Source organism: Gymnoscopelus braueri (genome assembly GCF_963280865.1).
Source record: "Gymnoscopelus braueri genome assembly, chromosome: 20".
NCBI classification, from domain to species: domain Eukaryota; kingdom Metazoa; phylum Chordata; class Actinopteri; order Myctophiformes; family Myctophidae; genus Gymnoscopelus; species Gymnoscopelus braueri.
The window spans coordinates 30,065,984-30,138,072 of record NC_137622.1 but is presented as its reverse complement, the minus strand read 5'-3'; the positions used below and the strand labels follow the sequence as shown (position 1 = coordinate 30,138,072).

General features: G+C 41.4%; 1 protein-coding gene across 1 annotated transcript; it reads right to left on the bottom strand.

Annotated features, from left to right (window-relative positions):
- Positions 1-40,442: 40,442 nt before the first annotated feature.
- fgf24 (fibroblast growth factor 24) lies at positions 40,443-62,144 on the bottom strand. The gene is made up of 6 exons (XM_080417003.1): positions 62,045-62,144; positions 58,359-58,570; positions 57,559-57,595; positions 51,813-51,990; positions 45,756-45,862; positions 40,443-42,824 (listed from the first exon to the last, which is right to left on the bottom strand). The coding sequence occupies exons 2-6, from the start codon at positions 58,388-58,390 to the stop codon at positions 42,546-42,548; spliced, it is 633 nt and encodes a 210-aa protein (XP_080273129.1). The 5' UTR covers positions 58,391-58,570; positions 62,045-62,144; the 3' UTR covers positions 40,443-42,545.
- Between the last annotated feature and the right edge of the window lie 9,945 nt (positions 62,145-72,089).

The following is a 72,089-nucleotide window of genomic DNA, read 5'->3' as shown; positions in this document are numbered from 1 at the left end:
TAGAATTTGACAGTGCAGATGTCTCAAATGTACATGGGACAAACAGCAGGCCTGCAAGTCCTGTTGAATGGGAAAAAAACTGTCCCTCCAGAGGAGGATCACACTCACATCCTGGCAGGCCCGTCTCCATGATAATACTCGAATGCACTGTTTCCCAAACAGTGGGTCGGGGCCCATTTGTGGGTCGCGGATGAATTTTCGTGGGTTTCCGAAAATGTTTCATTAATTGTTATTTCAAAAGAGTTTCTGAAGATTTACGCAAAATTTCACACATTTTCACAAGTTGAAAAAAAAAAATCTAAAAGAATTTTATGAATGAAATAAAAAACAATAAAAGAAATTCCCTAAATTAGAAAACTAATGTTTAAGAAGTAGTGAAAATAGCAGATCTGCAAGCTCACGGCACGAAGCGACGCGCTGCGAGCTTGCAGATCTGCTATTATCACTAGTTTGGGTCCCCGGGGCAAACATCTGATTTCTCTTCTGGGTCTTGAGCTAAAAAGTTTGGGAACCACTGCTCTAAATGTCTCCCATCGACATTCCAAAGGACAACAATCGGAAAACAACCAGAAAGCCGATATCTTGTGCCACCCAAGGTCAGTAACAAATGACTCAACATTTCTCGGCGTCAAAGACCATCATGTGAAATGTGGTGGCTGACCCTGGAGTGCTCTTAGACTCCATGACATCAGGCAGCCCAGCATCACGTCATGGTTTACCTCGGCCCCTGTGTACTAATCAACACCAGACAGAGAGACTGTGGACAAAGCTCCAGTGTTATCTGGTGATAACCACCAGTGGTGGACACACCGGACAGTAACGAAGTACATTTCTTGAGTATATCTTTACTTTGAGTGTTTGAATAGTTATGACTTATATTTCAAAGACAATTGACCTTTAGGGAAACAGTACATTATGAATTAATCACTTGCCGTAATCCCTATTTTCATACATAGTGAAAATTGCATTGCAATGCGTTGTGAGCTCTATACCAACACCATCAGTACTTCTTACATTGAAAACTATTTGAGAATAAGCTTTACACGGTTCCAGTTATCCTCTCATAGGCTGCGTGTGGAGATATACGCATGCACCTGAGCAGCGTATTTGTCAATGTGAGACCGGTATACAAAACACATACTGGTGTGTCCCTAGCTCACACAAGAGGGAAATATGGACATGAGTTCTCTGAGCTGAGCTCACTTTTTTTGGGCACTAACAGAGGAACTTTGCGTATGCTACATGTCTGCCTGTCACTTTTGCAGCAACAGAAAGCTTCTATTGTATGAGTTAAGGGATTTTGTGTTGTGTATATTTTAATGTTTTTATTCATGGGTTTTTGACCCATGTGTGTGTGGCCGCTATGCGGCCCTCAGAGTTCAGGCCGCTAGATGTTGTAGATGTTGTCTGTCTGTGTCCCATTTGTACCCATATATGTAAATCTCTGTATATGTCAGTCCTTGTCCCTTTATGCCCCATATCGGTTTGATCGGCGGTTCTGGACAACTGGAGATCCAAATACGCCGCCTATATAGGGACATAATCAGTCAGATCGGCGGTTCTAGACAACCGTATTGGGTTTGTTTATGGTACTAGTTCTTTTAAAACCAAATACTGCAGTACTTTGACTCATGTGCAAAGTTGACAGCGCAGTGTTCACTTGTAGTTGAGTAATGTTTGACCAGGAGTATCTATACTTTGACTCAAGTACTAGTAATTGAGTACTTTGTCCCCCACTGGTGATAATAACAGATGAAAAGTTTTACGCTCACTGGCCTTGTCTCCTGCTGATTGTTAACAGCAGAAACCAACACACACGTTTTGGTGGATGATTTACACAGATCTTCTGGTGCATACTGATCTGATCTGCTATTTTCAAAAGATTTTTTACACATTTTGAAAACTTGAAATGGGACGGTGAAAGTACTCCATAATGAGTACTTTTACTTTTGGTACTTTAAGTATATTTTCTAAATACCAGACCTTTACTTGTATCCGAGTATTTCTGCATTGCGGTATTGATACTTTTACTCAAGTAAAAAATTTGAGTACTTCTTCCATCACTGCTGAAAGCTAGCCCACCACTGTCAGTGCCACGGTTGACCTTTTAAGTTGCAGGGAATATTGCAGACAACCCTGGTCGGGCTGCTCAGTGTTACTCTGGAGTCAGGTGATCTGTCTGTTACTGCGGTGGTTCTGAAACATTTTCATGTCAAGGAAAGGACCCCCAAATTGATATTTATTTGGCCCCCATCTGAAAAGTTTTTGGCAAGGGACCCTCAGAAGAGACGATTTGTGTAAAAAAAGAAAAAGTCTAAATTATTCAAATGTTTTCAAGAGTTTTCTTCAGAAATGGCAAATCTACAAGCTCTTAAGCTTGTAGATCTCCCACTTCTTAAACATTAGTTTTCTAATTTAGGGAATTTCTTTCTATTTTATTCATGAAATTATTTTTTAAAGATTGTTTTCAACTGAAAATGTGTGAAATTTTGTGGAAATCTTTAGAAACTCTTTAAAAAATAATAATAATTAATGAAAACAGTAAGTGGTTAAACTGATTGTGATGCATGCTATATGAACTAATTTAGCTGGGGACCCCCTGGAACTACCTCAAGGACCCCTGGGTGCCCCCGGACACCCACTTTGGTCTGTCCACCCATATAGGCCACATTGGCCAGCAATCAATTAACCAGCCAACTGATTGCACCCATCCCTTACTGTACATGTATCTGCAGGATAGGCAGTATGAATGAAAAATGCCACACTCGCTCCCAAGCACTCGTCCTGTCGGCCAGTGGTCCGTGAAGCATCGTCAACCTTTTACGAGTGGGACGGAGCCGAGAACAGTGGCTCCTAAAAGCCTGTACATGAAAGGCACAGTGTTTGCTTTGGTGCCTCTAAATGGACCTCGGGAGAAAGAAGAAGAGCCGTGGAGAAAAAGGAAAAGAAGCAAGAGGAAAAAAACAAAACAGAGTTGATTGGTGGAGGATTTGTTCTCTAAACATGTGAGCAACAAGTCCTCCCTGTGCTTTTAAACATGAATTAATGTAAATTCCAGGCGTAGTTTTGAGTCCGTCTCTGACGCCTCGACTCACCGGTGCGGTGGAATTTCGTAGGGGTGTGAGAATCTCGCTGTAATGGGCATTCCAGCCCCGCCACATTACCACAGTTTCCCCACAATTAATCATGGGATTGTGTGCTTCTGGAGGAGAGAAGCGGCTAAGTGTCTGTTTGTGTAGCTTGTATAGTGTGTGTGTGTGTGTGTGTCTGTGCGTGTGTGTCTGTGTCGGTCGAAATGCATGTGTGTGTTTGAATGAGTTTGTGGGTGTCCATACGCCCTGTGTTCCAACACAACACTGCAAGCCTTGGAAATAATTTTAGTACAGAATGGGTGGGTTTTATATGGCGTCCAGACAGTTCAAATATGTTGTTTATCCCCCCAAAACATCACTACAAAGAATTCCATCCACTGTTATAAACTTTGAGGCTCTCTTTATGTTATCTTTACAAGCCTCACCCATCTGGTACCACAAGCTGATTAGATCAAACGGCAAACATAATTTGCCGATTCAATTTGATCGCAGCCTGATAAGAGGCGGTATGAGGAGGTGATGCAAATGCCCTCTCAGAGTCATCGTACTGTCTAGCTCAGTGGTTCTCAACCTGTGGGTCAGGACCCCCAGGGGGCTCCCCATATGATTTTGGGGGGGTCCCCAAGGACTGTAAGGACGTTTAAGACCTTTAAAGGTTTAATGACATTCACTTTTACACCACATTCAAAGTCTTTGTCCTGGTCCTTCAAAAGTGTACAAAAAGTTTTAAGTGAAAATTCCATTCCAGTGATCAATGGCAGGTGTTTTTCTCTCACATTTCTAAAGCCTTTTCAACTGCAATGAAAAAAGAAATCTTTGCCTGCGGGTGTCGCTGGTGAGGGATTTTGCCTGTCAATCATCGCCTCTGCTCCGCCCCCCCCAAAGGAAAGGATAGGGGAGGGGAGGGGCGAGGAGGAGAGTGGGCGGGATTATTCGACAGTGACCTCACTGTCGAAGGGCCAAGCTCAGATTACTTTTCAGCCTAATTATTCAGAAAACCCCAGACCACAGAAAATCCACTGAATGTTTTAAGTTCAGGTTTTTTGGGTGTAATTGAGGTCATAAAACCCCAAATAAAACATTGAAAATAAAAAAAGTGAAAATGAATGTCATGATACCTTTAAATACCTAAAAAAAAGAAAAACACCATTACTGCATCAAAAGTAATCAACAAACTATACTATAAAAACTGGTCAAACAATGGCCAAATTGTCAAATAATATAATATAATTGTCAAATATTATAAGATCTACAAGCTCGCAACGCTTGTAGCTTGTGAGCTTCTAGCTTGTAGATCTGCTATTTTCACAATATCCCCCAGTCCCCAGTTCGAATATGATTATTTTTGCGGGGGTCCCCAGTTCGAATATGATTATTTTTGCGGGGGTCCCCAGTTCCAATATGATTATTTTGGGGGGTCCCCAGTTCCAATATGATTATTTTGGGGGGTCCCCAGTTCCAATATGATTATTTTTGGGGGGTCCCCAGTTCAAATATGATTATTTTGGGGGGTCCCCAGTTCAAATAGGATTATTTTGGGGGGTCCCCAGTTCCAATATGATTATTTTTGGGGGGTCCCCAGTTCAAATATGATTATTTTGGGGGGTCCCCAGTTCAAATAGGATTATTTTGGGGGGTCGCGGCCTGAAAAGGTTGAGAACCACTGGTCTAGCTCAGAAAGGTACAGTATATCATTAGCTATCTATAGTCATATAGCATGGTGCACGTCCACATACTAGTGGTTAAGATGATTTACACTAGAATAACATGTACATCTGCTGACCTACGATAAAAGCCTCCTTTACCCTTCTCCCATGTGCCTCAGGCCTACGCAAAAAAAGTGAAAGTGGGTGGCTTGGTTCTGACCTTTTAAAAATGGACAGATCATGGCACTGTACAGTATCTGTTAGGGGTGAAATATATAATAATGCTTTAGGCCACAGACCCCCATTTTATAAGATTTTCGTTTTATTTACGGTATTTAAATCATCAGTGATAATATAACTCTTCAGAGTGTACAAATGGAATCAGAACATTTTGGTTCCTAACCATCAATTTTTTAGCTGGGGGTGCCCCTGGAACTCCCTTAAGGACCCCTGGGGGTCCCCGGACTCCACGTTGAGCATCCACTTGTTTTCCAGGTTTAAGCATCCACTTGTTTCAGGCACAGCATCTGACAATCATCTTACATTTGCGTTTCAGGTTTTGCAGCTTCCTTTTGAGGCACAGCGAAAGTCCACTCCGGGTTTTACTGTGTAGCTTTCTCCAGGAGTGACATCATCCTCAGCTTCCATGAGGTCAAGGACCAGCATCAGTGAGGTAAAACATAAAACAGAAACCTTTTTTTTCCCTTCCCTGGGCTACTGAAGAGAGTGGGACAGCAGAACGAGTGCATGAAGTAAAACCTAGACATTTATCCCTCACAGGTGTTCCATATACTTTACAGTACATACTACACTGCGCGGCCAGATTTCTGCTCAATCGCTTGATTTATTTAGGCATGTAAACGCCCTTAGTCAGATTTCTTTCATTATGTTATTATTTATTATTCAGATATTTACATTATGTCAGAGGAGACACCCGATTACAAATGGCCAAACCCCGTCATCTCTAATGACCGACCACTTCATTCAATATGTGTAAAACACCAGGGGCATATAAACCTGTCAATTTGTGACGTTATATATGCTATGTTATACGAAACGGCGTCAATTCCGCACAGCGAGCTCAATGAGGTCATTGAACCTGTGACCTTTTTGTGACGGGACCATTTCTCTTGAGCTATCGAAGCCCACCCTGGCCTTTACTGTGATCAGTAAAAGCGGTGGACGTGAGCCTCGGACGAGCCGAGCACACCTTGGGACGGCCCACTCTGGAGTTATGGTGGGCGTTTCTCTCTCGACGAGGTTCGCTTTAGCTCCCTCCTGCTCCGCCAAATTCCCCGGTCGCCCTGATGTTTAGCTTCGCTCTGTTCGCTCTGCCCCGAGGCAGCCGTCTCGGCAAGCGCTTCAATATGACATCACTGACTGCAGCAGAGATGGACTCTTTCTGAGAGACATGCAGGACACGACGACCCTTTGAGGACCCTGTAGCATGAGCGCTATTCTTTTTTTGATTATGTGCATGTGTGTTATTGGGCGTACTGTGTGTGTGTGTGTGTGCGCGTGCGTGCGTGTGCGTGTGTGTGTGTGCGTGTGCATACATATGTGGAGGCTTGGGATGCAGGGTGGAGGCTCTGAGGTGGTGGGCAGTGCCTGAGACTCCTGACAGTGACACTGAACACACGTTACCTTTTGACATCGCTGACAGCCGACACATGTGTTCCTCTTGCACTCAGAACACGCACCCCTCCCCCCCCCACACACACACACACGTGCACCCCCCAAATTAGGGAGGCGCACGACGTCGCAAAGCAAAACAAACAAGGCGTTCACTGTGGCGTCCTAAACATTCTCTGCTAATCAGGACCCTGCCCTGCCGCGGGGAGGAGGTGGAGGTGGGGTCGGGGTATCGTATCGGAGTTACAACGTCTACTGAATATAGTCGTCAGCGATAAGGTCACTAAATCAACTAAAGCTGGAATGGAGAACTTGACCCCTTCATTAATCCATGACCAACAAGATTAGAGAGTTTCCACTCATCATGTAGGGGAATCACTGGGGGAAATCACTCCGAGACCCCGGACGTGCTGTTCGTGTTTTATATGGACTGGACGTGTTGGGCTGCGGCCCATATTTCAGCAAATTTGTAATTTGTTCCCGCATAATGCCTGTGTGTGTGTGTGTGCTCCCATTTCAGATGAAAACGTCTCATTTGTCAGTGTCTTTAACCCATTAAGACCTGATGCCGATTCTACAAATGTCTTCTAAAACTGTTTTCTTAAAAAAAAACTATGTTTCTCTATCAGTGGTTCTCAAACTTTTTCATGTCAAGGACCCCCAAAATTATATGTATTTGGCCGCCGACCCACCATCTCAAAATATTTTGTTCCAGGGACCCCCAGAAGCGAAGATTTCAGTTAAAAATATTCGCTTTAAAATAATATACACTGCTCAAAATAATTAAGGGAACACTTTGATCCCTTAATTCTTTTGAGCAGTTTTTGTTAGCAGTATGTACACAGTTCATGAAAACTCAAAAGATTTGCACAAAAAAACCGCAGATTTACAAGCTCGTAGTGCGAAGTGATGCACTATAAGCTTGTATATCTGCTATTTTTAAATAGCCAAAGTATAAAATAATGCTTTTTAGCACCAATCTAAAATGACACAGATGCTTTCCCGGTTTTAATAGGTTAAAACACAGACAGTCCAGGCAGCATCGGTGTGTATAACTTGAAGAGCAACATATCAGTACTTTTCAGAAGGTGATTTGCTATGAATTCTTCATTTTAATCAATAGATTCCTCAAGGAGTGTGGACCCCCAAACGGGTATCATTCTGCAATTAGTCAGTAAAGGTTGGTGGGAATTGTCCATGTGAGCTACAGTATACTATTGTAGTTATCATGTGAAACTTCCTTACATCCCAAATATACAATGTCCATGGCCAAAAAAAAGGAAAGAAAATCGTTGTGTGCACAAAAGCAGTACGATTATTTGTTTCGTTTTTTTCTCGCAATATCATGCGATAAGCAAAAAGTGTCTATGCCTGTCTTCAACAGGGGGTCCGAAAAACGTTGAAGACTCCTGGTCTATGCTGTCCACTGACTGTGTCTTTTTTCCCCCCAAAAGAAAGAAAGGGACCCTGGTTTCTGAAAAGGTTCCATACATGAGGCAGCGAGGAGAATGCCACGCAGGGTAAAAAAGACAAAACTGTGGAGAGGAGAGAATACACGTTCTCCCCTCCCTCTCCTTGCTCAGTGATCCAGCACGGTGCACACAAAAGCTACTGTGTACCAGTGTGGCAAGGAACCCAACCAGCCCCACTCAATGGGAGAAAAGGCCCAAAGGTATTCCCCCCCATATAGGACTGTGAACTCAACCAGCCCGACTCAATGGGAGAAAATGCCCAAAGGTATTCCCCATATAGGACTGTAAACTCCTGTGTTGAAATCCACAAACTTCAGTAACAAAATGATAAATCTGCCATGTGAATTCACAGCTGCACTTGAATTGAAATTCTAACTAAAAAAGGGTGCTCCACAGAGTGCATATTTCCACCAGGCCGGGTTGCCTTGCCAGGGCTGGGTAATTTGTGGGTGGCAATGATGCAATGAAGCTGGGGGGAAATGGCATTTCTTTAACATACGCCGGTGCAACTTTTCACATTTGTGGCACACCCTATGGGTATATGAGGTACGCTCTATAGAGGCCCCTCAACATGTGATTTCAATGTGAAGAAATAGGCAATTTGTTAAGCCAATTACAGGCAAATAGTATCGAATATCAAAACCCTAATTGACGGGCATTCTGACATTAAGCTATGCGTCTAAGTTAAATCACTTTTGCTTTTGTGTTGTTTAGAGAGGCCTCTCAATGTATGATTCAAATTTTGGGTAGATATGATGCTGAGTTTATGGTTTTTGGCATTGTTTGTAAAACAATGCCAAACAGTAGGGCGATTACACCGAGGGCTCACCAAATAATTTGGAGGGGTCGCCAGATGCTTCCCGAATACGATTGCCCTACTACCGCCGGCCAGCATCCACAATAGTAATGTTGTGTTGTCACAAGAGTGTCACATGATAAGATCACACAATAAACCACAATACCAGATTAATTCATAGAAAACAATTGTCATCAACTCTTCATTTAGACCTTTTGGGAATTCAGTATTCAGAAAGTGGATCAAAAATGTCTCTTTTTGTGAGATAGAGAATGTCATGTGACAGAAGAAGAGTCACATGTCACAGTTTAGAGTTAAAGTTTGACTGAGTTTTTTCTTCAGTTATAATAACAGAGAAACAATACTCAACCAAAGCAGTGCGCGCTGACGGTCTTTGAAATTGTCGCATGACGGTGACATCACTGACACATCCTTGGTATCTTACAAGCAGCTTTGACCGTATGCCGTCGAGTGTATGGTGTTGCGTAACAGTGACGTCACTCCCTAATCCTTGGTGTCTTTATCCTAATCTTCATCTAGTGTCGTAGCCACGTAATTTGGTGAATTTCAATGACCATCCAATCGCCATGGGCGGAACGGAACACCGCAACTTCGAAAGCTAAGGCAAACCCCCTCACATGACCGTGTATACTGTAAGGGATCTGATTAGTTAAAGAAACCATAACCTGCTATTTTCCCGATGCAATCGATCAGCGAATATGTCTCCCTTCTTGCTTGTGTGTCCACTGACAGCTGTACAACCAATGTTGTACCTTTCATGGCGCTTTTAGAGAAAGCATAAATCATATGGCCTGATATTTTTTTCGCCCGCATGGTTTATCCTTTATTCTTTATTCTTTATTCTTTATTAGGATCCCCATTAGCTTCCACAAAGTGGTCGCTAGTCTTCCTGGGGTCCTCACATACATAACATGTATACAATAAAAACAGACAATAAAAATGTATTGTCTGTTTTTATTTATCCTGAGAACACATCTCTGCGCAACAAATGTTCACATCAAGGAAGAGGAGGATAACATTCATCTTCATCTAAGAAACACCTCTCTGAAGTCGTGTGTCATTCTCACAGTAAATTTACCTTTCATAGTTTAGGTGTTTAGCCAACACTCTTATCCAGAGGGCAACAGTAGAATGATTCAGTTCAACATATTTTCTAGGTGGTAATTTTGTCTAACACGTTGCTGTGCTGTAGTGTAAACAGAAGCAGTGCAGATTGTGCAAAAACAATTCCAATCTTATACGCACGTTAATAGCATGTCTTGTTATTACATGACGATATTACATTCTATATCATCATGGAAATGAATGAATGTGTCACACGAGGATATGTCGAAAACAATGCTTCCTTTTTCCTGAGTTCCGGATGGCTTGACATTTGATTACACAAGCTTTAGGAAATATCACTGTAGTTAGCAATGTTTGGTCTGCACTTATTACGAACAAGCCACTTGTTATGCTAGCCTTATTTCAGGCCAGGAGATCAGTCTGAGTGATTAAGAGATAAAGCACTTACAGTATGTGTGCAAATGTGCTGTAGCGTCTATTTATATAACGGCAGCCTGCTGCCTGTGTGAGCTTCATATTGACATACGTGACCAAGAAACAGAGAATCAGTCAAAAATAGCTAAATGAGTATTGTTCCAGAAACTAGACCAGTGCCCACTGAGAGCTATTGATGAACATGTTTCCACAATTGCATATACCTCCTCGAATACTTGGGGAGCACTACGACTTTTTTCCTAGGTGACTGATGTCCCTCACCGCAAAAAAAGAAAGTAACAATTCTTAATATGAACAGCTTCATAACAAAGAACTGAAACAAATAATCGTGCTCTTTTGCAGGCTGGAATTGAGAGATTAACTTCAGGTTTATGATTTGGTTTCCTGATGCGTAGCAGTTTGGTGAAGAAGACCTTCACATAATAATCACTCTGGACGTGTTTGTTTTATTTTTCACCTGTAGCAACAGGCGATGCTTTGTTTTATTTAGACGTACAGTGCATTCCAATCGGACTACATTTAGAGAAGGTTTATCATACCTGTCATACTTCCAGCAGCCTTTCCCTCACTGATGAGGCCTAATATGCTCATTCATTTTCTTGGGGCGAGACAGACTTTATTATACAACAGTAAGTCTCAGCCAAGCTATCCAATTGGTCAAAGATGCGTTCCAATCGTGCCAATGATTCCTTGGAATCCTTGCTTTATCTTAAATGGATTTGGTTGCCATATCAACAATTTCTTTCGGTAACCAGGGAGCTGGTCGGTACTCGTTCTCGCTTTCTCATGATTTCTATTTTCATTTTGGAACTCAACTTATCAACAATCTAAAGCTACTTCACCATTGTAGCAGTACACAGTCAAAATAATTATACTTTGATAAAGGTTTGGCTTGTGTAGTTAGTTACCTTGCCATGATGTAACTCCAAATATTGGTGAGATATGTTATCTTCAATGGTAGCTCTGTTGATTAGAAATTGATATTCCAAAATTATATCCCCATTGACTTACAATACACTGTGAAACAGATCTCAAAGTCACTGTTTTAGCACACAAACAAATGCAAACAAAGCACATTCTGCCAACATTACAAAGCTTTTCTTTAATACATAAATATGTCAACTACCTGTTGATTACACTTTGAAAATCCGGATCCACAGATCCAGTCCTGATCTTCTTCTTAATTCTAATAGTAAAATCAACAGGAAGTTGACATTTGTATTAAAGAAAAAGAAAATGATCTGTGTCGTATTTGCTAGAACATATTTATTTTGGCTTCAATCTGACAGGATAGTAGAATGACAGGAAACTGAGGTCAGGGAGAGGGTAGGACATTTAACTCACTCCTCCAACCGGAATCAAACCAGGGACTTCGCTATTATGTGGTTGATACACTATCCGGTCAGCTACCGGCACAACCTTATTTGTTGTTAAGTTCACTGCGAACAACTGAAGAATAATTCGTCATCATTCTAATTATGTGATTTCACAATGTAAATCAACTTTCACTCTGCTTTGATCAAGTGACAGTGTCATCTAATTCCACAGAGGTAACACCCTAAACCTTTACCCCCCCCCACATACCGCCTTGCCCCAGAAAAGCTGTGGATCTCCTCGACAATGTGCCATTAATTTCGTCTCACCGGGTTCTCCTTATCAAAATATTTTGCTCCGACTTTCATCAAAATATCTTAAGTAACCTTGGAATCTGTCAAAACACTTGGGTGCAGCGAGTTTACCTTGATGGCAGCCGAATCTGTCGAAATAGCTGTCGAAAATATTCCGACGTCACCGTTCGGGGTGGGTGTTTTGTTAAACAAAGGCGGGTTTGATTCTGAGCAGAGCTTCGCCTCGCCCCACCTCCCAGCCGTTACGTAAAGCCCTGAGCTCTGCTTTGGAGAGAGAGAGAGAGAGAGAGAGAAAGAATGAGTGAGAGAGAGAGAGATGAGAACCAGTGTTGCCAGATTTTGCGAGAAAAAAACCAAGCAACCAGGTCTATGAAAACGAGCCCAAAAGAAGCGACGACTGGGTCACACTTTAAACCTCGGCTATTTGAAAATAGCCGACCTACAAGCTCACAGCGCGTCGCATCACGGCACGTTGTGAGCTTGTAGATCGGCTAGATCGGTAGTACGGGGGGGTCCCGTACCAGATAAATACATATTAATTTGATGGTCCTTGACATGAAATTGGTTGAGAACCACTGGTTTCAACCATAATAAAAAAGATAACAATTAGAAGCTCAAACCAGCAACACACTTCAGAAACAAGCCCAAAAAAACACAACCCGCAGCTACCAATATTTACAAATTACTTGACAGAAAAACAAGCCCAAAGTCGCTTATAATAATCAGACATGGCAACACTGATGAGAACACGACTGAGCAATGCAAACCTGTGACCCTACTTACTCTCCTGCTCCCCACACACACAGACTCTAACCCAGAGTCTCTAACTGAAAATATGGAGATACGAGCGTTCTGCCCGACAGCAACATAGGTTTTTCAGAAAACTATTTAGAAGACATTTGTAGAATCGGCCTCTGGTCTTGTTAATGGGTAAACTCCCTCTTTTCTCTTGCGTTACCTCTCTGGGTCTCTGGTTCTGGATCAAATATATCTTTCTATCTATATCTCTATATATTTTCATCCCTCTGTCTGTATATTGTTACCTCTCTCTTTTGTTGCTTCCCCCATCTTTGTCTATTGCTACAGCACTCCCTGTCTCTGCCGTTGTTTTCTTCTTTCTCTCTGTCCCTCTCACATTCTCTGTATCTATGTCGCTCTATGCGCGCGCGTGTGTGTGTGTGTGTGTGTGTGTGTGTGTGTACAGTGTGTGTGTGTGCGCGTGCGTGCGAGTCTGCATGCTTGGTGTGCACTTGGTAATGGCAAGTGGGTATGTATGACCCTCCCCTAGTCCCCAGGGTGTCAATGCATGCATGGTACCTTACTGACTATAGGGTCAGCAATTTTATAACGTTCCCAGAATAGGGATACTAGGGTTCATGTGGTTAAAGTGCTGGCTGTCAATCAATCACTCACTCCACCAACCAAAACAAACACCACCATTCCATTCACATTGCAGTCATTTTCTATCGGCTTTGATTCCACAGGCTTTCTGTTTTATGGTAATGCATCAAAACGTAAAAAGCAAAAAGAAACTTGCGTCTCCACAGCGGGAGTGAACGAGTGACGATTCCAGGACCTTGGACAGTTCCTTCCTCAGCACCTAATAAATTAGGCTAATGAACTTGTGCTAATGCATAATTATCAACACAAATACTAGCTCCTTAGAGATGCCTCGGAGCAGAAATAAGAGACTTGGGACTAGAGCACTGCATCAGGTTTGGGACCCTGCCGGCCCCACAGAGCCCCAATGCAAATATTGCGGGAGTGGGTGGTGTTTAACACATTAAGACCTGAGGCCGATCTACAAATGCCTTCTAAACAAAAATAAAATCACTTTTTTTTTCTTATAATTTTTTTTATTCAAAAATAGCAGATATACAAGCTCGCAGCACTGCACGGATGTAGCACACCTGAAATGTGGGCGTGCTTTACTTTAGCTTGATATGAACACTTTTATCTCATGGCTAAATGCAGACGAGGGAATGAAACATTGATCCCGACTGGAAAGTGCGTAATGCATCTGTTTAATAAATTATTACATAGCATTATTATTATTATTATTATTATTATTCATAACCTACTGTCAAGCAGTAAGTCCGGAGCCGAGCCCACTGTGTCGCTGTCCGTGGTGCTGTAATGTCCTCTGTCTCTCTCGCTATCTCATGCCGTGTTTCTGTTGGTAATGTTTTTGTGTCCCAATGGAACTGTTACAGGATTATATGAGACTAGACGTAAATATTGTGGGATTATACAGGACTAGACAGTAATATCGCGGGACTATACAGGACTACACAGCACACATCAGATTCTTGTTCAAGCTCTTGTCCAAGGTCACAACATTGTGAGCTTGTAGATCTGCGTGTTTTCAGTGTCAGACACCGGCATGCAAGTATAAATCAGGCATAAAGTATGACTGTGGTGGAATTTTATACTTTACAAAGCCTGTAGGAAAGCTATCATTAGCAGCCAAGCTAAATTAGCTGCTAAGCTAAATGGCTTGACTTTGTTGCTCACCCAAACAGCCAAACAACAACGGTTTAGTCGTTTAGCTAAATAACCAACGATCAGTGCTCACCTAATCTCTCAAGACAGATCCAGAGCTCTGCAGCCGAACCTGTCAGCAACTTGTATTGTTGTTATTAGGAATGAAAACAAAGGAGCAGCACCGGAAGAGGTGGGCTGAAGGAGAGTGAACAGCCGACATCCAATCTCTACATGAGGAATTGGGCAGTGTCCCCAGAGGCAAATTATTTATTATTATTTATTTTTTTGCCGATGGGTTCCTAGATTGGTGCTCACCTAATATGTATCGATTTGGAGGTCCTTGACCTGGAAATGTTTAATTTCTGTTTGCCTTTTAGGCTTTGTAATAAAAAATTGCACAAGGGGGATATGACAAATAAATTACTGACATATTTAATAATTGTATACTTTAAAAATGTTTTTAAATGGCAGAAATAGCAGATCTACAAGCGAATCTGGTTTACACCGTGTCACTTTGCGGCGTGTTGTAAGCTTGTAGATCTGCTATTTCTGCAATTTTTGGAAAATGTTTGAAAACATTTTTCAACATGAAAACGATTATGACGATTATGCAGATTAAGTGCGATTAGGCGATTATGTAATAATTGTGACAGGCCTAGCTGCAGTTGCATGTTTTGAGTTGTGACCGGAAGGTTGGGCGCGGTGGCAGCACAATCCTGTGCGTACTGTATTGTTCTCGATCAGATCAGATCCTCTCTCTCTCTCTCAGTGATGCCATTTCCTCATTTGTGATCGGTATGAGTAATTTTCTTGTTGTGGCTACAGGTTCGAGCTGAAGGTTTTGAGCTGAACTGCTATGGTTCCTTCAGATCCGCTCTCATTCCCCTGATCCGATTCAATTTGTGGCGTTGCGTATAAGTAGTGTCAATATTTTATCTATGTGTGTCTCTCAGGCTCTCTATCTGTCTTTTTCTCCCTCTCCTGCTGTCCTCACATGCGTTCTAGAATGTCACACTGGAGGTTGATAGCGTTTAGCATCCGTGGGTTATCATAGGCTCCCGTCCAGCTCGTGACGTTATATCATATGTCATCCTCTGTCTCTCTCCCATCCTACCTGTCACTTTTCATTGTGTTTAATAAAGCAGAAGAACACTGACTGCTTTGCGTCTTAATGGCTAATCAAATCATGTCAAAATATCACTGCTGTCACTGTCCCTGGTTGCCATTTCAGAACGATGACATCGCGTATGTTTGGTGGAGCTTAGCCAAATGAAGTAGCCGGTTAGTTGCGTCATGAAATATCAATTGTGAATCATCTCTCGCTCGTTTGTAAATGCTTCTCCAAACATGCAAAATATACACGTACAGTGCAGAGATACAGTGTTAGTCAGTAAGGAAGAATTTAACATCAAAATGAGACTGATTGCAACTGACATTTCTGGGATTTTGTAACATTGCCAAGTCTTGGATTTCATAATTTGGCCGAGTGGGATGAGAAATATAATGGTGATGATTTTAACTCTATTGTGACATATGCTACCTGGCAAATGTTAAGGCAACCTTAACCCATTAAAACCAGGAAAGCATCTGTGTCATTTTAGTAATTAATATAATAATGTGTCACAGTCATTTTAACCACTTTAACCATATTTTATACTTTGGCTATTCAAAAATAGCAGATATACAAGCTCATGGAGCGTCACGTTGTGCCACGCTATGAGCTTGTAGATCTGCTTTTTTTTAATCTTTTTTTTTAAATCATGAAAATGTGTGCAAATATTTTTAAAGCTTTTTTTAACTCAAATCTTTGTTTCTGGGGGTCCCTAGAACAAAAATATTTTGAGATGGGGTCCACGGCCAAATACATATAGCCTAATTTTGGGGTTCCTTGACATGAAAAAGTTTGAGAACCACTTATATAGCAACATAAGTTTTTCAGAAAACTGTTAGGATTTAGAAAGCTTTCGGTCAACCATGTGGTTAACGGCCAATTACAATGTGTCCATCCCGCTGGGCTATGGGATTTAAACAGCCGACACATCCCTCTGGGCTATGTGAACAATGTCGCATAGAAACACGCAGTATTCCCTTCGGTTAATGGGAATGATGTTGCTTGTAAACACGGTTGTTTTTACTGGTGCCAAGCGACAAAATGCTAAATAGAGCACCTTTTAAAATACATTGTTTTTTTACCAAAGTCATTACAGAGTATTACTGGACCTGAATAATTCAAATGTTGACTAAAACATAATTTATGAATAGACGTTTTTCCAATCAATCCATGCTTTGAAATGCATTAAAACATGACATTACCCAGCAAGTATCAAGTCTCTGCAAGTTGATTTTCTTACCACACTCTGGAATGAACGGAATCCAATGGCTTCCTTGAAAATCAAACAAACCAACGGTATGCGTTGTAAAGTAGATGCCAGTAATAACGATTATATGGTGAAGTCGTGGTAAATGGGCTTCACCACGCCAGACACCTGCTATGGTCCTTTAACCCATTAAAACCGTGTCATTTTAGCGTTGGCGATTCAAAAATAGCAGATCTACAAGCTCACAGTGCGTCACTTCGTGCCACGCTGCGAGCTTGTGCATCTGCTATTTTGGAATAATTTTGAATTAAGAAAACATTTGAGAACTACTGATTTAGAAGGCATTTATGGAATCGGACTCAGGTCTTAATGGGTTAATGACCAATATTCAAATACAATATCAATCAATTCCTCATAATTTAAAGCAGACAACACATATGCATACAAACAAAGCACTAGACCAGGGTTTCAACTGATTGTGAACCAGGGACCACCACCCTGACTAAGAATCAACCAGGGGACCACTGTTGTGTTGGGTGGGGATTATATGGACTAAGATTAGTGCTTTGGTAACACTTGCTATGCATCCCACTGTTTCTCAACCAATTGTCCCCAGACTACTAGTGGTCCATGGGCATGGCATAAAAATAAAATGTAAATACATAAATAAAATACTTTTGTTAAATGTATTAACATTATATTACAAGTCCATCTAATGTAAGAAAATATTTGAAATAAGCATGATGTGGGAGAAAAAGCTTGCAATTAAATAATGATGACTGTTGAGGGCTTGATTTAACACATGATATCAAGCTCAGGCATTATTTAAATATGCGAGTGGTCCAGAGCTCAACGAAAGGTTGAGAACCACTATTCCTATCCCACGGTTACCCTTATTCCCTTCTCTTACTTTATCCAACCTTCCATTAAACTTATGTTAAAGGCATACTAGGTAACGTTTTCAACAAAACTAAAGTTAAATTGTATATCTTTTGTGAGTGGCAAAAGTTTCACAACACCCACTCCATGAATTTCACCCCCGGAAGCCTTTTATTTATATATTTTATATTGAACGTGGACTGGGGGGACTTTCCCGGGGAAATGACGTCATCTGGCCGGAAAACGGAGGTGGAAATGCACTGGTTTCCTGTTTGGCCAGGAACTACCGCAACGGTTTCCTGTTTGGCCAGGAACTATCGCGCTAATAACAAAAATGAATCTCACGCTGATTTTAAGAGAATGTAGGATTAGAAGATCGAAAAAGAACAGAAAAAGAAAGCACAGCTCATGGTAACTAATGCTCCACTGGCTAAGAGAAACGATCCGTAGATAGTATAAAACAATTAAAAGATCGCTTTTTGAAACGCTTCCGGCTTCCGGTGAAAACGAATGGAATTCTGGGTAATCGAGGACTTCGGAAATTGTATGCAGTGACGGTAGTGACCAGCAGAGGTTGCTAAATTTGAATTGAATTTTCATTGTACAACTTTAACTGATATACTGTATTTGTATCTTATGTATGAGTGAGCAGACAGACACATGCGATTATATGGGCACATTTCCTAATAAAGATGATGACTCAATCAGGCAATCCGGTACACTTCCCCTTCTTGAGATTTTCTGTGGAATTTCTTGACCTCCGACTTCCCAGTAACTGACGACATTGACGCGTCATCATAGGTCACTGTTCCGGGGAAGAAGAAAAAAATCTTCACTTTCCTACATTATTAAATGCATGGTCAGGGACCACATGCAATACCACCTCCACGGAAAACCCCTGCACTAGACCACACTTTTTAAATGATGCTTTGATACTGACTACAGATACAGGCTTCATGAATACCAGTCAGAGCCTATCGCTGATCTGCAACTACTAAGGTTGGGGCCTAAAAGATAATTGGCCCAGGGGCCTCCTTGAGTTCTAATCCGTCCCTGGAGGTACAAACCTTTCCAGCACCAAGATCTCTTGTTCTACATCTCAGGAATCAAGAGGGGTTTGTTTGTCACTCACTCATGCAGGCTCAAGCAGCGAAACGTCGCTGTGAAATGATCCTCAAGACTGTGCAAGTCTCTCTCTCTTTGTTCCTGAAATATGACCAATTAAGTACATTTGACCTGGACCTTGATTGTGACCATGACCTTTTACAGTACCTTTTCAACACAAAAGTTAACAAATTGCTAAGATTGCTTTAATTTGTACATAGTCTCTACTACTTTCGTCTTCCCTCTCTCTCATACACTTCATTGTCTACCTCTCTCCATCTTTCAATCAACAGTAGCAATTTGAAAAGTAAGTGCCAGGTTTTCGCTGCCCCACACTGGCTTTGCGAGAGGAAGTCAGATTTGTTATGTCGTTGACATCACATCACATTACGACTGCACAAGTTGACTTGTCAATTGTACATAAAACTGACAAGTAAAATCATGTAGAATGAGATGTACACAGCTATGTCTGAAATGTGGCAGACCATGCCAGTGTAGTCTCAGGAAAAATAACTCAGACCTGTGTGTTCATGTGTGACAAGCCGCATAAGATTGAGAGAGAGAGAGAAAAGAGAACGATTGCGCTCTCAACCCATGTACACACACAACATATTTAACCGATCAAATCACCCAAAACATCATAATACATACTGTATCTGTACTATATAGGCTTTATTAGTTTTGATGCATGCGTTAGCGAACATCAACACTCTAAAACTGTGTCCATTGGGCTAAAGACGTGGAGCGCAACACCTACCATCAGGTGCTTCTCACCGCACATCTTAGTCGCCCAAGCCGTGCTACTCATACGCTGAGTTGGCAGTGCCCTAGAGCGAACCCAGAACCTTGTCATCCAAAGGGGAGTGCCCTACCGACTGAGCTACCCAGACACACTGATCAATAACATACATGCGATGCGAGAGTGCGGTCTAGCCAACACCAACTCGGGACTCCTGAATCGCTGCCCTCCACACTCTCCTATCTAGCATCAGGGTCTTGAGCTCTCCAGTGTTGTTAGCTAAACTGTCGTTCCGGGTGCCTGACGCAGTGCCCTGCCAGCCTCATCCTTCTCTCTCCGACTTTGTATGTGTGTGACCCGTGGTATAGGTCCCAAAAAAAGGACCACATTTCTGATGTGGTCCGTCCATGTGACACTTGGTGCCATTCAATCGATTATGTAACATACAATCTTTTATTTATTTATCGTAGACAAGCACGACTCCTCTGATGGACCTCCAAAACTACTTTCACTTCTGCCCATATGGGATCACCACAATCACCAAGAGTTGCACCGTCTGTACTTACAAACTTAACCCCCCCCCCCCGCAGCTTCCTCGTGTCCTGACGGCTGTACCCCACGATAGGCCTGTCACAATTATTGCATAATCGCCTAAACGCAATTATTTGAGACAATCGTCATAATCGTTTCCATGTTGAGAAACATTTTCAAAAATAGTGGAAATAGCAGATCTACAAGCGACACGTGGTGAGCTTGTAGATCGGCTATTTCCACTATTTTGGAACGCATTTTGAGTATAAAATGTTTTTTCATAATTTTTCCATTTTTTAATTTTGATTATTGGTCTCAGTCATTGTCAGTCATTTCTTTGTGCACACAATTAAATCATTAATCGCAATTATTTGTGCGACAATTAATTAATCGTGACAGCCCTACCGCATGACTGACACAGCCCCGGGTAGGGCAACCCGGTCTGGTGGAGATCTGTGCTCCTCGGAGCACACTTTCCTAGATCTTGTTGTGGTGTGTGACGCTTCCCCCTTATTTTAGTGTTATAGAATTGTGTAAACTATTTTTCTTAATGGCTATCATTAGGCCCACATAAAAGTTAGAATAAAAAGAGTACACACACACACACACACACACACACACACACACACACACACACACACACACACACACACACACACACACACACACACACACACACACACACACACACACACACACCACCCCACGGTGACAGACCGATCATTGTCTCTACCTCCAGTATTGCAGTGCAGGGGGATTCTTTGGGGATTGAATAAACGCAGGTGAGTTGCCGTTTTGACAGCAAAGTGAAATATTCCTATATTGTATAAACATTACATCACCTTCCCTATAAGCTCTCACTGGCAAATGTCCACGAGTTATTAGATCCCTCCTGCCATAGAGGAAGAACCATATATGACTTTGTCTCTCCGAGGCCTTAAACATGTTTTTTTTCTTAATGCCATTTCATAAGACTTTAATGTGGTACACTTGCACTTCAAAAGTCTAGTAGACAGACAGACAGACAGACAGACAGACAGCAGTTCTACAGGAAGATTGGCGGGTAAGGCGCTTTTGCTCAATGACATTTCAAGTAGTGTTAAAGAGAAGAGATTTTCTCATTCACTTTCCCCGCCCAGGTTTCCTTATTGTTTTGGATGTCAAACTTCCAGGGCAATTTCCAGGACCATGAAACCGCAGGCTTATTTTGTAATTTGTTTTCCGGTTCAGGTTAAAAACTACAGCTGATTAAAAAACATTGCAGACTAGTAAGCAACATAGCTGCACCAAACAAATTAATAATGTAAGTGTTTTCATAGGTGTGTTCGAAGCCGAAGGCATGCCAATGTGCAAGCATGATAGACAGTATTGACACACCTACAATCTAACACACCCATTATTAATTTGATAAGCTGCAGCTGTGTTGCTTACATCATGTTTGCATCATGGCAGACTGCCATGTTTTTACCCTGCTGTAGTTTTTGTCGAAGTGGAAAACAAACTACAACCTAGGGTTTCATGCCCCTTAAACCACTTAAGCCCATGTACTTTGTTGACCGGGGTCAAATATGTATGATTGCTGCTATTTTCGCCGAATGTTCACCTATTGCAAAGGCCCATTTTTTACACTCAATTAACACAACTTCCTTCTAATAACCACTAGCGTAAAATTAAGTGAGTTTGTACCTGTTGATTGCAAGGTACGGCGAGTTTATTTGTGTAGCACATTTCAATAACGAGGCAATTCAAAATGATTTGAGTCAGTAACACAGAGAGCATTAAGTGCATAAAAATATATGCATATACGTGTATATATAAGGGACCGCACACTCCAATGACAATGGACAGGACTCACTTAATGCTTCATTTTTTTTCCTGCACACCGCGTTTCGCGGTGTTGGCTTACTAGATTTTCAGTCCGCTATGCAGCCTTCAAACCTAGTCCTATGTTGCGCTGATAAGAGCAATGGTCACCGAAGTATGGCCATTTGAAGTGTTATACACTGCTATAACACTGCTGAAGAGCAGTGATGCACTAGCACCCAGGTCCACTGTCATACCTTACGTTCGGGAGGTAGGGGCAATTCCAATTTTGAAGCCTTTATCATACTGGGAACTGTAGTTATGGCTGTTTAAACCCCAGTCAATATGAACACAGAAGGGGCTGGGTTAAGCGATTAGAGTCCGTCCCTATTGGCTGTGTAATAGCACCTACCAAGTTTAGGGCCTTTAGCATGCTGGGAACTGGAGTTATGGCTGTTTAAAGCCCAGCCAATAGGAATCGGCCAAAGTATATATAGGGCTGAAGTGATTAATGTATGTTTTCTAAATCAAAACCTACCCTATTGAAAACTATACTAACTATAGTTTTCAATTAATTGTAGTGGAGTAAAAGTACTATATTTTCCTCTGAGATGTAGTGGAGTGGAGTAGAAGTAAAAGCATTGCAAATTGGAAATGCTCCAGCAAAGTAAAAGTGCCCCAAATGTGTACTTAAGTGCAATACTTGAGCGAATATCATTAGTTTACATTCCACTACTGGTAGTGTTGTGACCCCGCCTTCCTTGCCCTTGGGGTCACTACTACTGGCCGGGGATCAGATCCCCGCCAGAACCTCCCACCTTCACCTGAGAAATCTGTTGTTTTTGTTGAGCGACACATTGTATGCAATGAATCATGAACTAGCCTTCAGCTTTCATGCTCACATACATCAGTAAAGGAAAAGCCCTTTTTAAAGAGGTGCCATGTCTGCCTGTTGGTCGGGGCAGTTGATGGACATACAGAAACATCATGTACAGGATGAGTTCAGCTGTACAAATTCTTTTTTATGACCTCCTGGCACTCCCCAGAACATTCCACTTATTTTTGTGTCTCCTCCACTCTCCCATAAAATCTGATAAAATAACCAGACTTGAACGCTTTGGAAATGGCTCGATGATGATGGAAGTTCGTCTGTACGGCAGCTGAAAGTCACATTTTGTCTCTAGAGTTGTTTTTTAGTTTTTTTTTGCGGAGCACACTTGAACAAGTGAACCAGGCTCTCATCTGTTTCCAGAACTTTGGTGGGAAAATGACGAGGCGCCGCAGAAGTTCATTTTAAAAGCTTAACCCATTCAATCCGGGAACGCATCTGTGCCATTTTTAGATTTCTTTGGCTATTCAAAAATAGCAGATATACAAGCTCATAGCGCGGGGGGGGGAATGTGAAAATGTGTGCAAATCTTTGAATATATATATATTTAAATTTTTAACTCAAATCTTTGCTTCTGGGGGTCCCTGGAACAAAATGATTTGAGATGGGACGTATCATTTTGGGTGGTCCTTGAGATATTATAGCAACATAAGTTTTTACAAAAAAAAAAAAAGTTAGGATTTTGAAGACATTTGTAAAGTCCCCGGAAGCAAAGATTTGAGTTAAAAAATGTTTGCTTTAAAAAATATTTATATATATTCAAAGATTTGCACCAAATTGTTATGATTTTTCAAAAAATAGCAGATCTACAACGAGCTTGTAGATCTGCAATTTTTGAATAGCCAAAGTATAAAATAATGGTTTAAGTGGTTACACAGATGCGTTCCTGGTTTTAATGGGTTAAGGCCCTGCAGTCGCTTGTGTCTATTTTAACGAGAGGACACTAGCCTGTCCACCCCACAACGGCTCCACAAACACAACGTGACAGCATTAATATCATATTTTCCCCTCTCTGTGAGAAGGGGTCGACACAGAGACGCGTCTGAAATGCCTCTGTGACGCCTGTTAAGTGATATTTTTACCACTGTTATGGTTATGCTTAATATTTGTGCCAAGGAATCTGTGAGAAAGGATTACAACAAGCATTCTTATCATAGCTTCAGGAGACAAGCATGTGGGGGGTACATTATATATATATATATATGTTTATTATGTATAATTTATTATATGGGGTTATACTAAAATACAGCAAAATTACGATCTACAAGCTCACAGCGCGTCGCGATGCGACGGGTTATGAGCTTGTAGATCTGCAATTTTCGAAAGATGTTTATACATTTTAGACTTGTACATTAGAGAACTTGTGAAACGGGACATTCTGCATAACGAGTACTTTTACTTTTGGTACTTTAAGTATATTTTGAATCCAATAATTCTTTACTTGTACTCAAGTACATTTTGATTGCCAGACTTTTACTTGTAACAGAGTATTTCTACATTGTGGTATTGATACTTTTACTAAAAAAGTACTTCTCCCACCACTGCAGTATTAAATATGTTGAAGAACAAAAGGGTACCTAGTAGTGATAGTCTGGGTTCCAAATGTACCGTAGTAGCTGTTGTTGACTCTTCGGGGTGCTACTGTAATCTGAGCTTGAATAATCTGGGCTGAATGCTGTACCTCCACGGCAGCATAAAGAAAGAAACACATTCAACAGGGTCTTGAAAGCCTCAAGAATCTCCCTGACTGACAGTGAACATTGTGCAAACAAAAAAAGGCCTCAAATGGGCAATCAGTCACAATCTGCGCAGCGTGTACATGACAAATCTACACCTACAAATTGCCTTTGAGTCACTGGTTGAGGGTGAAATCCCAGCTTCAGGGAAGAGTCTCTCTCTCCCCCTCTCTTTCACTCTGTCTTTCTCTCTTCCCTTTATTTCTCTCTCTCACTCTCTCTCTCTCTCTCTCTCTCTCTTTCTCCGTGCCATGAATCATTAAAATGTGACAGATATGGTTTGACATTGCTTTTTGGGGTCTGATTAATGAGGGGAGGTACAGCTGCAGTGGAAAGTCCCACAGACAGGTTTGGAGGGCTGTGCTCTGCTCTGCACTTGGAGGAGCTTGTGCAAAAAAAAAAACCTCTTCATGTGTGTCCTGGCGCTTTATAGCGAAAAAAGACGTCAGGAAGACGTTTGTCTCTGGGTAAAGTCAGTGCTGTTTTCCCACATGTGAACCGCAAGCGTTGCTTAAATCTTGCCATTGAAATGAATGCATATTGCTTGTCCCATCAAGACCCGAGGCCGATTCTACAAAATACTGCCTTCTAAATCAGTAGTTCTCACACTTTCATTATTTTTTCCAAAAATGTTTAAAAATAACAGATGTACAAGCTTGCAGTGCGGCACGAAGTGATAATAATAACATTATATAACAACAAGAAAATAATACAATAATATAAGCAATACAAACAAAATAGTACAGGTTTAAGAAAAGACAAGTAGGCTAAGTGGAAAACATTTCTAGCTGCAGTGGCGAGTGTACAGAATATGATGTGGGAATGATTTAACAACCGGATGTGCAGAATATGCAGTAAAAGATAATATGCCGTAAAGAGTAGTTTTCAATTGCATTACCTTACTCTTGGTAATGTGGGTAGTAATAGTAGTAGTGGAGTGCATAGGTTTATACCAACCCGACCCCCAAACACGACCATACATACAGAAATGGGCTGAAGGCCTTGAAAAACCTCACAGAGAAAAGCCCATTCCTCTGCATGAGGCCCATCTACAAATGCCTCCTAAATCAAGTAGTTCTCACACTTTCAAGATTTTTAGATGTACAAGCTTGCAGTGACGCACTGTGAGCTTGGATATCTGCTATTTTTGAATAGCCAACGCAAACATCTAAAATGACACCGATGCTTTCCCGGTTTTAATGACTCAATAAACTTGACCCGAGTTGGCTCTGTACTTTTTTCCAGTCTACACCAAATCTCTTAGCCAGAAATACCTGATCTGTGAGCTTGTAGATCGACTATTTTTAGCTAATTTTCCCCCCAGAATATGGATGCTGGGGCACAAGTGGTTAAGCGTACGGTCTCGCCGAACTTTGATTCTGCCAATGCTTTTCAATGGGAACTGAGCGGTTTGTTGCCATTCGCGAATTTCAAAAAAAAAAAAAAGAAAAAAGCTCCGTTCCCATTGAAAAGCAGAGGCAGAATCCGCTGCAAAGGCAGAATCAAAGTTCGGTGTGACCCTGAAACAACAAATAAAAGCTGTGTGGATGGTAAGGCAGTTAAGATGTCTTGTCTCTTGAAACACACATACAGTACAACTGCTGACCAAGGATGGAATCCACCCAAAGACTTCTAACTACGTGTTCTTATGCATTCTTTGTTTGTTTGTCTGTTTTGTTGTATTTTCTGACCTAAGATAGTTATTCAAAGGTTAAAATGGTAGGCACTAGGCACAATAAGCTACGTTTTGGTCTATGTTTTCAATAATAACAAATGAAGGCTTTGTATTAATTTGCTTTTAATTACCAAAATAAAACTACTACTCTTACATTGTTTCCCTCTCGGTTAAGGTCCTATGGTCTGTCAATGTGGCATGTACACAATGTCATTTGAAAGGGAGTCGATTGCATTTCTGCGGGGTGTTAATTTTTATTTTTTTTAACAAAAGTAATCACAAAAAACATGAATGGAATGAATGAATGAAACAATGAATGAAAAGAAACTGGTGGGTGGGGACTGTGAGATTAGGACCGTGAGATTAACACAGTTATTCTGACAGGGTCACAGACGAAGAACGTCAAATGACATCCAAGGTTTGGATCCCATTGTGAAGCCAGTGTAGAATATGTTTATCTATTGAAACTAAATACCAGGTCACCGCACTGACAACTCACCCGGGCTCTAAAAGGTATTTACTAATATCTAGGATATCCAATCATGAATGATGCCTGCATAGCCACAGTGAGACATAATAGGTTTCTGTAACGGCGTGTGTGTATTGTGGTGGTGGGGGGACGGGGGGTCCATGTCTCATTGACTCCTTCTTGTGAAACCATGGTGTGTAGGATGATGGCATCTTTGATTTCATGATCCTAAAATGAACAACAGAATAAGAGTGTAGCATTATGCGAAAAAAACACAGGGAGACATTCTTGAAAGGGCTGTTGTGGTTTTTCGTGAACAGTTGCCTTATGTTTTATGCCTTACGCCGCACCGGGTGAACTATAGAACAATAGTTTGAAACTGAACACGACCTTGGTGCCACGCACAGCAATGTCGTGGTTATCGAGAAATAATAGCACACAACTACATTACTGTATGTTATTCTTTTGACTGAAACTGTACCTGATTGTTTTGGTGCCTTGTAACATGTAGCATCTTTTATTTTTTTAAGCAAAATGTATTCAAAGAGTACACATGACATTGTATTCAATTTTACAAAAATGAAAACAACTCTTCGGTTTTACATTAACATTTAGCATCTTTAAAAAAAAATCTGTCTGTCTGTCTATCTATCTACAGTATCTATCTATCTATCTATCGGTCTATCTATCTATCTATATATCTATTTATCTATCTATTTATCTATCTATCTATCTTACTATCTATCTTACTATCTATCTATCTTGTGTGTGTGTGTGTATGTTTTGCAGTTACACAGCTTTTGTTCAACAACAGCTGTGGAAGGCTCTGAAAATGTAATGTCCCATTTACAATGTGCCATTTATGCATTTGCAGCGACATTGTTCAGGAATTTCCCTTGAAGAGGCGTAGTATTATCATACAGAATATTATTAAGCCACAGGATTGCATAGCCGAGTTTGACTTTGGAATAGGTAGAGACAATTTGTCAGATGATTCAGCTGTTAGAACAATAAACATTGACATTCCTTTCTTTATCTTGCTATCTAGAGTTTCGCGCTGCCTGCCAGGATGATCAAGCCTTTTTTTTCTCTTCTCTCCCCCCATGGCTGATGTGCGTCTACAGCCATGGCTCTATGAAGGCATACAAATGCAGTCGTTGTGGCTCGTTTTCATTGTAGCCTTCTAATCATGGACTAATTTAGCCCTTGGACACCTAGTGAACGTGATTAATTACCTGGTAGAACAGTGTTTAGTCCCCTGGAGCAGAGTTCAGAACCACTTCTCTTGCACACGGTAGTACTTTTATGTTGTCTTTGTTGAGAAACCGCAAAGTTTCTCTACCTCCTTCCATCAGTACAGTCAGTGCAAAGAACCACCCTGTATCTCCCTCCAATACTTTAATATCGTCTCTGTCGGGTGGAAAACTCATATATATACAATAAACCTATTTCCTTCTGCAATTCAGCTATTCAAGAAAGAATTGTGTGCAAAATACTTCATGTAGTACAGAGGCAGTAGTATATTGCATAAGCCAGGCAAGGGTTCCCAAACTTTTCAGGCCGCGACACCCCAAAATAATAATTTTAGAACTGGGGACCCCCCACCCTGACAAGCACTTGGAATTGTCTGAGTTGAGGCGTTACATTTAGTTTGACTCAGTTCCACAGATACATATTGTGAAAATAGCCGAACTACAAGCTCACAACGCCTCGCACTTTGTGTAATTGTAACTTTGTAAATTGTAACTTTAGTAATGAGCATGTACCCTGTAATGTTGGTTTCTTTACTGTTGAGTGAGAAAACAATGTTGCACATTAAGCTAATCATCAAGGGACCCCCCCAAAGAATAATTTGGTGACCCCCCTGGGGGTCCCAATCCCCAGTTTGGGAACCACTGCCATAAGGGAGGACTTCAACTTGCAGCAGGGCCCACAGTTATCCATCTAGTTCCTGGGCAGATGCAGATTGCGCTCAGACACTTGAGATTAAACCCTAACCCCAGTAAGGGTTTAATCTCAAGCCTGGCTGTGATAACAATACTCCACATGATGAGACATATCTTTCACATGCAGGTGGGAAACGGGATTTGGCGTACTTTATATTTATGGTTCTTTCAGAGAGGGGAGGGTACAGAGGGATTGCTGGAGATGTGCGTGCGTGCCTGCGTGAGTGCATGTGTTGGGGAGGGGAGGGGGGGGGGGGGTCTCAGATTTGTACAGGTGTAAGAAGGGGTTTCCAGGGTAAGAAGGTTGGGAACCCCTGCTGTAACATATACTGTACCTAGATTGGATTTGCCTTCAAGTTTTGTGTGAGAGAGAGATATCTGTTCCTTATTAAGACCCATTCGATTCAAGTTTTTATTTTGGCCTATGCTAAATTTGTGTGACTACGCACGCACGCGCACACACACACACACACACACACACGCACATGCACACACTACACTGTATGTTCCTCTGGATAGGAGCATCAGCTCTCAACAAGCAGTAATAAAGAGGATCTTATCAGCTCAGTGATACAATGTTTTCACCGAATGTTCACCCCAGAATAGAGATGTAAGGTTCATGTGATTAAAGGGAAATGATTAAACATAAGATACAAATGATATGTCACACTACCTGGTGTTAGTGTTTCAGTAAATTAAACCATGATGACTGTTTAGCAATTATGGTTTTATTGAAAGTGATGTTACTTGGAACAAGTACAACCTGATTCGCACACCTAGATTTCTATTGAATCTCTCAATTTATTTAGGCATGCTTATGGTGTCCCTCCCAACCTACCCCGGACCTTAGGAGCCATGTACACCGGTACCAGAGCCAAGGTGGTGACCCCAGACGGCAACAGTGTTATGTGGCTCTTGGTCACTTCAATTATCCTATGGGTGAGCTTGTAAATCTGCTGTTTTCGGCGCTCGACACCGCCATACGACAGAACATAAATTAGGCATTACTCTAAGCCTGCATCCCACTATCTCTCTCAGTAGAAGAATTATCTGCACATACAAATACTTCTAGGCCCAGTAAGGCAGATCTCTATTGAGAAATAACACAGACGTAGTGTACTATTTTTTTTTTAGGTATTTCCTATTTTCAATACTTTTACTTCAATACTTTACAGCCCTATTTAAACTTTGGCTGTTTGAAAATAGCCGATCTACAAGCTCACAATGCATCACGATGTAACACATTGTGAGCTTGTAGATCAGCTATTTTCCAAAGATTTTTATACATTTTATTCATTTGAAAAATGAATAACATTTTGATACCAATACTTTTGTACTTTTACTCAAGTTAATTTTGAATTCTGGACTTTTACTTGGTAACAGAGTATTTCTACACTGCAGCATTGATACTTTTATTTAAGTAAAAAATGTAGTACTTTTACCACCACTGAGTGTACTCTGTTCCCCCAAAGCTGTCCACTGTTTCGTCAGTGTTGGCATTGTGCTTATTTGGAGGTCTGTGTTGTGGTGATGGGCTACGTTGATATGTTTCACCACGAGGTAACCCAAGCCACTGACATCTCTGTTTCACCTTTACCGACTCCCCTGTGAGCGACGGGACAAAACAAAGGCACCAGGAGTCTTTGTGGGGTACATCGAGGACTGCTTCAGTTTACTGTAAACATATGGCCAGGGGCCCCCGCCGGGGTCAGAGGTGTGTGTGTGTGTGTGTGTGTGTGTGTGTGTGTGTGTGTGTGTGTGTGTGTCTGTCTGTCTGCCTGCTTTTGTAAATGTGCTTTTAGGGCATTAAGTTGCAATTTGTTCTGGTGACAGGCAGGATGGAGATCTGTACTTTTCTCACAAAACATTGGACAGGAGAAGATGAATTTATTGCGAACGCAGCGGAAGGAGGCGCGCCGAAGGCGCGCCTCCGCGCAAGTGGAGCTTACTATGAAACCGTGCTCGGCTTGTGAGTGTGTGTGTGTGCGTCCGTGTGTGTCTGTGTGCACTGCCTGCCTGCAGCTCCTCTGAGATAAGTAAATGTCCAATTTAGACGTACCATACATCAAATGAAAGGTCTTTGAAAACTGAACACACCTGTCAAGGTTGCGTTTAAGCCCGCCCCTTCCCCCGGAAGCCACGCCCCGGAGAAGGCTCCTAAAAACTCCCCATTGAAACCCCATGTTAAATGAAAAGTGCCCGAATCGCTCCGAAACTTTTTCTACCCCCCCTAAGTGGGGGTCTACGAACAAATACTTCGGGCTCGGATTTTGGCTCCGCCCCCCGGAAGTGGGTGAAACAGGCACTTCAAACACTTTGTTGAATTGTTCAAAAACATTCAAAGTTTTTTTTTAGTGAATTTGTATTTTTCTAAGATGCTCCTTTTAACGCAGATTTTTTTGTATTTTATTTTAATTTTTTTATTGGTTACTTTTTTTAAATCTTTTTTTTTCATATTTTTTTTTTTTTTTTTGCGTTCGCTTCCCGCGTTCGCGCGTCTTACTTGTATAGGTATAGGTTTAACTCATCCACTCCACACATTCCTTATATATTATGTACCAAATAGAATGAAAACTGTGCTTTGTTGATGTCTGCATTCCCCGTTTGGTATAGTTCTCAAATTATAGGCATGTAGTGAATTTCTGCGACTCATATAAGAAATGTATGATCTTTATTTTGTATTATTCTCTGGGTTTCCTGTTGCTTATTGTGCTTGCATTGTGCTAATTGAATTGATATAATATTATCAACACACTGTTCAGAAACACTAACTACAACCTAAAGTGCAAGTCACACAAGAGCAAGCATTATCTCATGTAGTGTTCCTTTAGTAAGGTGTAAAACGGCTAGGAGTTCCTTTTTTTAATACAGGTATTTCAGTATGGAACAAGCTGCCCATAACCACCAAACTAAATCAATCAAAGGACAGGCTTTGTGGGCAGAGCTACTGAGGAACCTGTAATACAACAATACATGTGGGTAACATGTAGACTGTTTTATATTAGGTCTTTTATTTTATAGTTCTTAAAAATGTTTTAGGCGATATTAGAGGTTTTTCTTAAAATATATTTCTTATATGTTATTTATTTCTGTTTACATTTGTTGTCTTACGCAGAAGACCACTTTGGAAATAAGTGTTTTAAGTAATGCTTTCAGGTGCTATCCTCTGGATTTCTTGTCATCTGTATTTTTTTCCCCTGAATCCAAATAAGTCAACGTCAAAGTCTGAGGAACAAATCTAGCTGAAAACGTTGCACAAAGCACAAATAAGCCCTATTCAAAGATGTTCTAAAATAGAAGATGTACAAGTCTAAAACAGGAATTTTAAAAATCCCGGGCTCTTAGCGTGTTTTTTATATGCATTCTGGATTTGGAGTCTAGCACTCCACTGAGAAAACCCATTGTTGATGCACAACCTCTTTATCTTATTTAGAATATCTACTATTTTAGAAGATTTATGAAGATTTTTTAAATGTTTTAAAAGTGGTGAAGTGCCTATAAGATCTTCTGTGTATAAAATAAAGACAGGCCATTTTAGAGAGATTATAGCAGGTTAATTGTTGGCTAACTGATTTGATAACAGGTGTTCACCTGAGAAAAGATTGATCTGGTGTGTCGTTTTGTCACCTTGACCCTGAGATGTTCTACAAACACTGGTGGTAGTGTGTGAAAAATACATACTCTCTGTGTGTGTGTGTGTGTGTGTGTGTGTGTGTGTGTGTGTGTGTGTGTGTGTGTGTGTGTGTGTGTGTGTGTGTGTGTGTGTGTGTGTGTGTGTGTGTGTGTGTGTGTGTGTGTGTGTGTGTGTGTGTACACTGCGTGCGTGCCTTGACACAGGGTCAACCAGTAAACTAAGTGTTGAGGGAATGATTTCTCTGAAACTTTGATTTGCACATGAGTAAGTTGGCAAGTATGCTTTCAAAGTCCAGTAGTCTGCAGTCTCAGGAGACCACCACAAAGGCAGCTAATCCCCCTCCATCACAGCCAGCGCAAACACATTAGCAGCGCAACATCAACACCACGCTCAAGAGACCCATTGACAAATCCTCCCAGCTTTGTCAATGAAACCCAAGGAGTGAGGCTTGCTCCCATATCCTCTAAGGTGTCTGGGAAACTGCCTGACAGGATCTCACATGTTGAATTTCAGGGAATGCTGTTTAGGCTAGAAAAAAAAGTCATTGATAAGTAGTTAACTAATGGCGCTGTGTGGCATGTATGATTGACATAGCACCGAATGACTGTTGTCCTTTTTGTAGCACCTTGAAGTGTATCTGCTCTGTATCGTGGCAGAAATCTGGTGTGTGCACATAATCAGGTCCATGTGTTTTTCTGAGATTTTGAAACTATTGGGTCAGAAAAGTACATCTATCAGGTTTGACCAGTCTACCATTTCAGTGCATTCAAACCACGAGCACCTCCACAACATAATCAGGAGTGGGCTATTCATTATCTTACTAATAATACAGTATACGGTATATCAATAATATTAACCTCAATCAATCATCATTGCCTACTCGCTTCCTGCATTGTTGTGCAACCTCAGCAGCCAATTGCGTTCCGCGGCCACTATTATGTCCTGCCTAGCGCTGCAACGCCATTGGCCCCGCAAACGGCTAGCCGAAAGATGGACTGTGGAAGAGCGCCATAGTGCGTGTGCGGATGCTACTGTGGTAGCATGAATGCAGGGATAGTGTCGACTACTCGAAGCCCATCGTCCCATGCACAATGGGGTAATGGGCAGTTGGCCCTTGGGCCCCAGTGAGGAATGGAGCACGGGGCTCCGGCGAGAACTCGCCCTGGACTCCCAGCTGTTCTATGCACCATGCTGAACAGTAGGGGGTCACTCACTGTTTGTTTAAAACTAACAGGAGTCCCATTAAAGCCCTGACTCCCCTCATTTAGGACTGCCATGAGGACACAAAGGACAGGCCCTGGGAAGCGGCATGTTGCAAGGGACACCAATTATCAGGGCGAGGACACAGGCCAGCTTGTTCGTGCTCAGGGACATGTCAACCCGCTGGAGGACCCTCTCCGTCAAACCCATTGACCAGAGCGCACAGAGAGGCATCTTAATTGGTGTTGGGCAAACAGATTTTGTCACAAAGTTGCAAAGGAAGCTAAGTAGCTGAATGTTCACATTGTCCAACCCCTGACCTGAGGCTTCAGGGGCTGTGCTCTCAGACATCATTATGCTCCATTACTTTGAGTAATCGTCTCAGACTCGTCCCTTAGCGCAGCGGGGGAATCCAGGACAGCAATTAAAAAGCAATATTCTGGCAATAGCCGCGGCGTAAATAAAAAGTGAGCCCTTTTCTCTGTGTCCAGTGATATGATAGTGGCGAGGGGTAAGATTTGGCAGAGGAAATGGCATGGGGTAGGGGTCTCCACAAGTTTGGGGTTCGTTTCCCTGTTTTCTGCCCAGGAAGGGAGGTGGTGGTGACAGTGGTAGTGGTGGGGGGGTCGTTCCGCTTCCTCTTTTCCCTCCCCATCCCTGTTTGCGTCTCTCCGCCGAACCTGTCCCTCTCTCATGCCTGTTTATCCCCACACTGGCCCCCTCTCCCTGCCTCACTCGTCTCTTTCATTCTTTTTTAAAAGGGGGAATCTGTTCTGTTTGTTAGGGGGGGGGGAATCACTTGACATCATTAGTTTTGGAGGGCGGCCACCATGGCAGGGGTGCTTGTCTTGTCCCATGAAAACACATGTCAGAGCAGCAGGTCCAGGACCCAGTGTTTCACCCTCAGGTGAAAGGTCCACTTTTTTTGTTTTGTTTTCCCTCCATGGATGATGCCTGACTGTACTTCTTCTCTCTTGGTCCCTCTCTCACACTTTCCTCCCCTCCCTGCACTCTTTCTCTCTGGGCAAGTAATGGCACAAGTCCTGGGGCAGGTCTGGGTCAAAGTGTATTTGTAAATAATGCTTGTTGTCATTTATATTAACCTGCTTGGACTAGAGGGGTGGGGTTTGCCACGTATAATTGCACAATGGCCTCTTGTCCAGGGTTGTAGCCGTAATGAGGCATGCATGGCGCTTATCATTTGCCCTGCACTCAAGCTGCGGCTTCTGATTGGCTTACTTTGCTCATGCCCAGTTTACACCTCAGCATTCCATCGTCTTGTTGTAGTAAAGAAATCTCAGGTTTGATTTTTAGGACAGTGGTTCCCGACTCCAGTCCTGGGAAGCCAGCAGCATTGTGGTTCCCCACAACCGTAGATACGTTAGATGAGAGACACTGTGTTAGGATCTGGGTAATGAATATCACCTGCTATAGCATGGCCACAGAGAATACTCAATTAGGATTGGCCGGAGGGTGTGCGTTATTTTCAGATACCTACACAGTTGCTGTCTCTTCACTGTTAATGTTAATAGTAAACATTGTATCAATGCTGAACGTTTTTTTTCAAACATATACAAGCTATCCATCAAAATAACAGGAAGATCAATCTAACTGGACCCTTTAGTGGTTGCAAATGTGTTGATATTGGGTAAGCGACATGACCATTGTCAGCTGACTGACTGAGGGTTAGTTTGTGCAAATCAGTCTAAAAGCGCCAAATTTGGCCCAGATGTAGCCCAGGGCATGCTCTAATGATTTAGCGAGGGCGCCCGGGGTCTAAATCCAATATGACCACCACCTGAAAACTGTTTTGGCAATAACTTCTGAACCAGATTAGCTACAAATGCAAACTTGGTGTCTATTTCACTGGTGTTTTTTTTTTTTTTTTTATATTAGAAACATTTTTGGAATGCTTATCTTTAAGATTGGGTGTGTCTGGACTCCTAATTTGCATATTCCCAAGATGGTAAAAGTAATACACCTTAACATTTGAGAGGTTTAGCAAAATTGGTGTTTGTGAGCATTAGATACACATTTTAATGATATATTTTTATGATTAAATCTATCTGGAGTATTCAACATACATTTTCACCCAGATTGAGTGTAGAGTTGAAGGAATTAATTTTAAGATAAAAAAACAGTGTATCTAATATATACTTTTATTAAAACAATGGAACATTTTAAACATCCTATTGATACAGCTAACAGCCAGTACAGTAGGCTATATGAAACAATATAATCTATTGATACAGCTAACAGCCAGTACAGTAGGCTATATTAAACAATACAAATACAATTTGAAATGCTCTCATATAGATCAACAGTGATTAGAATTATATATATGTATATGTATATATATATATATATATATATATGTATATATATATATATATATATATATATATATATATATATATATATATATATATATATATATATATATATATATATATATATATATAATAAGGTAATACTACCTATACAATATAGTAGGTAAGACAACATGATCCTGAGCCTCTGTTAAAATAATTATTTTCATAATGCATTTTTCTCCATCTGCCACACCGTGAAGCCATCTGCAGAACAACTCTATCTCTCCTTTCTCTTCCTCGCTCACACTTGCACTCACATAGACACATACACACACAGACACTCACATAGACACATACGCACACAGACAAACACACAAAACCCTAAAAGCTTTAGTGCTCCTATGGAAATAAAAAAAAAGTTAAGCTACCGTTTTGAAAAGTTGATGACAGCTCAGAGAGGTTATGATCACAGCCACAGATCAACGATGAATGTAAGTCAATAAAGTGTGAATCAAAGGCCTGTTGGTAGAAGAATAGAATGAGGCAGAAGATGAGGAGATAGGAGATAAAGACCAAATTAACTTAGATAATCTTGCCCTCTGATGAAGTACTAACTTGGAGCTGCACTTATGCATCACTTATCTGTAGATTAAAGAGACAAAATGAAAACATACTCGCCATGTGTCACTAACCATGGCCAAATAAAACTTAGAAATAAATATTAGTGTTTGTTTATTATGTTTGACCACTCTGGCAGCACTATTTTGGGTATGCCATAGGCAAACATTTCCTAAACCTTTTCAGAAGTTTATTTTATTTTCTGTTTAAGTGGTTAAACAGATTTAGACTATCCCATGTGTGAGGTGCAACTGAGAAGAAATCAAGTTTCCACAGGGGAAAAAAAGTATATCAAATACTTCCTGTAATTAATTTCCTGCACTTCACTTCATTTGTCAAACACTATATATTTGGCCCCAACAAAGCCTTAAAACTATTTCCAAATAGCTTTTGGCCCTGTTCAGACCTTAAAATAATCAAAATGGACAAAAGCAGATGTGATGTATCCATCGACTGATCGTGTTTATTTTTTTTTGTGACGTGCAATATGGCATCCATTCTTCGGAGTCCTTTTATTGTCCCGAGCAATGCGGTGATTTCATAGCTGAAAAAACGCATCACAACTTAAAAATGTGGCCTTGATAGCATCAAGGGCTTTTGCCCCATTGGTGGGAAAGTGCTGATTAATTGTGTCGTAGCCCTGTGAGAAAGTACGCCCAGCGCAAAAGCCCTAATTATGGACCCTGACTGCCCAGAGAAAAAGGGGGCAGAACTCTTCAACAAAGGCTCATCTCATATCTCAAGACAATGAGGAGCGGAGAGAATAGGAGACAGAAGTTAATGAGCTGCGTCACCTGGCATCTGCTGATGCTGGGTACGTGTGTGTTGGTGCGCAGTAAAATCCACCAGTCCATTTTGTACACTCTCAGGGTTAAATTAACTCTGGGCCCTGGGATTTTACCGTGTGTGTGTGTGTGTGTGTGTGTGTGTGTGTGCGTGTGTGCGTGTGCGTGTGCGTGTGTGCTTGCGTGCGTTTGTGTGAGTGCATGTCTGCTATTTTATGTATGTGTGTGCATGTGTTCATGTGTGTGCGGATTGTTCTATATCGTGGCTGTCCATATTCAAACTGTTGGTGTTTTTCCATAAATGAATGCCCTACTTGATCATACTGTACTACAGCATCACACGAAAGCATCAAAAGTAGCTGATCTGCAAGCTCGAAATGCGGCGGAAAGGGACGCGTTTTGAGCTTGTAGGCCTATATCTGCTACTTTTGTAATTTTGTTTAAGTTGAATCCTGAAAAGTAACAGTTTGCGACTGGTTTCCACCCGACAGAGACGATATGTTGATGTGTGTCAGCGTGTGTGTATTTTTGTGCGTGTGTGTGCGTGCGTTCGCATGTGCGTGCAAGTGTGTGCATATGTACTGTACGTGTACATACTGTATGAGGGCTCATGCCAATTGAAGTGGCTAATAGAGGTGTTTTGGCTCCTGTGAGGGGGTTTTGAGTCATTCCAAACACAAAGGAGATGTTTGTGAGGAAGAGAAGCGCAGGTCAAATAGAGAAAAAAAATTATAATTCAGATTGTCTAAATGTAAGTCAGTATAAATTCATTACAACGGCTAATGTTGTGGTGAAATAGTTTATTTCATGTTATGATGTTCATGTCATCTAAGTTTAACAAGATATTTGTATGGAGATATGAAACATTTTTCTTTTTTGAGAGAGCCGGTACAAAACAGTTACAAACAGCACCTTCTTTTTTTTCACAAAACATGTTGACTACATCGGAATGAAGAGACGTCTGGCCTATAAAAAATAAACAGTATATACAGTAAGCACATTTGTAATCCTGTAAAAACACACTGCTCTGCCCTGTGTTCAAAAATACACCGGGAATCACACAGTGTTTCCCCCTGTGGATTTCACAGTCATAAAGAGCGACCAGTCAACTGCGGTCTAGCGTTTAGAATGAGTTACACGGGCGGTGGCTCAGTGTTTTGACGGTAAATGACATGACATGAAACTATAGTTAATGGCACGAGCTACATTATAGCTTTAAACCGTATTTTGTTTGGCATTGCCGTTTTGTTTTTCACTGACCCGAGGGATGATTTGAGCAATATTCAGAGAGACAAAAGACTGTTTTATGTCTCGGATAGGAGGAATTTCTGTTGACAGGGCTAATTGTTAAGTATGTGGTTGCTGATCTCGAGGCCAAAGGAGCACTTTTGGTCGCTCCACTGAAATGCATTTAACTTCTTCACAACCACAAGGGTCTTTTCTCTGTATTGACACATTGTATGGACGTACTGTATGCAGCACCCACAGGGTTTATTCAACGAGCTGAGATTTCTAATAATAGAATAAACTACTTTGGCTGGGACAGCTGCATTTAAAGATTCCACCTCCTTTGAGAAGGGGCTGGACCCTCTGCAGAAGGGAATCCTATGTTTCATTTTGAAGTTATTGGTCCAGCTCCAACAGCATCTAGCCCTCCAATGATCAAAGGTTGACTCAGTGAAAAGCCTGGCGGGAGGCTTATGCAAAAACGACTTCTCCTTGTTGAGGAGCGGGCGACACGTTTCCAAATGATTGGCGCTCGTTTTAAATGTCAATATGAGCAGATGCACTTTGGCTGTGCTCGGTCAAGTTTGAAGTATGTGGATGGAAAAGAGAGAGCTTTCGTTGCATAAATAGAATTTGGAGGGTTGCGAAAGCAGCATTGATTGAATTCCTCAACTATATACAACGGTTCCGACCCCCATGCTAAACACCAAAGTGCCTGCCCAGTAGCTTGAAAACTAAATTTGTTTTAACCCATTAAAACCGGGAAATCATCCGTGTCCTTTTAGATTTTAGAGTTGGCTCAAAAAAAAAAATAGCAGGTATACAAGCTCTGCCTTTTTTTTTTTTACATTTTTGAAAAATCTTGCAAGTGTGAGAACTACTGATTTATAAGGCATTTGTAGAATCGGCCTCAGGTCTTAATGGGTTACTAAGGTAGTGATACAGTGTGCTTTTTAGCAGTGTTCTAACACAGTGTTCTAATTTGTCAACATACGAGTGGCAGTTATGTAGTTGTCTGTGTCTCATTTGTTGCCTTTTGCAGTTAAGCGTTGTCCATTGACCATTGGCATGTCCAACTCCTCTCCGTAATTTTCCCACTGCTTGTTCTGCCCGCTCCGCAAAGCAGTAGGAAATTATGGGAAGGAGTTGGACAGAGACAAAGATAAGCCGAGGAAACGTGAAGCATCTCTTAAAACGTCTGCAGTCACCTTTTTCCACCATGGCCTCCTGCAGGCTAGACAGGCAGGATCTTCTATGTTGATCCATTGTGCTAATGGCTGAATCTCGAGGTCACACATTAAACAGCACTTTTCATCTTTTTAAAAGCAAGCAAGCCCCTCTCTAAAGCCTGTGTGATGGAATGTGGACTTGTAGGTCTATATTCTTGATGGCTAACCGAGGGGGGGGGGGGGGGGGGGGGGGGGGGGTTTGCCTGATAGCATCGCTAGGAACTTAAACAAAAGTAGTTTTTACCTCAAAAGCACCATCTCTCAGTCTGATGGTTGCTGTAAACACTGTTACAGTACATAGCATCACGAGACGTGCTACTCCACATTCCTGTCATCATTTTTTAGATGGAAAAAAAATATTGTGGGGTTGCCAAGCAGCGAATCATACGGATGTTTGAAGCTGTTTCGTGTAATGGACTAAATAGTCCCGATATATTAATTTGTGGTATAATTAAGTGCCTGCAATGTTGCAACCTGCTGTATTGCTGTGCACGTCAGTGAGTGTGATGATAAATCTCCTTGAACCCATTCATGTGTCATTACTTCTCTGTCGGTATGATTTGGTGTCAGAGTTTGATGTGAAACGTTTGAAAGTGAACTGCAATTTTGTGTTATTATAATAATTCAGGCCATTATGTCTACGGTTGCCTTCTGTAAGTGTATTAGAAAAAAATATCGTACTTTAATTGGCAACAACATTCAACATTACACAGGCTATTAAGAAATCAATATAAAAAATATCTCCAGTAAAACGGACCGTTGCCCTTTTGAGGTAGGAAATAGTTTGAGATTTGCAGCATTAGGTCTTTCTCAATTTTGAAACCGGCTGACCTTAAAAGCAGTGATCCCATTTTGGGTTTGTATATAAAAATGCATACCTTGGCAGTATGCAGAGAAGGGAATGTACTCTATGCCTGACCAATCTCTACCTGCAACATTACTCTTTTAGGCAGTGTGATATTCCTGCCTGCCGTTAATACCACAACATCATCAGCGTTCTTTAAATTGGGAGATGTCTTTCAGAAATGCATAAGTAAAGACATAAACTGGCACTTTTATTTTTTAAATATAGTCCTCATTTTATTAACAGAGGCCAAATAAAACTCACATTGTATTTACAAAGGAAGGCAATAAATATCTTAATAATAGTCATAAAATTATTTTTGCTTACATTTGTTTTAAAAAAAAATCATAAATGTGTCATGTTGTTAGTAGCAACTCATACAAAAACCCACCAGGCAGGCAGGTGAATATATACTACTGGTGAGAAAAGAGGCTGGATTCTGTTGCCAGTGACAGTAGGAATGGTAGAAGCATAGACTTTTCCCTCTAGGGATTCAAAACAAACTCACTTCTGGCTGCCAGAACTACCGTGAGTCGTTGAAACGCTCCCCCTGAATCCTGGATCAGTTGGTCGTCTGGGTTTTTCTGGAGGAGAAAGTCTTAATTGTCGAATGAGGAACAATTTACGTACTGATAAGCAATGGGGCAGTGTACCTCTGCCTGCGCGTCATATTGTCAAACAACCTGGCACCGGGCTTCCCAAAAGAGAATCGATACTGAGAAGTTTGTTCGTCTATGAGCCCACCGTAATGTAACAGAGCAGAGGGGAGACTTAACGTTTTGGAGACGCTTTTGGGAAACCCGGCCAGGCATTGTCTCCCATGTAACCCAGCTCAAGTGATAAATGTTTTCAAGATTAAACATGGAGGCTTCTGCTCACAGACAGTCAGACTAGGTAGCATAAACAGAGGGACACAGCAGAGCCAAATGAAGTCTTCATCACAATCCCCCAAAATAATAGCTAGCTCTCACAACAGACTTCTTTTTCTTGTTCTTTTCTTTTCTTTTCTTTTTTGAACGTTAACACACATGCAACAGAGAATCATTTAGAGAAAAACAATATGTCTGGTGATGACTCTTTGCTAAACGGGGTGCCGGGTGTTGTCAAAAAAGGGCTCGGATTAACCACTTGAAACCCAGCATCCCTATTCTGGGGATAACGTTCGTCAAAAATAGCAGATCTACAAGCTCACAAAACGTGTCACGTCACGACGCGTTGCGAGCTTGTAGATCGGCATTTTTTTTGGCAAAGAGATTTGGTGTAGACAGAAAAAAAGCGGTACAGTTGTAAAACTCATGTCCATTTTTACTAAGACTAGAGGGTTTAAGTGGTTAACATACATCTCCCAGTGTGATGAGGTTGGAAGACAGTGTGGAATTATGAATCACATCAAGCTCCACGTTCTCTTTTTTTTTCTCTTTTCTTTTTTTTTCTTTCAGTGTTTAAACAAGACTACGACCCACCGGCCGATGCCTGACTAGTCAAAGCATGTCGCGCTTTAGCTGAATCACAGGTTGTATGAAAAACGTCAAGGAAATCACAGCGCACAGTGTTGAACGCATTCCATCCGTGGTAGGCCACAAGTCGAGCTTAAGTTATCAACAAGGGAGAGACAGAGAGAGACAGGGAGCGAGGGAGGGGAAGGGAGGAGGGAGGGGAAGGGAGGAGACACAAGGAGAGAGAGGGACCTGTCAAATATTGCACTCAAAGCTACACAGTTATCTTGGTAGGGCAGTGTCACCTGCAACCGCCACCTCTCTGCCATTTCGTCTCCATGGCGCCTGATTCCAGTGGAAAGCACGGGATCCACGTTGTCACGGGTAACGCAAACAAAAACCGACAGTTATTCCAATAAATCTCTAGCTGGGTGATTTTTATAACATTGCATCAGCTCCTGCTTCAAGCCTCATTGTCAAAACGTAGAAAACAAAAAAAAAAGAACGATAAGGACGCCGCCTTCAGCTTTGCGATTCAAACGCGGCTGAAGACGACGGTTGACAAGAGTTGTTTAAAGAGGTCCTGTAGTTTCTCCAGTATAAATAACATGACAAAACGCCTTAAGACAATGACATGAAACCCAGAAGAATCCAAGAGTTTAGAACAGTTCCCAGTGGTCCTGAAATACAAAAATAAAACATCTTTGAATTGTTTGTTCTTTTTTTTGTTGTTGTTTTATGCTGTCTTTCTTATACACAAGTGAAGTCTTTTAAGGTTTTTTTTTCTTTCTTTTATGTAAAAGACAAGAAGCTTGAGATTTTCCTCCTTTTTTTCCTCTTTTCTCTTTAATTTCCCCAGAGGAAAACAGTGCTGCTGTCCCGGTCGGTCCTAACGATCGATCAGTTCCTTTTGCGGTTGGGTTTTAAGCGCCGGGCCCTTCGTGTCCGCTTAGTAACCGTGGTGAACCGGAACTCCTCCAACGGGTCCACCTTGCCCTTCGGGTGGCGCTTCATGAAGTGAACCTCCTGTTGCGTCTGCGTGGTCCGCGAGCCCTTCTTGGGCCTTCCTTTCCGGTTGAAGCCGAGGTACCAGCCTTTGTACTTGGCGGAGACCAGCGCTGTGTAGTTGTTCTCCAAGAACTCCTCCACGAAAACACACTCCTGCTTCCGACCGTCGGGCTGAAAGGAAAAGGTTCATTAGTACAACGGTAGCGCAATAGCATGACCTATTAATACTGTATATGGGTTGTCATTAACCCCATTTAGACCTGGAAAGCCTATACGTTGTTTTTATGCCTTTCAATTCGGGAAAGCATCTGTGTCATTTTAGTTGTTACTATATATCATCACAGACGGGCAGAAACCTTGCATCTCCAAGTTAAAATGTTTGTTTTTACGTAAATTAAAGCCCTACTTCTACGTCACACAGGAGTGTCGCACAAAAGTAGTGAAAATAGCAGATCTACAAGCACAACGCCTTGTAGATTTTTAAAATAATTATTAAAAAAGGAACAGTTTTGGACATACAAGGTTTCCACCCGACAACAATATTTAGCAACATGATTTAAAAAAGAATAATAATTTGAATCAAAAAATAGAAGTTTTTCCCAAAAACTTTTAGAAAGCGTTTTTAGAATCGGGACTATATTAGCACATAGCACATTAGGTAACACACTTGGCATGGCATAATTTGCCACAAGAGTTTATGGCGTTTACAAAGCTTATTTCCCTGAGCACAATATGGTGTGATATTCCCACTATTATTCCCAAAGTGGTCATTAAAGGTATGCAGAATGAGAATCACTGACAAGGGATGTCGTCATTATCTTGATGACATGCAAACCAATTACACTAACTGTTCATTAGCCCAGAGTGTGCCTATACCGCACCATACAGGCCCAGTATGGCGTACTGTATTGTTCTTACATAATTGGAAAGCCCAGTCAATGGTGAACCCTACACAGCGACTATGGAGCTCCCTTCCATAAGATCAAGCACATTACAGAAGCCGGGGCCTCATTTAACCATTTAACCCTCTGTACCAGAGGTCTTCAACAGGGGGTCCGGGGCCCCTAAGGGGGGTCCTCAGAGTTACTATGGGGGGGGGGGGGCAAATGTTTGTGTGATAGGAAATGTTCTTTACATTAACAACTTGAAGCCTAGCATCCCTATTCTGAGGGGAACATTAGGCAAAAATAGCCGATCTACAAGCACTAAGTATATTGAGGGTTTACGTGGTTAAGGGTCTGAAAATACGCAACATTAATCTGATGACTAATGCTGTCAAACAAGTCTATGACGCTACCTATGAAATCTATAAAAAAAAAAGTTTAATCTGCAACACAATTTCATACAATAAGTAGTGGTGGGGGGTCCCTGCTGCTTCATCTCTCTCTCAGCTACGGGGTCCTTGGCCTGAAAAACGTTGAAGACCCCTGCTCTATATACTATAACTACTAATACGTAGTTGACTGGGGTCAGCTCTGTACGCACTTTTATTTTCCCTCTCTACACCAAATCTCTTAACCGAAAATAGCCGATCTGCAAGCTCACAATGCGTCGCAACGCGGCCACTTTCGGCAAATGTTACCCCCCCCCCCAGAATAGTCATGCTGGGATTCAAGTGGTAGTGCTTACAACCAATTATATACACCTGCTGTGAAAAAACTGAGCTCCGTGTAAACAATCTAAAACTAATGTTGTATTACAAAAGTGATGGGTCACACTCAGAATAGCAAGAATGAGTTAACTTTTTTTATTGTTATTTCTTCTCCATGTCTTTAGGCTACAAAGGACAAACGTTTCGGCTATCCAGCCTTCGTCAGGGCTGGATAGCCCTCCATGTCCAAGACATGGAGAAGAAATAACAATAAAAAACTCTTGCCATTCTGAGTGCGACCCATCACTTTTGTAATATGATATCGGTCTAGGATATCGCACCAGAGGAGTCAGAGCGCTGTGGTAACAAAAAGTGTATCTAAAACACTGTTAAAGGTACGAAGTTCATAGATATTCATGATGGAATAAATGTTGATGTCAACAGTTTTTTTTTGGTATATCGTTGCCGTCGGGTGTAAACCGTCCAAAACAATTACTTTTCAGGATTGAAATTCAAAAATAGCACAAGTAGCAGAATCAAACTCAAAACGCGTCGAGCTTGTATATCTGCTACTTTTGATTATTTTGTGTGACGCTGTAGTATGATCACATAGGGCATTCATTTACATGAAAAAAAACACAAAAAGTTGAATTGTGGAGATAAGAGGTTTCTGCCCGACAACCAGCAACAATATATAAATGAGATCACAGGACCAGGAACTCAAAAAACGCTTCTAACAGATGACCATGATGAGAGAGCAAAAACGTGTGTGAATTAACGAAGCCCCGCTGATGCTGTCAACCATGAGTTATGAGTACACACACACAAGAAAAGAAAAGTCAGGGGTTAGCACGTGGGTCTGAAATATTCATTTATTTCTCATAATCGTAACGCAGTCACATGCGGTCGTTCCCCCCCCCCCCCCCGTTCAACACGGCCACCTGGTGTGACCAAGTGATATAATTGCAATGGCATTCCTCCTCGGTGACCGTTAGCCCCCCCTCTCAATGCATTGTGGTGATTGCAGTCTGTAATTGACTGATCGAGTGTCAGAAGGAAGTAGGCAGATTACGTAATGGAAGAATAGCTGTGAGTTATCAAAGGAGGTTTGTTAGGGGAGTGCATGCATACAGCAGCAGGCCGAAGCAGAACTGCGGCTGCTGTTCAATATGCGCTTTTTGCAAAGAGTTCCCTTTTTTTTTTTTACTATCAACCACTTAAACCCTAGCTGCCCTATTCTGGGGGTGAACATTTCCCATAAACAGCTGATCTACAAACTCACAACAGCTTGTAGATGGGCTATTTCTGGCAAAGATATTTAATGTAGAGTGAAAACAGGAGGGGGGCCTAGTATAGAGCCCAGGGGGACTCCGGTTAACCAAGTACATTGTTTTTATTTTAAGTGGTTAATTTGATATAAAAACGTGGATGTTAATACTTGCAGAAACTTTTTTTTTTTTTTACAAATTCTTGATTTTCCCAACCCCTGAATGAGTAAAACAGACACTTACCCTTCCAACTATTTTGCCCTTCTCGTTCATGCAGATGTAATGTTCACTTTCTTTCCCTTTTATTCGAATATGGCTCCCAAACGTTTCCGTCTCAACCACCAGAAGAGCTGCAAAGAAAAGACAAAAAAAATAAGTTTTGGCTGTTGAAAAGATTTTTACACCATTAGATTTTTACAAATTCATATTTTTCAAGTCATTCATTTATTGATTGGGTTTGATTTAGCACACATTATCCAGATAGTGGGTGGAAATATATGAATATCGTCTGAAAAATCACTGATAATGATTTAAAAAAAGGAATCCATAGTCTACCATCACTTTGGGTCATTTCTATCCTCACTAAACATTCAACTGAGAGCATGACACACAGCATTGCCACATCCAAGATAACAACTTCCCAATGAAGCAGGTCAAGTGTTTATTTCTAAATGTGAATAGTGCATTAAATATCTTAGTGCTAATGGGATCTTTCACTTTTCTAGAACATTTTCTCAGCCTGCAAACCACCATATAATAGAGATTCAGGGACAGAAAAAAACCAGCTGGAAATCTGTTCCCAGCTCTCAACATTAATGATTATGAAAACTACTGTCAGGTTGAGGACACATTTGGAGCATTAATTTAACTGTGAGAGTGTAAGAAATGGACCGGAATGGGTTAAATTTACATGGGTAGAATTTCGGTCGGTTAGTAAATGTGTTTCTAGCAGTTATTCTTAACCTGGATATTCAGAATGAAAGTAAGAAAGTGGTACTTATTACAGTATATATAGGGCACCAGGATAAGACTGTCCACACTCATATGTGCAAGTTTATTCTCTAAACATAAAGAAACATAAACGCAAGTTAAACTTAAAGCGTATAGAAAGGTGCACCAAAACACCACATGCATTTCACAGCCTGACATAACGTATGCGTTCCCGGATTGAAGGGGTTAAAGAATAAAAAAGCAAGTATTTTGCACACCTACAAAGGCGACAGGTGCGTGGGAGAAGAGCAAACGAGGGCCCAAACGTAGTGAAAGAAAAAAACTCCCACTCTCTGTCATCAAATGCAAGCAAAAAAATGTAATGGGAATAACAACGTTTCGCTCTGTTAGACCTTAATCAGGTTATCTTAAGTGAACTTAATCTTAAGGTTATCTTAAAGCACACTTAAGATAACCTGATGAAGGTCTAACAGACCGAAGCGTTGTTATTCCCATTAAAGGAGTGGTTCACCCCAAAAAAAATCTTATTTTCTATCGATTACACACCCCATGAAGCCTTGAATTCATGGAGATGTTTTCGTTTTTGTCCCATTCCAGAGCCAATAATTTTATCGGTCAATGGGAGAGTCTAAAAATCCCCATGAATTCAAGGCTTCATGGGGTGTGTAATTGATAGAAAATAAGTAATTTTTTTGGGTGAACTACTACTTTAAATATTTTTGCTTGCATTTGATGACAGTGTGCGGGAGTTTTCTTTCACAAGGTTTTAAAGAAAACACATCATGAAGTGTATTCTTACATTCAATTTGTGATATTACCGTTATATTATCAATGAAATCTTAGCGAATTGCCAATTATTTGGGGGCCCGCTTGCAGTATCCTCCCGGCTCACCAGTTGGCCCCCTGGCCCACAGGTTGAGAAACGCTGACCTAAGCCGTTCTAAACAGACATCACAGCGGCTCTTTCATTTTCAGGTCACAACTTTAACCCTTTGCGAGGTCATCTTTGTTTCTGCTCGGTCTCTCTCTCTCTCTCTCAAAATAAAAGGATCTGCCAAACATTTGTGGAGCGGGTTACGAGCCCCCTCAGGATTAGGTTTCAAGTTTCCTTCAGTCTGCGCTCACTCAATCAAAAAAGTTAAGATGATCCATTTGTTTAACACACTGGGCCATTCAGTGGTGCTCAAGGGAACGGGGGCAGGAATAATAGACAAGGGGGGGGGGGGGGGGGGGGACAAGCAGGGGTCTCCTTCATCCACCCCATGAACATGTCCCTTTTAACCACTTAAACCCTCTGTACTTAGTAAACTAATACTTAGTTTTGACCGGGGTCGGCTCTGTACTTGGTCCGCTCTTCTTTGCTCTCTCTATTTCCAAATCTCTTCGCCGAAAAATAGCCGATCTACACACTCACGGTGCGTTGCTTTGTTGGCATTTATTTTTCGGCTGGTGGCAAGGAAGGACATTGATAGCACCTTTGTGTTCTTACAAGGGAAAGAGATAAAGCTTTACTAAGTAGGGAGTCTCTGTTTCCGTGTAAGAAAGACCTCATCTGATGAATACAAGCAGGTTTGTGGTGTGGGGTTAAAGGGGGCTTGTAAAGCCTGATTTTTACTTAGTTGTGCCGCCAGTGTCACGCGGGGAAAATAGCCGATCTATAAGCTCACAACGCGTCGCAGCATGACACGTTATGAGGTTTGTAGATGTGCTATTTTAGGGTGCGCTACACCGTCATGCAACTACGTATAAATCAGGCATTGGGGCAATACTTTTTAAGGCAATGCATCAAGTTGTGACAATAGTGTCATCTCTATCCAGTGTTGTAATGTAAGTACATTTACTCAAGTACTGTACTTAAGTAAAATCTTTAGGTACTTTTTCTTTACTGGAGTATTTCCAATTGTCTATACTTTTACTTCTACTCCACTACATATCAGAGGCAAATATTGTACTTTTACTCCACTACAATTATTTGAAAACTTTAGTTACTAGTTACTTTGCAAATATAAATTATTACATTATAAAACATACATTAACCACTTTAGCCCTATTTTATACCTAGGCTATTTTAATATAGCCGATCTACAACGGGTCACATTGCAACGCGTTGTGAGCTTATAGATCTGCTATTTTCAAACATTTTAGTACTTTAAGTATATTTTGATACGAATCCTAATACTTTTACTCAAGTAAATTTTGAATTCCGGACTTTTACTTGTAACAGAGTGCAGTATTGATACTTTTACATTTGAGTACTTTTTCCACCACTGTCTGTATCAAAAGCACAAAACACAACATTACACTATTAATCTAAAGAAGTATTTTACGGTCCACAATCTACTTTTTTTAGGTTCTAACCCACCCATTGAGAATCACCAGCCAGAACAGGCTGACTCCGCTCTATTGTCTTTCGTTGCGCACCGATGAGAGACCTACAGTGGAGCTCTACTCCTGCTTGCCTTGGTGGAAATGATTATAGTTTAGACTCATACATGTTAAGAATGCCATGGCCTAATTTCTTAATCCTCTTTCCGAACTACTCTCTTGAAATATACGGTAAAAGGTTTGATCCTTGAAAAAGAATGCTCAGAGAGCCCCGAGCAATCTCAGTTAGGTTGTTTTAGTCATGCTTAACACTGAAACAGGAGGGGGCGCGTAGAATGAACCAGTAACCAGTAAGAATCTTAACTTAGGTAGCATCTTAAATAAGAGGAAACGAGGTAGTTATTTACAGTCTGTGATCAACATAATCCACAATTTAAAAAGAAAACAAAGGAATGTCATCCTTAAAGTCTTACTTATACGTTTTTGTAAGACTGCTCTGCATCTACACTGTGAAAGACACATTTACACTTGAGACACATTCTGTATTCTCCTAAAATGCAAAAAGAATGATGACCCCCCCTCCCTTTAGCTGCAGAGCTGTGGGGTGGCATAAGCCTTTGCAAACCTCTGATTTTTATATTTCTTAGGCAGTGGCTTGTGACCTATACACGTCTAATAAGACAGTAGCAGTGCGTCTGACAGAGTGTGGATTAGCACAGGGCTAGAGAAGAGGGTCTTCCCGAGCATGCTGCACATTCGTCAGTGTCAAGGAGTTCACAGGTGCCAGGTACTGGAGTTGATGTCTAGGAGGTGGAGGACGGGTCAGGTTGGCAAGGCCTCATGGGAAAATTGGATCTGCTTCTGCTCAAGCTCTGACAAGCAATTGTTTTTCTGCACAGTCGCTTGTAAAATATTGGTTGTTGCGGGTTGCGTTTTTTTTTTGGCTCGTTTCGGAAGTGTAGTTGCTTATTTGGGCTTGTTTAAACCGATGGTTCTCAAACATTTTCAGGTATTTGTCCGCGGACCCCTACCTGAATAGAAAGTGTGCCAGGGACCCCCATACAAGATTTGTGTTGTTAATGTGTTTTAAAAATATTCCATTTTTCAGATCCCAACACATCGCATAGTAGTGCATTGTGAGCTTGTAAATCGGCTATTTTCAATGTGACGTATATGCGGTTAAAGTGGTTTGCTGGGGACCCCGTGTGTGTGTGTGTGTGTGTGTGTGTGTGTGTGTGTGTGTGTGTGTGTGTGTGTGTGTGTGTGTGTGTGTGTGTGTGTGTGTGTGTGTGTGTGTGTGTGTGTGTGTGTGTGTGTGTGTGTGTGTGTGTGTGTGTGTGTGTGTGTGTGTGAGATCATGCGGCATAGTCGCTTCTTTTGGGCTTGTTCTAGTCTACCTGGACAGTCTAAGCGATAAGGTTGCTTAGACAGATTGTTTCTCTTGCGAAATCTGGCAACACTGGAAACTTTCCCTTTACCCAGGGCATCTGTGACTGAGCGCATGTGCTCCTGCAGCGCGGCAGCAGTGGCACAGAGGAATTCAGGTCTGAGAGACATGTCAGCTGGAGACAACAGACGTGAGGATGAGCAGTATTTTGTTTGTGGGATGAAGAACAAGGACCTTTTCTTTTCGCTCACGAACCGCTGCGTAAAATGGTCCCAACTGAACAATTACATATGTTTAACCAGATTTGTGTTTTTCTTTCATCTCCCAAGCAAAAACTAATTAACAATCGCCCTTTTAAGGGTTGATTTCCCCACACAAATTCACATAGAGGGGCTGATGGCTCACATGATGATGAATTGAGTACAATGGACCACAATGGAAACGAGCCCCTCTGGGCTTTTTGTGTCATCTTTTTAGCAGAGCTTTTTTTTTAACTGTACTGTCGTACTGTTATCAAACGTGTCAATAACGTATTAAATCAATCATGGGGATGAAAATCCCATGAGACAATCTTTTGCAGCACCCCAATCATGCAGAATTGTCTTCCTTGTTAAGACCAACAAGAAGGTTGGGAAGTTCACGGCCACCACTGATTTAGTTGACTAACCTAAAGCACCAAGACTAACGCACAAATAGTTGTCCTCCCGGCAGCATGTCTGGTAAGGTAGATGAACTCACTAGCCACAGCCAACATTCACCAGCATTTAGCTAGGAATTGTTATACTTTTTTCCATTTGCCTATTTTATGCTGGGGCTCTGCAGGATTCTAGCCATCTGCTGTCTGTCTGTCTGTCTGTCTGTCTGTCTGTCTGTCTGTCTGTCTGTCTGTCTTTCTTTGGACTGATCAGTGCCAAATTACCTACTGCACCAGTATAGCCCACAGACGTTCCTCCACAATTTGTTTAAATACTTAAGCAATACTTAATAAAATATTTAAAATAAAACTATTTAACTTAATGTTACAATGGAAGTTAATGGGGCTCTGATCGGGCTTGCCCAGATTTTGAGACACACGTCATAGATATGTCATAGACGACCGACATCATAGATGACTGTCGTCATAGGCTGGTCACATGAAGTCCGAGATCCACATTGGCGCCACGCCGTTAGATTAGATTCTTTTCACTATATTCATATGATTATCCATTTTGTAAATGTGTGGGAGCTTGTACAGAAAATAATTTCACACTCACCATTTTAAATCTGCAAACTTGTGATGTGATTATAAAGCTGAAGTTGGGGACACTAGTGGTTTGTAAGCGGACTAAATCTCTATCTGATAAGGCAGTGGTTCCCAAACTGTTTAGCTCAAGACCCAAGAGAGAAGTTAGACGTTTGCCCGGGACCCAAACTATTATTTTCTGATTTCCTTTATGAAATACTTTTGGAAAATTAAAACAGTTTTTAATTGATGAAAAGTGTTGTTTAATCTTCTAAAAATCTTTTGAAATAAGATATATATTTTTTTAAATGTAGGGAACAAAAAGGGGGGATATTTAATCGCGGCCCACACAAATGGTCCCAGTGTTTGGGAAACAGTGCTCTATCTGATAAGGTACACAGTAAGCATCCCATACCATACTTGCCACCATCATCTCCGTTGGCATTGACTCTCTTGCCCAGGATCTGGACGTGCTTCCCCGTGGTGCGGCTGTACAGCTGGTAGATCCTGATCTGCTTTCGGCTCAGGTCGTCCGGGTTCCGCGTGTGGTTCTCAATGTAGAACCTGAAATCAGCAGGGCTCTGCTGAGACTCCTAGTTGTTTGGAGGATTTTTAGAAAAGGGCACAAAAGAGGGGGAAAGAGAGAGAGAGAGGGAGAGAGAGATGTGATACAGGTGTTGATAGTAATGTGTGTGCTGTGTCTTTTTATGGGCCCTCTGTCAAGCAGTTCTGCTCCAGGGGACTGAGAACAGATAACAACCTGGAAATTGTTAGCTGCGGCGTTTAAGCGTTGTTCTCTCACCTTTTTACTGGCACACTTCATCTGTGTTACATTTACAAGCTAACTGTCCTATCAAAATACATTTTAACGAAGTCACCATAATGAGTTAAACTAAATCTCAGTGATTAAGTGCAAAAGCTTTTTCTTTTCTTTTTTTCTCCCTTTTCAAAACACCATTGTTGCATACTTTGTATTGAGACAGCTATATATACTAGCAGTGTATGCCCCGGGGTGATATTGAGAAACCAGTATTCCATTTCCACAAGCAAGCAAGCCACTAGCAATTATACACCTGAAGCATCCAGGCCTGTTGCACTATCATCAAACAAATATCTGCCCGCGGGTGAAGCATGAGTCCATAAATTAAGGGAGTCGCAGCAGGAATATGTGGCTATGATGGGAAGAGACATCTCTCATACCACACTGCATACCACACTGCTGTCAAATCACACCAATGCTCCTCTTAACCCATTCAAACCGGGGAAGCACCTGTGATTTTAACCACTTTAACTATTATTTTATACTGTACTTTGGCTATGAAAAACCGTGATTTTTTTTGCAAATCTTTGAATACATATATATTTTTAAAGCCAACATTTTTAACTAAAATCTTTGCTTCTGGGGGTCCCTGGAACAAAATATTTTGAGATGGGGGTCCGTGGCCAAATACATATGATTTTGGGGGTCCTTGACAGAAAACTGTTATAGGATTTAGAAGACATTTTGTAGAATCGTGTCCGCGGGTCTTTATGGGTTAAAATTCACCGGTCCGGATTCTCACAGCATAGAAGAGTGATCTTAGGTCTAAATAATAAAATAAATAAAAAGGGAAGGGAAAAGAAAAAAGAAAAGCGGAAACCACTGACATGAACACAATGTAAGAATGCACCCATGTCACCGCAACCTGCGTGGAACTGTAAGGGGAGTAACGTATACTTTCAGAAGCCCCTGGAATCTCTGTTCAAGCCAAGATCCCGTTTCTCCAGCTGTATGGTGTGGTAATTGCACAGTAATGGCTTTTTATGTGGCTGCTCTCAGGTGGCTAATTATATACACATTACATAGCCTGGCTCCTTGTTATTCTAACCTCAAGCAAATTAATGACATTTTAGCGAACACGATGGGAAATTACAGGCACGGCAGAACAAATCTTTAAACACCACGGAAAGAGGAAAACAAACGACCGGCGGATATGAGCGCCAATCTCTGGCCATCATGGCTCCTATACCGTGGCTACTCTGAACCAAGTGTGGTATGTGTATGCATGCCATGCATATGTATTGACATCGAACACACCCACAATGCTACTTGCCAGGCAGTGAAGAGAACTTGACACTTTCACACTGCCATATCTAAGGACGGTTATTTTAAAAAGTCCAGATTTTTAAGTAGGGTTGGGGGTTCGAACTGATTCAAACTGGGGCTCAAACCTTTTGTCAAGGACCCCCAAATTGATATGTATTTGGCCACGGACCCCCATCTCAAAAATATTTGTGCCAGGGACCTCCAGAAGTAAAGATTTGAGTTAGAAATGTTCGCTTTGAAAATATATATATATTCAAAGATTTGCACAAATCTTCAAGATTTTTCCATACAGCTTTTAGTGCACTTGGTGACAATACTCTTTCAGCCTTGTAGAACAATAGAAATAAATTTCATTTTAAAATTAAACATTTAAACATGTGGGGCAGACTTGCAGTGATTCGAAAAGAGATTCATTTAACTGCTGAGTTTATCGAATTTGCCTACTGGGAAGCGGCTCTAAAATGGAATGGGCTATCGAACCCCCAACCCTGTTTTTATAGAATCAAAATGTAATGAGAACCATTGATGAATTCTTACAGAAGGGATAGGTTTTAAAAATATATTTGGGTTGGTGTTTAACTATCCAGAAAAGCAGATGTTGGGTTAATGTCGCTCTATTTCTTACTGTATTCAATCTGCAAAGGCAGATATTGGGGGAAAGTGTCACTTTAGAAGATTTGCAGTACAGAAACACATCTGTTTATCAAGATGTCCAACAGCACATATTTGTATTTACTTTTCAAAAATGTTATTCTATTAACTCATATTATGGCTATCTATCTACCACTGTATATGTATTACTAACACTTCGTTAACATAGTGAGTTGAGAATAAGCAGCCAACTTGTTGATAAAGTGACACATAGTTTTTAAAAGGCTATACCTGCACTTGGTTGCACACTGTGGTGTCGTGCACCAGAAATAGAAGATCTACTATCTGACAGCACGTCACGCTTCGATGCGTCGCAAACTTGTGGATCGGCTATTGGCGTGCGACACTGGCGTGCAACTAAGTATAAATCACCCTTTAGTTACACCCCTTTGTGGATGGTGCCTTCACACAAAGCAAGTCTTAAGTCCAACAAGCAAAAAACATGGCCTAGCTGGGCTGCTGAGGGATTTATCCTAAATCTCTCCATCTCTAAACAAACAGAAAGGTGTGTTTGGTAGACAGTTGCATTTCACGTTGAGGAAAAGGCAAGCCTAAGCACATGGCTGAGGGAAGCACAAACGACAACATTTTTTTCGGGTGTTTTTTTTCTCTCTCTCTCTCTCTCTTTTTATCGACCTGTCTCCTTTCTTCAAAGCCACAGGATGAAAATGGATATGGTTGAAACTTCAAAAGTCTGGCACTCGTGTTTGCTGGGGAGGCTGAGCCATGTCGTTGCATCTAAGATACACCTTGCTATCTGCCTGACACGCCAGCGAAACACGCATTCACACGGGCATACCGCATTGCCACAGATATGCACATGCTGACGTGCACACGAATGCAAACGCACACAGACACTGATACACGCGTGCACTCAAGACACATTCAAGCGCACAGACACGCACGCACGCACGCACTCACACACGCGCGCGCGTGTGCACACAAATGCATATCTTGGTACTCCGCTGTGGTTGCTCCTGTTTCTCCTCATGACCACAGTACAATATGTCAGAGTCATTACCAACACAAAGAGCTCTGAACAGGCAGACAACAGAGCCAGTGTCAAAGCACATTAATGGATCATTTATCTTATGAAATATTTAGACTTGTCTCCTCGTCTGAAAGCTGTCTAATAACGGTTTAGTCTATGTGTGTGCTTTGTCTGTATTAAACACTTTGTGACAATGCTGTCAGTTAAAGCACTTTGACTAAAACCTTCACTTTTTTAGTTTGGGGCAAAGAAACACCTTGACATCGTAATAAATAAAATAAAATGAAACATCCTTCAATATCATATTCCCATTTGTGGTCAGCCATTATATTTTGGTATGTCCCCCTGCTTTTCATATTTGTGTTGTTAGAATGATACGTTTTGATACATACATGCTCCTGTCTTAATGAGATAAGAATTGGCACAGCCAGCACTGTCTGGGAATACTGGTGAGTTTTCTAACCTGTCAGAAGGTAGATATCGCTGTTGTCGGGCAGAAACCTCTTATCTCCATATTTTTTAGTAAATTAATGCCCTATTTGATCACACTACAGCGTCACACAAAAAAAATTGAATCCTGAAAAGTAACAGTAACAGTAAGAGGTTTCCACCCGACAGAGACGATATCTGCATTCACCGTGCAGATATCTAATGTGCTGCCGTTGCTGTCAGACAGAAACCTTGTATCTCCATATTTCAACTATTTATGTTTTTTTTTCCCCATAAATGAATGCCCTATACTTCATCATAGCAGAGTGTCACACAAAAGTAGCGAAAATAGCAGATCTACAAGCCTACAAAGCGTCATGATGCGACATGTAGTAAGCTTGTAGATCGGATATTTTCACTTATTCAAAATGTTTTTAAAATAATGATAAAAAAGGACATACAAGGAATCATCAGTACTTGGGCTCCCCAGGATCGTAGCAGAGAAGAACCACTGCTTTTGCCTGTTTGTACCAGTTTCTTTGGACCAATTAGAGCGCACAGCCTTACATAATGGAGAAGCGCCTGTACTTTGGGCCTTGGTAATGTTTTCTTATTTTTTTTGACGGTGTAAGGTCCACAATCATCCATGGTAGAGGAAAGTGTATTGTAACGGGTGAGAAAAGTACAATTATACAAAAAGCATGACTATTGTTCATCAGACAATTCATCATTTAGGCCAAGTTCATTCCATTAGGTTGAAGACAACCATCTGACTAGGGATTTTAGATGTATTTTTTTTCTTCTGTAAAAACATTTGATCATGAATGATTATTTTTATGGGATGCTGAGAAGGGAAAGAAGTGAAGAATGGTCAGCTGATGAGGAAGACATAGTGTGTTGGGATGAGAGGACTGACTGTCTGACATGAGATTTGACTGAGATCTGTCTTCAATTTATGTCAAAGATAGAACACCATAAGGCATATAATGATGAAGTACATAATTGTAATAGGTTATAAGCACAGCACCTTTGTGAATATTGGAGAGGACATTGTTCTTGATTCAGCAAAACAAACCCAAATCGCCTAACAGTATAAAGACTCAAACAGGGGCAAATACTCTAGCAGTTTACCTGCCAAAAGCAGTTTGTTTAAAAGAGTTTAGTAGCATCTTAGGATGTAATTTGGTTGTTTATTAGATTACATTTCATACATTTACTGTTGGCCAACTGTGTCACACTGGGACATACATCATCATCACAGTGATTGTGGTGCATTCCCCACAGAACAGCCAATACATGCCCAAACGATCCAACATTGAATAAATGAAAGACTGAAAAAGTTGTGCATTAGGCCTATATTATTGTTGAATGGTATACGCTTATTTATTTAGCTATGTTAAAAATTTGACAGATAACGTCTGTGCTGCAAGTGTATTTGAGTAGTTTTTTGGAGATAACGTTTAGCGCAGCCTATAATGCCTGTAGCTGCCTGGGTTAGATTGGGCAACTTTACAAAATCCTGCATTTACGCACAAAAACTAAACCTTTCCCGAGGTATTCAGTGTTCAGTAGGTCTAACGTGTTGCCATGTCTGCTTATTATAAGCGACTTTGGGCTCTAATATTTTCATAAATGTTTTGTGCCAGGCTATTTTCAAATAGCCAATGCGTAGGTTTAAAGTGCATTGGCCTAATAGTTGCTTCTTTTGGGCTTGTTTTCATAGACCACCTGGTTGCTTATTTCTCTCACAAGATATGGCAACACTGAAAGCAATATTTCACTAAATGCATGACCATATACCAGTTTCATTATTTGATGGCTAATGTTTTGCAGAGTGAGTCATACTTCTATTAGAGCATGTCTGCGCTATAGGCATTGATTCTGAGACTCAAACGAATAGGCAACAAATGATCTCAGACAAACTCCCCCGAAGCTTGTCAGTAATACTATAGAACACACACACACACACACACACAAGGGAATTGAACGTGAGAGTAAACATACCTGTAGCTGGAAATAGAGTACCAGAAAATGTAAACACCTAGTGAGAGAGAGAGAGGGAGAGAGAGAGAGAGAGAGGGGGGAGAGAGAAAGAGACAGGGGGGAGAGAGAGAGATTGGGTGGGAGAGAGAGAGAGGGGGGGTGGGGGAGAGAGGGGGGTTGAGAGAGAGAGAGAGAGAGGGGGGGGAGAGAGAGAGAGGGGGGGAGAGAGATAGATGGGGGAGGGAGAAAAGGGAGGAGGGGAGTGAATCACAGGCAATTACATGAAGCATAAACTCAGTCTCTACCTGGATGACAGCAATACACAAATATGAAGCTTTTGGCGACTTCTATTGGTAAGAATGCATGTGTTCTGTGAAGAAGTGTGGTAATAAAAGACTTACAGGTATATGAACCGAGAAGATTAATAATGTGATATATAATATGAAACACGTAAAGGTATATGACCCGAGAAGTTTGATAATGTGATATATAATATGAGACACTTACAGGTATATGAACCGAGAAGTTTGATAATGTGATATATAATATGAAACACTTACAGGTATATGGACCGAGAAGGTTAATACGATATATAATACGAAACTATTACAGGCATATGAACCGAGAAGGTTAAAAATATATATAATACCAAACACTTACAGGCATATGAACCGAGAAGGTTAATAATATATATAATACCAAACACTTACAGTGCATATTATGAACCGAGAAGGTTAATTAAAAATATGATATATAATATGAAACACAGGTATATGAAGCGAGAAGGTTAAAAATATGATATATAATAATGAAACACTTACAGGTATATGAACCTGGAAGGCAGGAGAGACATCTTTGAGATCGCAGAAATACACCTGTTATCGCCACAGATTTTAGAGGAAAGCTGGGCTAAATGACCCCCAGGCTGAGAGTCTCCAGTCGTCACTCCGGTGGCGGTGCGTGTGATTCCCAGTGAAACGACAGATCACCGGAGAGCAGCACTGAGGTCACGCACTGCCACATTAGGTTGGTTCTTCCTTGTGAGGAAAAAGTATCCACAATATGATTTGTGTTTTCTTCAGAATATCCAGAATATGATTTTTTTCTTTTTCTTTAACGTAATATCTCCTCTCTCAAGTTTCTTCACGGGCGGCGAATCCCTCCGTGTGGGTTTACAGTGTTGCCAGGCAGGCAAAGCGTGGATTCAATAAAAAAAAAAAAAAAATAGAATAAAATAAAAAAGAATCCCCTTGTTTTAAGAGAGAGAGAAATCCTTTAAGGCTATGATAGCTTCGTTTTCCTCAGTCATGCTTTGCTGCTCCAGAGATCAGGCTCTTATAAACGATCCGTTCGTAATATACCTGCTGCAGAACACCTTGCATCGGTCATTTTATTCTACCAAAGTGCGATCAACCAACAAAAACAACACCAAAAAAAAGTCTGAAAAAGTGGGCAACCACACTTCCTATAGCCCTGATTTAGCGTTATGTTAAATATCCAGTTACAAAAGTTGTGCGTTTGGACCAAAAAAAGTTGTCTTGTTAAAGAAATCCCAGCGTCAGATCAGATCCTGCGTTTAGTGTGCGTGTGTGTGTGGAGCTGGTGTCTGTCAGTGTATAGCGGTGTGTGTATGTGTGCGTGTTTGTGTGTATGTGTGTGCGTCTGTCTGCGGCTGGAGATCTGGGCACAGTGAGGCTTTTCTGTTGTTGGGTGGGTGGAAACATGTCAGTGGTTTGTTGCACCTGATAGGGCAGTGTTTCCCAAACAGTGGGTCGGGGCCCATCTGTGGGTCGCGGACCAATTTTTATGGGTCGCAAGTAAATTCCCCCTTTAAAAAAAGTTGATTCTTAAAAAAAAAAAAAATGTCATCAATTAAAAAACAATTCCAACATTCTTCTAAAGTATTTCATGAATACAATTAAAAAAATCTATAAAATGTTCTCAAAAAAAAAAAAAAAAAAAAAACGTTTTAAGAAGTAGTGAAAATAGCAGATCACAAGCTCACTGCGCGGCGCGAAGCAAGGCGTTGTGAGCTTGTAGATCTGCTATTTTCACTAGTTTGAGCTAAAAAGTTTGGGAACCACCGTGATAGGGGTATGATCTGAGGAAGACCAACCGTTTGGAGACAGGGTTTTCCCCTCGGTGGAGAGAGGAGAGGAAGGACTGACTGACTGTGAGTAGTAGGCTACAGTGTGAGCGCGCGGAATGAAAAGATTCGTTTTCGCGGGTAGATTTAGGTTAGATTAATCTTGGTTATTGCTCGGGTATGGACGCAATACTACTGCGACATCTTGTGATTAAAGATCTTCACTTTTTTTTTTAAAGGATTGGATTAATCATTAATGTGATCTATTTTATTTTTCCATGTTTCATGTTATTAAGGACATTCGCTTAGTATTAGTATTTTATTGTTATGCTATTGTTATTATTTTTGATATTTGGAACTTAAATTGTCTTGACTCTTTTGGCCTAAAGCCATCGAAGCCAACTTTTAGATCTGTTTAAAAGCAAATGATTTTTCTTTTTTCTTCTCTCTCAGTGTGTGTGTTCTTAATAGCTGTCAACATTCTGTTTTAGTTTTTGTGGATTGGGCTTTGCTCTGCCAGACACCATTGAAACTCGATTTTCTACAATAATGTGTAATAGCCGAATTTATCCCCGCATTTAAATGCGAGGGAGAGAGGTGTGAACGTGTTTACGAGCGTCTAAATGACCCATGCTTCCCCTTCTCGCTATTTAACAAACTCTTTGTGTTTCTCCTTTATTGTCCCATTAAAAACGGGAGCTTCAGCATTCCAAACCCTATTGATATTCTAAATCAGTGGTTCTCAAACTTTTTTTTTTTAATTTCAAGGATCCCCATAACTCTGAGAGAGTACTACAAATGGAACCAAATGGACCCTTACAGGTCCATTTGGTTCCATTTGTACACTCTCAGAGTTACAGACTTGTAAGGGTCCATTTGGAACCCCCTCAAGGAACCCTGAGGGTCCCTGGACCCCCACTTTGAGAACCACTGTTCTAAATGATCAGATGTAAAATCAGGTGACCTGTTGTAATAGTGTAATTTCTCAAAGCTTGAACCAAAAATGACATAATGGCATTATAATTGTCAATAAAGGCTTAATACTTCACTTAAGCTATACCCCCAGTGGTTTACTTTTCAGGAAACACAAATTACAGTGAGGAAACAGAAACTAGCAATTATAAAAAATAGACTTTTTGAAAATAAACACATTTTATGCTTATTTGTTTAACCATGGCTTACATTTGATGCCTAATATACCACCCAAACAAATATTCCTTGGCAGTCCCCAATGAGGATCATTGGGGACTGCCAAGGAAATATTTTTTTTGCTTGACAGATGATTAAAAGCAGAGGAGTGATAAACAGTAATTATCCCACCAACTGTGATATAGAGCCAATGTTGTAAAGTCACTCATCACCACACTAAGCAGCACATTTTGGTGACAATCTTGCCCAGAGCGTGACTATAAAATCCACAAGCTGTCATAAGGAAAGAGAAAGGACTGATCTTGCATTGGGCCCATCTGTGCACTTCGAGTGACGGTGCACTGCATGCACGTGGTGTGACTGCAAGACCCACTTTGTCACTGATTTGAACATTTCCCTTTGGTATTCAGGGTGAGACGTTCATTTTATTTTGCTTCTGGGTTGTAAGTTTGTCTACTCCACCAGCAACAATTGCAAGTAACTGATTTTAAGGACCGGTTCTATTTTAATTATCTGGTTGGCTATAGTGAAATAATGAAAGTGCCTGGTGAATTCTGGTATGTTGCAGCTGCTATGGCCAGTAGACCACAAAAAAAAGAAGTTAGATTCCTGCTCTGTTTACATCCAATGTCTCTGGTAAGGGAATTCAGATTAATCTGAAAATATAAAGCCAAAATTCCTCTTGAAGGGGGCTGAAAGATTGAACACAGTGTCTATCTCATGCACTCATTGTCATTGTACATTGTATGCAGTGGTGTAAAGTAACTAAGTGCATGTACTCAAGTACTGTACTACTTAAGTACAATTTTGAGGTATTCTTTACTTTCTTACAATTTTCAATACTTTTACTTCTACCCCACTACATCTCAGAGGAAAATATTGTACTTTTACTCCACTACAATTATATGAAAACTTTAGTTACTTTGTAGATTTTGATTATTATTACAAAACACACAAACCACTTCAGCTCTATATATACTTCGGCCATTTAAAAATAGTAGATGTACAAGCTCACAATGCGTCGCATTGTGAGCTTGTAGATCGGCTATTTTCAAAATATTTTTTTAATGCATTTTGATCTTGCGAAATGGGACATTCTGCACAATGAGTACTTATATTTTGGTACTTTAAGCATATGTTGACGCCGATACTTTTGTACTTTTACTCAAGTACAATTTGAATACGGAAGACCTCTACTTGTAACAGAATACATTTCTACATTGTGGTATTGATACTTTTACTTAACTGATTGTATGTATGCTCTCGTCTTACTCGGTCCATGTGCGTTCCATGGAACTCTGCAAGCTGTCGATTTGTCTGTGTGCACCGGTGTTGTCAAGCTCAGCAGCCACTCAAGACCAGGGATAAGGTTACCCACAGAGATTAGCCGACAAGAGGAAGGGAGTGAGAAAAACAAGCAGGCGAGTTAAAGGTCTTAGTTTACCTGGCTTTGCTGTCTTTGGCAGCCAATGAAAAAAAAGTGCCTTGAAAAGCACAGGTTCATAGAGCGGACTCCAAACGATTTTTCCACCACCGTCTTTTCTGTCAGGTGGATTTTTAATCTGGTTAGACAAAAGAACAAATGAAAATGATAACTCATAGTGCGCGAGTGTGAGGAAGTGAGTGGCGAGTGAATTTATTTGACTTTATTTATTCATTTTCCAAATACACACACAGTTTTTTTTTAGCTTTGACTGACCGTTCAGCTCTGTCTGTCTGTCTGTCTGTCTGTCTGTCTGTCTGTGGGAATGTCACAGAGGTGAGGTTGTGTGACTGGAGTTGAAGGCGGAGGCGGCGTTGGCTGGGTGGGCAGGGCAGCCAGGCCGGGCGAGCACTCGGAGGTTCAAAGGGGGCAGCCATTTAAGATGTCCACAAAAGAACTTGGAAGATCGGTAAGTAAAGCCCAGCAAAGTAAAGCCCAATGTACTGTACCACATTAGCACCAGTCCCCCCCCCCCCCCCCCAGCCCAACCCCCCCCCCCCCCCCCCCCCCGGCCACCCCCACCCCACGTCCCTCCTACTTTGTACTTTCATCTCTGACACGGACATATCGACTTAAAGGAAGGGAGTGGCTGGGGGGCGGTCAAGGAAGGGGTTGTTGGGTGGGTGGAAGCGAGGGGTATGTGGTGGTGGGTGGGTGGTTGGGGGTGCACGTTTAATTGAATTCCCAAGGTGAGGGGATGGATGGATGGGTGTGTGTGTGTGTGTGGGGGGGGTTAGAGGGTGACTACTGGATCGTATAAGCCACCCACACGTTTTTACCCCCTGTTAAAAAAAAAAGTATTCTTTAAAATCCTGAGTGTCAATTTAACTCGAAAATTAGAAACATGGACCCATAAGAGTCTATTTTTACACTCTGAGTTAAACCTACACTCCGGATTTTGTAGTGCAGAAGTCACAGACCAACATGTGTGAATAACCACACGGCATGGCCTCTTTTCCCCTTTCATCTCACTAAAATCAACCTCACCCCATCAGTGGTGACCTCCCCTCCCACACACACACACACACATGCACGCACGCACACACACACACAACATGCAAACAGAAACAGACACATGCACGTATACGCAGGCACACACAGACCTCTCCCTTTCCACTGCGATGGCTAGTTTGGCTACTGAAATGCTTTCCTCTTGACTGCTGAAGATCCACGGTCACCGTGGGGCTGACGAGGTGGGTGCCAGGTCATAACAGGGTCGCGACACCTCGACGTGGTGAAGGGTGACAGAGAGAGGACCCAGAGAAGGGTATAGAGCTAGCCTCCTCGTAGATATCTTTCATATATCACCTGAAAAGAGGGTACAAAAAGATGTGTGTGTCTGGGGGGTGGGGGTAGTAATTTGTCCCCCGTCACACGCTGTTTGCTTGGAGTCATTTAAGCCATTTAGGCCTTCGCCTTGAAGGTAGGAAGGCAGCCAGGGTTTGTTGTGTGGGCGCGGATGCACTTGGGGAGAGAGTGGGGGACGTGGGAGTGACGGGTGAAAATTAAAGCATCACTCCTCAACAAATCATCCCCTGAGCACCGTGGTACGCGCAGAATGTATTTAGTGTTCCCATTAAGTTCAGTCACCCTGTTTGACATTAATGATGATTTGCTCCTCTCTCTCTGCTCAACGGGGAGTTTTTAAGTTGTCCAAAAACATAAACACAAGTATGGGTCTCCTGTCGCTAGTTGCTAACACATGCTATAATTTTCATGACTGCATACACCAACCTCACCTATCACCCAACTATTCAAGAAAAAAAAAAGGGAGAGACCTTGGTGATTACTGAGAAAAAAAGACAAAGTAATTCCCAGAAAGTGTTATTTGAAGCTACAATCAAAGTATTCAAGCTTTTGGCCAACGTTTGTCAGCTGAATGACAAGTCACTTGGATGACCAGAGGTAATGCCTAATTTCTGTTGTCAATGTGAGTTGTCAGTATGACTGAAGCCTGATTTATACTTTGTCGCACTACGGTGTCACGTGCAGAAAATAGCCGATCTACATGCTCACAACGCATCATGCATGCGACACGTTGTGAGCTTGTAGATCTGCTATCTCTGATGCGCGACACGGTTGTACAATGGAGCATAAATTAGGCTATGCGTTAATGACTTAATAAGGCTCCACAACTGGGTGGACTGGTGGCGGCGAAGGTTTTGGGAAGCAAGGTGATGTAAGTGTTTTAAGAAATTTCCCCCCATAGAATTTGAACGACCCCATAATTGTTTGTTGAATGGCTGTAATTACCAAATTAAGGGGGGGCTGGTTGTTTGTAATGTGGCATAAAATTGCTGCGAGTCTCACAGCTTAGACAAAAGGCTTGAATCAGTTGTATGAAATGAAAAGTTTTGAGAAAATGGTCTACATAAAAAAAAATAGCTACAACTCTACGCTTAAAAATGTCTTTGTCTGCAATGAATTAAAACGATCAAGCGCCATAAATAACGTGGGAACTCATGGCAAAGGCCTTTGAAGAAGTGCAAGTAGCAAACTACGTGTGTGACCTGGCTCAGCCACCTCCTTTAATGGACTTTCATTTAAAAGTCATTAGCTTCATATTTAGAGGTGAGAAGTATTAAGTGAGTGTTCAAAGGCAAAGGCCTGTCAAGGGAACGAGTTGACAATTTTCACAGTCCAACGGGAAATACTTGACACGTCCTATAATAGAGGTGTTGGAGTGCCATTTTGGTCGTATTGGGTACATTAGTACTATCTTTGATGATCTTACCTTGTCAATCATCTTCTTTGGCAACATTTTAGCGTCACTTAAACCACTTTATTCACGAGAAGCGTTACCTAACTCTCTCCACTGATCTCAAAACAACAATATATCGGCCGTATATATACTTCTAATTGAACAAATCTCTCATGTTGGGTTGGGCCTGGGACAAAATTGTATCAAATGGGAGGGTATGTGGCCAAATATGCGTGTTATTCTGTGTGGGGTCCTTGACCCGAAAAGATTTGGGGACCTTATGCACTACAAGTCCAACAACATTTGGAGTGGAGCCCCCCTCCAATGCCTTCTCCACACAGAGCAGCTAGCCTGAACCTGCAGTTCCACTCAGCCTAATGGCTCAGCCCAATCCATTCCCCTGTCTAGCACCCTCTTCAGAGGCCGCTTGCCCTCTTTGTTCTGACAATACACAAACGACCATTCAGATGGAGGGGGGACTCTGTAATCAGTGAAATACTAGCCTCTGGGCTTTGTAGGCATAGGAAAAAAAACAGGGAAGGTAGAGGTACTGAGAGAGAGTGAGAGAGAGAGAGAGAGAGAGAGAGAGAGAGAGAGAGAGAGAGAGAGAGAGAGAGAGAAAATCCATCCATGACCAATCAACTCTAACTACCTGTCTGGCTTTTTAGCTGCAGATGTTATTTAGGAAGGAAAAAAAAGAAAGGGGGGAAAAATGTGCCCGGCGTTCCAGATGTAAGATGTTCGAGAGGCAGGCTGGTACCTCCACCCACCGAGGAAAGAGGCAGGGACGCGTCCACACCCATCCAGCACTGATATCGTGGCTGTTGTTGTTTTTTTTACCCCCCCCCCCCTTTGCTCTGTACGTATGTCCTTGGACAGAATGCGCAACGCATGGCATCACTGTATTGCTATTTTTAGAGGGCATGACGGATAAAGCCAAAACGTGATTAATGAATTGCATAGTAGCTCTGGATTACCAAAGTAACTCACAGTGTTCAGTGAAGCTAGTGAAATGTATATAGAGAATACAGGTAGCTATAATTTAAGTCATCACTTAATTCTTTTGCCATTAGAACAGAAGTGAGCACTACGGAACTGTCATCATCAAGAAATCAAAGTGAAATTAAAGGTCATAATTACATATCATTTTAGCCGCATGCTTTGATTGATATGCCAAAATGATTTTGTCCAAACATCACACAAATCAGTACACAGTATCTCTATAGTCATGAGTCCAAAATGTAAAGTTGCTGTAAGTGATAGTTTATTGATAAAATAATTGTTAAATAGCTCTATTCTGATACTGATCATTGCTATAGAGTGTTTGTTCCAAGCCCCCATTATCGAAGCCATAGAAACCTGGTGGCCAAATCTGGTATTGCAAAACGTTCGCGTTTAGGATGCTACTGCGCATGCTTCTATCATCTGAAACACCAGTGCGCGGAACCAATCCGCGTGTACTTCTGTTGCTTTGATGCGCTGGGTGAGCAGCTTCATTGAAATGAATAGGTGAGGGCGGGGTCGTCCGTCCTCTAGATTTTATATAACTCTATGGTTTGTTCAGGGTTCTCCCTGGTCTCTCCATTTTTCAGGCCGGGATATCACTTTTATCCAATCAGGAGACAGAACCCATACAGGATAAACAAGTGAAACAGGACCACTATGGAAACAAGCCCTTAGGGCTTTTTGTGTTATACTTTTAGCATCATTGTAAAATAGTGCCACTGTACCATTTGCAAACTGTTAATAAAGTATTCAATCAAAATTGGAAGCGATGAAACAAAACAAAATTGCAGATAAAATTGGAACTGGAACACTATAAAATTGAAGCTGATAAATTATCTTTGTGTAAGAGCTGGAGAGATGGCGAGACCCCTGTTACTGAACTCTATAGCAATGATTACTATTTAGATTTAGAATATAGTGCTTCTGGGATGACCCAACAATGGCCGGGTATAGTTCTGGCGAGTCCCCGGTTCGATTTGCAGGCCTGCTGGACCATATGCTGTATGTCACTCCCCTCTCTCTCTCCCTGTTTCCTGACTCTCTACACTGTGACTGTCAATGAAGGCCCAAAAAAGAAGAAAAAGACTATAGATTTGATCTAAAAACAAAATGAAAATACAATGTACCAAAGAAATTACAAAAATATAATTTACAGCAGCACACGTGTTATCACTCTGTAAACATTAATTTTAATTTATTAATGCTAAATGTAAGCACTTACGCCCTATTTCATACTTTCACAAAATTTCCAAAATAGCGATCTACAAGCACACATTGTGTCACATTGCGACACGTTTTTTGTGTGGTTAATGTGTTTTTTGCTCATGCTCCATGCTCATTATAAGATGGCAATATTTCTGTCTACTCGCTCAGCGTCTCAGAGGTGGGCTGTGGACAGTTCAGAAATCTGCCTACCAATGACATCATCATTTCTGAACTGTCCACAGTCCACCTCTGAGACACAGAACGAGTAGACAGCAATTGTGCCATTTTAATGAGGACAAATTACTGTATATGAATCTAAAGTTGAAAATGCGCTACCCAGGGCCAGGGCCCACACATTTTGGAAGTCAGCCATAGCCAATCGAAGGGAATATGAAGAATCTAACTGATACATCTTGATCACATGAGTCCAGAGATTATGTTTACCGATTTGTGAGTTTTGTACACTTTCAATCTGTTCGTCCCTATTTCTGGGCATGACATGGTGAACGTTTTCAAATAAAAATGTATTGTCTCCGCCAGGCCGAAGAAGTGGCAGAGACTATGATTTGCACCCTGTGCGTGCGTGCGTGCGTGCGTGCGTGTGTGCGTGCGTGCGTGCGTGCGTCCGTCCGTGAACAGCTAATCTCCGGCACCGTTGGCCCGATCGACGTGAAACTGTGCACACACACTCCCTGGATGCCAGAGCAGACTCTCTGCTCCACATTTTTCAAATCGGCCTGTTATAGCGCCACCAAGAGGCTGAGTTTTGCAAAACGTTTTTTTTATATTGCTCCTACAGATTTTGTCCAAACATCACGCAAATCAGTACACAGTATCCATATAGTCATGTGTTCAAGACGAATATGTCTGATTTTTCATATTTCATCCTGTTTGGCTAAGATTGGCTTCCAAAGTTTGAAGGAGTGGTCCGTTTTGAACAAAATACCTGAAATCATGAACGCAGCGTGTCAATGCCGTGAAACATTGCACACACATTCCCACTAGACCAAGGAAGAAATGCCACCCCACATCTTTTACATCAGCCTCATGGTGGCACTATAACAGACCAATTCACGTTTTTACCAAGGGGCAAACCCCCTGCGCTGGAATTGAAGCTCTCTTCCGGGTTCTCTTACAGCAAGCAGTTCCTATTAATGGCCCAGCAGATGTCGCTATTTCACAGGTAGAAGGCACGCACACTCCTTAGAGGCCAAGGAAAAAAAAAATTTCACATCAGCCTTTTATAGCGCCACCAGGAGGCCGAATTTTGCGAAACATTTTTTTTTATATTTCTCCTAGCAAACATCACGCAAATCGGTGCACATTATCTCTATAGTCATGTGATCAACACGGATTTGTCCTGATTGGCTAAGATTGGCATCTAAAGTTTGCAGGAGTGGCTCGTTTTGAACAAAAATGCCTCAAATCATAAAAAATTACAGGCGATAATACATATCTATAGACTCATATCATGATATCGATATGTTGCCCAGCCCTAATAAACTCTGTCATTAGTAGTGGGGGGGGCCTAAATATAGGTATAAAACTAGTGTATATACCTAAATATAGGTATAAAACAGAACACATGACACAGTAACTGAACTTTTAAATTAATGCAGTGTGGGTAAAAGTGTGTTTGAGGTCGAGTCGTGCATTAATGCAAACGTGTGCGGGTGTTTCACATTGGCCGTCATATGTCAGCCCTCCTCCTTACTCTTTGTGAGAACATATTTTTTTAATCCTCCTTGGCTGTAGTCCTGCATTTTCTCCTACCTCTACAGGGAGGACACATTGTTAAGTGGGGCCGCTCACAAAGGCCCCCGTTTAAAAGATAAATCCCCTTTCATTGTTTTATGAGTGCAGTTTACATAGTCTTTTGTCTTTTCAATGTGCTGCATATGTCTCCTTTAAAACTTAGGTTACTTCAAACTCAAGAATAGCAACAATCTGGGAACCCGTTTATTTTTTACCTCCTTTTTTGTGTAGAAACAGGAACTCGGTTTGGCTCCTCCCTTTTCTTAGTCCACTTCCTCCCGGGTGCTTCTGTGTTTATTCCTACTAACAAAAACATTATGCAACATGTTTATGGCAGGCAGATTCTGCTGTTAGAATCAAATCTGTCCGTCTTGAGAGATTAGAATGACAACAATGTTGACTAAATGTTAGCAAGGTGTATATAGATATAACATTGCATGTGAAGTTCAACAAGAGGCTATTGTTTTTTTGGTTGGATTGAACGTATTGGATTTTGACCACATTGAGCTCTGTTTAAGCTGCCATAAATCATGGTTAAAATGCCATGTCAAAGTTTTCCTCAAAGGCTTTCAAAAGGCACCTGGATCTTTAAAATGTTTTGTCCAGGTCTCTACCCATGGTGCGTTTAAATGTAAGAATTGCATAGATCTGAGGAGCGCATGAAGGATACATTTTTTGTCATCATTTCACAACACAGAACCAAATTACTGTGTTGTTTATCCAATTTTGTAATAGTTATCTTCTTTTTTTATGTATTCATGCCCTTTGTTGTCACATAAATCACATTTATGATTAACCGTCTTGTTAAAAAGATTTACTGTATGAAATAATTCCACTTGGCTTTATCCCATTTTACCTCCTGCGTATCCCTCCTATTCTGTCTGTCTCCGACTGATATCCAAGACAATACACAGAGCCAATCACATTGGCAAAGAGACAGAAAGGGCAACCAATCATGGTGGTTGTCACGCACCATTTTGCCGCAAATGGGTTCATTCATCTTGATAAAAGCCCACAGCTTAGATAGAGGAGCTGGGAAAAGGGGTTTCCCTTGGCTCTTGAGTGCTGCATTTGCCCCCAGTAAGTTAACTGAGACAACATGTGAGGCAGGGTAACTGTAACGTCCTCGCAGAACTGGGCTGCGGTCTTAGAGATTTCACGTTTTTTTAAAGAGAAAAATCAACACAGGGAGCTGACAGATTGCCATGTTGAACCCCATTGGGATGAGTGAGACAAGTCTGACAAATATCAAGTACAAATTTGGTCCCTAAGGATGCTGTTAGGTAGAAGTTGGAGGGATAAGCAAAAAAATATGTTATGGAGATAAAGGAAACTCTATGTTCAGCACTGTGATGGCAAATGACGTGGTGGACAATTTGTGACTACAATGTGTCTACATTTTGGGGTAACGCCTCATATCAAAGTTATTTTATATAAAGTACGCAAGTCTCATACTCACTATACAGTTATGTGCACTGTGGCTATGGTCATTGGGTATTCCGTGGGGTCCCCAGCAAAAGTAGTTAACATAGCATCCTGATCTTTTATTTTTTATTTTTTAACAAAATTTTTATCCCACGATTTTGTATCCCATTCTTTCACCCAGTGCTAATTGCCCTATGTAATCCTGGGCGCTAATCTCCCTCTGCCAGCCTAGGGAGAGCCCAGAACTGAGCTCATGCCTCCTTCAATGCACGAGGAGCTAGCAAGCCGCTTCTTATCACCTGACAGGGGGGAGTTTTCCCGGTTGGACGTAGCGCGTGGAAGGAACACGTTATTCCAACCAGTTCCTTTCTCCTCCATCAGACGCCCCGGCTGACCAGGGGGAGGCAGTATACACGAATCCACGGAGCGCTGCCCTGTAGGCAACCATTGCTGCGGTGTCAGACTCAGTCAGCTGCTGCTGCGCGGTGTCAGTCAGCTGCAGTCACTGACTGCTCACGTTACTCTTTTACCTGCTTTTTACTAACTTTTACTAACACTAACTTTACAAAGATGTACAGAAAATCGGGACGAACCACCTACGTCAGGTGCCAGTAGGCTAGTTTATGGCTGCTCTGCTAACGTCAACAGACTGACAGAACCGCAGCAGCATCTCACTGACACCGCAGCAATGGTGTAGAGACTTGTGTGGATTTGTGTAGAGACCAGGATTACTGCATGTTTTTTGTGAGGGTACCTACCCTAGGGGACACGGGGAGAACATGCAAACTCCACACAGAAAGGCCCTTTCGCCCATCCTAATCCTTTTAACCACTTTATCCATTTATATGTTGGCTATTCAAAAATAGAAGATCTGCAAGCTTGTACATATTTGTTTAAATATTAGAAAAATATCGAAGAATAATATTCATATTTTTGGAATAATTGTGATTAAAACAAATCTGGGGGTCCCTGGCACAAAACCTTGTCAGATGGGGGTCCGCGGCCAAATACAGTATCAATTTTGGGGTCCTTGACATGAAAAAGTTTGAGAAACACTGCACTAGTGACTCCTACTGGTTGAACGGGTTGCCAGCGGGGATGGGAAGGGGACAGGACTCCCTCTATATCAGAGGAGTCATATGGTTGCCTACAACCAGACCAGGGTTAAATAATAAACTAGAAAAGTGTGCTCTGCTCAGAGCGTAGGTCTCCGCTTGGCCAGGTTGCCTACCCAGGGCCCACGAATTTTGGAAGTCAGCCATGACCAATTGGATTGGAATATGAAAAATCGGACTGATACATCTTGATCACATGACTCCAGGAAAACGATGATGTGAACTGTAGGGTCACATGAAAGCTAAGCATCAGCCTAGGTCCCCTCAGTCCAATATAAAAAACATTAAGGTAGTCATAGCAATTGGAATGGAATCAGAACATTCGGACTGATACAATTTTATCACATAACCCCAGAGATGTGTACCTAATCTGTAGGAGTGGTAGCAAATAATTTTTTTGGAAGAAAATGCAAAATGGTGATTTAGTCTGGCACGAATTGGGCCCCTAAGAGAATTCATGATTCAGGGAATCCAGGGTTGTTTTTTGGATTGTACGACCTACTGTACGATTCAAGAGTTATAGACCAAAACATCAAGTGGGCTGTTATAGCACCACCGTGAGGCCAATTAGAATTTCTTCCGTGGCCTACTGGGAGTGTGCGTTAAAAAAATCACGCCGATTGGTCC

Excerpts from the sequence above, each read along its gene's own strand:
- fgf24 (XM_080417003.1), bottom strand. The coding sequence starts at position 58,390 with ATGTCTCTCCTGCCTTCCAGGTTCATATACCT. Across the intron at positions 51,991-57,558 it reads TACTCTATTTCCAGCTACAG|GAGTCTCAGCAGAGCCCTGC; the intron begins GTATGTTTACTC and ends CCAAACAACTAG. Across the intron at positions 42,825-45,755 it reads AGGGCAAAATAGTTGGAAGG|CCCGACGGTCGGAAGCAGGA; the intron begins GTAAGTGTCTGT and ends TTTTCCTTTCAG.